This window comes from Myxine glutinosa, chromosome 6, assembly GCF_964187855.1.
Source record: "Myxine glutinosa chromosome 6, kmMyxGlut1.1, whole genome shotgun sequence".
In the NCBI taxonomy this organism is placed as follows: Eukaryota; Metazoa; Chordata; class Myxini; order Myxiniformes; family Myxinidae; genus Myxine; species Myxine glutinosa.
Window position 1 is genome coordinate 52,375,326 of NC_136266.1, and position 72,089 is coordinate 52,447,414.

The window sequence follows — 72,089 nt, forward strand, 5'->3', positions numbered from 1 at the left end:
GGCAAACCACCCAATATAACCCTTGTGTAGAGAATGGTACATCAGAAAAAGAGAGAGTATACACGTTAAATATCTATATTTGTTGGAGGGATTGTAAATTGAGAAAATAAAGAAAAGAAAAAGGGAGGAATTGGGTTGGGAGTTTGTCAGGGAATGAAAAGAGAAGATGAGAGCCAATGGTTCCTCCATTTCCTTAATGGAATGTTTCAAGCATGTCTCAATCCATGTTCACCATGACCATGTCCTTTTTGAACAATTCTCGACACCAGGAATGCTTATACTCACTCACTTGTATTTATGCCGTGAATATTGTAATGTAGACATCACAAGAAATACCACACACATTACCTTATTTTATGTTAACGGTAGTTATTAAAACAGAAATAAAATTTGTATAATTTTGTTTCGGACAATAATGAACAAGAGCTCCTTTACCATTTCGTCTCCTTTGTATATGAGATCTAGGCTCATGGAAAGTGAAAGACGACAGAGGATACGCAGGTGTGATATCAACAACGGTGTGAAGACAACAAGTAGTGATTGAACAAACAAGTGCATGAAATTATGGGCAACGATACAAAGGTAAGCCTGCAGGTAGATACAAGGGTTGTTAAGAAGAGTGCTTACTACCTGTGGGTACAAGCGTTGATGACTACCTGCAGGTACAAGGGCTTGTTAAGAAGAGTGCTTACTACCTGCGGGTACAAGGGTTGATTACTACCTGCAGGTACAAGGGTTTGTTAAGAAGAGTGATTACTACCTGCAGGTAAAAGGGTTTGTTAAGAAGAGTGATTCCTACCTGCAGGTACAAGGGTTTGTTAAGAAGAGTGCTTACTACCTGCAGGTAAAAGGGTTTGTTAAGAAGAGTGCTTACTACCAGCAGGTACAAGGGTTTGTTAAGAAGAGTGATTACTACCTGCAGGTAAAAGGGTTTGTTAAGAAGAGTGCTTACTACCAGCAGGTACAAGGGTTTGTTTCAGAAGAGTGATTACTACCTGCAGGTACAAGGGTTTGTTAAAAAAAAAAGTGCTTACTACCTTCAGGTACAAGGGTTTGTTAAGAAGAGTGCTTACTACCAGCAGGTACAAGGGTTTGTTAAGAAGAGTGATTACTACCTGCAGGTAAAAGGGTTTGTTAAGAAGAGTGCTCACTACCTGCAGGTACAAGGGTTTGTTAAGAAGAGTGATTACTACCTGCAGGTACAAGGGTTTGTTTTAGAAGAGTGATTACTACCTGCAGGTAAAAGGGTTTGTTAAGAAGAGTGCTTACTACCAGCAGGTAAAAGGGTTTGTTTTAGAAGAGTGATTACTACCTGCAGGTAAAAGGTTTGTTAAGAAGAGATATTACTACCTGCAGGTAAAAGGGTTTGTTAAGAAGAGTGATTACTACCTGCAGGTAAAAGGGTTTGTTAAGAAGAGTGATTACTACCTGCAGGTACAAGGGTTTGTTAAGAAGAGTGATTACTACCTGCAGGTAAAAGGGTTTGTTAAGAAGAGTGCTTACTACCTGCAGGTAAAAGGGTTTGTCATGAAGAGTGCTTACTACCTGCAGGTACAAGCATTGTTAAGAAGAGTGCTTACTACCTGCAGGTAAAAGGGTTTGTTATGAAGAGTGCTTACTACCTGCAGGTACAAGCATTGTTAAGAAGAGTGCTTACTACCTGCGGGTACAAGGGTTGATTACTACCTGCAGGTACAAGGGTTTGTTAAGAAGAGTGCTTACTACCTGCAGGTAAAAGGGTTTGTTGAGAATAGTGCTTACTACCTGCGGGTACAAGGGTTGTTAAGAAGTGTGCTTATTACCTGCAGGTACAAGGGCTGTTAAGAAGAGTGATTACTACCTGCAGGTAAAAGGGTTTGTTAAGAAGAGTGCTTACTACCTGCAGGTACAAGGGTTTGTTAAGAAGAGTGATTACTACCTGCGGGTACAAGGGTTTGTTAAGAAGTGATTACTACCTGCAGGTACAAGGGTTTGTTAAGAAGAGTGCTTACTACCTGCAGGTACAAGGGTTCGTTAAGAAGAGTGCTTACTACCTGCAGGTACAAGGGTTTGTTAAGAGTGATTACTACCTGCAGGTACAAGGGTTTGTTAAGAAGAGTGCTTACTACCTGCAGGTACAAGCATTGTTAAGAAGAGTGCTTACTACCTGCAGGTACAAGTGTTTGTTAAGAAGAGTGCTTACTACCTGCAGGTACAAGCATTGCTAAGAAGAGTGCTTACTACCTGCAGGTACAAGGGTTTGTTAAGAAGAGTGCTTACTTCCTGCAGGTACAAGAGTTTGTTAAGAAGAGTGCTTACTACCAGCAGGTACAAGAGTTGTTAAGAAGAGTGATTACTACCTGCAGGTACAAGGGTTTGTTAAGAAGAGTGCTTACTACCAGCAGGTACAAGGGTTTGTTAAGAAGAGTGCTTACTACCAGCAGGTACAAGGGTTTGTTAAGAAGAGTGCTTACTACCAGCAGGTACAAGGGTTTGTTAAGAAGAGTGATTACTACCTGCAGGTACAAGGGTTTGTTAAGAAGAGTGCTTACTACCTGCAAGTACAAGGGTTTGTTAAGAAGAGTGATTACTACCTGCAAGTACAAGGGTTTGCTAAGAAGAGTGATTACTACCTGCAGGTACAAGGGTTTGCTAAGAAGAGTGATTACTACCTGCAGGTACAAGGGCTTGTTAAGAAGAGTGCTTACTACCTGCAAGTACAAGGGTTTGCTAAGAAGAGTGCTTACTACCTGCAAGTACAAGGGTTTGTTAAGAAGAGTGCTTACTACCTGCAAGTATAAGGGTTTGCTAAGAAGAGTGATTACTACCTGCAGGTAAAAGGGTTTGTGAAGAAGAGTGCTTACTACCTGCAGGTACAAGGGTTTGCTAAGAAGAGTGATTACTACCTGCAGGTAAAAGGGTTTGTGAAGAAGAGTGCTTACTACCTGCAGGTACAAGGGTTTGTGAAGAAGAGTGCTTACTACCTGCAGGTACAAGGGTTTGCTAATAAGAGTGCTTACTACTTGCAAGTACAAGGGTTTGCTAAGAAGAGTGATTACTACCTGCAGGTAAAAGGGTTTGTTAAGGAGAGTGCTTACTACCAGCAGGTACAAGGGTTTGTTAAGGAGAGTGCTTACTACCAGCAGGTACAAGGGTTTGTTTTAGAAGAGTGATTACTACCTGCAGGTACAAGGGTTTGTTTTAGAAGAGTGATTACTACCTGCAGGTAAAAGGGTTTGTTAAGAAGAGTGCTTACTACCTGCAGGTACAAGGGTTTGTTAAGAAGAGTGCTTACTACCAGCAGGTACAAGGGCTTGTTTTAGAAGAGTGATTACTACCTGCAGGTAAAAGGGTTTGTTAAGAAGAGTGCTTACTACCTGCAGGTACAAGGGCTTGTTTTAGAAGAGTGATTACTACCAGCAGGTACAAGGGCTTGTTTTAGAAGAGTGATTACTACCTGCAGGTACAAGGGTTTGTTAAGAAGAGTGCTTACTACCTGCAGGTACAAGGGCTTGTTTTAGAAGAGTGATTACTACCAGCAGGTACAAGGGCTTGTTTTAGAAGAGTGATTACTACCTGCAGGTACAAGGGTTTGTTAAGAAGAGTGCTTACTACCTGCAGGTACAAGGGTTTGTTAAGAAGAGTGCTTACTACCAGCAGGTACAAGGGTTTGCTAAGAAGAGTGATTATTACCTGCAGGTAAAAGGGTTTGTGAAGAAGAGTGCTTACTACCTGCAGGTACAAGGGTTTGCTAAGAAGAGTGATTACTACCTGCAGGTAAAAGGGTTTGTTAAGAAGAGTGCTTACTACCTGCAGGTACAAGGGTTTGTTAAGAAGAGTGTTTCCTACCAGCAGGTACAAGGGTTTGTTTTAGAAGAGTGATTACTACCTGCAAGTACAAGGGTTTGCTAAGAAGAGTGATTACTACCTGCAGGTAAAAGGGTTTGTTAAGGAGAGTGCTTGCTACCAGCAGGTACAAGGGTTTGTTTTAGAAGAGTGATTACTACCTGCAGGTACAAGGGTTTGTTTTAGAAGAGTGATTACTACCTGCAGGTAAAAGGGTTTGTTAAGAAGAGTGCTTACTCCCTGCAGGTACAAGGGTTTGTTAAGAAGAGTGCTTACTACCAGCAGGTACAAGGGTTTGTTTTAGAAGAGTGATTACTACCTGCAGGTACAAGGGTTTGTTAAGAAGAGTGCTTACTACCAGCAGGTACAAGGGTTTGTTTTAGAAGAGTGATTACTACCTGCAGGTAAAAGGGTTTGTTAAGAAGAGTGCTTACTACCTGCAGGTACAAGGGTTTGTTAAGAAGAGTGCTTACTACCAGCAGGTAAAAGGGTTTGTTTTAGAAGAGTGATTACTACCTGCAGGTACAAGGGTTGTTAACTACAGTGCTTGTACTACCTGCCGAGTCTTGACGGAGGTAGGAAATATGACCCTTAAGGATAGAATATGACCTTCGTTTAAGATGGCAATGTTTGTTCACAACGTACCAACTACGTCATGCTTATTGTGACTTTTGTGATGAAAAGGAAAATAATTTCCAGCATGAACAAATATTCAGAGGTGATGCTTGCACGTTGAATTGTCTCGAGAAGTACACGAGACATTCCCAGCACGGTTTGTGTACACAAAATGTCTATAAACCCCAAAGACATTCATGCTCCAGCACTTTGATGCCCTTTAAGAGGGTGAGAAAAGCAGAATCTTCATCCTCAATAAGGCTTTAGGCAAAACGTTTGACGTGGCTTGTTGGAGGCTGTTTGTGTATAGACGGAATCAGCCATACCTTGTTTGTACTACAAAGGGTTTTAATGAAGGCCCAGGAGTAATTATTATTAATTGATTTCCTCCATAATGGCACAGCCACAGCCGGATGCAATATGACCAAATACCGATGGCATTTCATTGGAAAGGTTCCCCTGTATCTGCACATCAGACAGACATTGGAATCAATGAAAGGTACACCTTTATGTAACTAAGATGTAACTAATGTAACTACTATGTAACTAAGACCGATTGAAGGTACACCTTTAAGTAACTAGGATTGTCATGAGAGAGATGGCGACTCTGACATTGATAGGAGTGCCGGAAGCACAAGATATAGGTTGTTGGAAGGGATGTACAAGGGAACGAAGGGAAGAGTTTTGGTTGGTCCTGGGATGCTGGAGAAGTTCAATGTGAACATCAGTTTGAGGTAGGGAAGCACTCTCAGCCTACTCCTGTTTATCATGGTGATGGAGTTGGTAAGCAGGAAGGTAAACATGAAAGGCATTCTGGGAGGATATTGTATATGGACTGTTATGGTGGATGTTGTGGTGGGGAGTGGGTGGGAGACGCAGGAAGTACTGGGGGAGTGGAAGGAAGCATTTGAGAAACATGGGCTGAAAATGAGCATGGAGAAGACGGAGGTGATGTGGGTTTGGCAGCAGAGAAAATAAATGAATATCAGGTTACAGAAGAAGGAGATCAGACAATGAAATAGGTTTGAGTATCTGGGGGCCGGGATTGGTAAGTCGGAGGCAGCGGTGGGGAGGAGGATTCAGGTGGGTGAGAATGCGTGGAAGAGGATGGAGGTAGTAATGGCAGAAAGAAAGATTGCAAGGAGATTGAAAGGGAAGGTTCCAATATCGTGTGTAACACCGGCCTATCTTTACGGTCTGGAGATGGTGGCACTGACAGAGAGACACCAACAGAGGCTGCAGGTTTGCGAGAACAACTGTGTCAGGAGGATTGCGGGAGCAAAGATGGTGGATAGGAGGAGGATGGATGCACTGAAGGAGGGAATTGGTGTGCAGATGAGCTTGATGGGGAGATTGGTGAAATTTCGGCTGAGATGGGTTGGACACTTGGTGCGGATGGGGGAAGAGAGAACAGCAAAGAGATCGGATAGATTGAGGGGACAAGGTACGAGGAAAAGATGTAGACCATGGTTGAGATGGGAGGATTGTGGGAAGAGGGTTATCAGTAAGGTGGAGGTGGATGGAGAGTGGAGAGACTTGGTGAGGACAGAGGGAAGTGCAGGAGTATCATGATCAAGGCAGGGCAGGAGTTTGGTACCATTGGACATTATCCCTCATTAAGGGAAGAAGAGTGAAGATTGAGACCAATGAAAGGTCCACCTCTAAGTAGATAACTATGGACCAATATAAAATGCCTTTAATCCTCTTTATTATAGAATGGAAATAGCTTTTGTTATCTCATTCCTTTACTCAATTATATTTTCTGTAACAATCAGAAATGACTTGTTAAACGTTCCATTAAGGAAATGTAACCTTGAAATACGTAATTGTTTAAGGACAAAATTTTTAAAGAAATACGAAGCATTTCATGACTAGACCTACAAGTTTGCAATGGAGATTTTAAATATATAATTGAGCATTTAGTTACATTGCAATTGAACTAAAAAGAAAAGAAAAAACAATTTTTATCTTCACTTTGTCTCAACCTGAGATGGATCATTTCCTCTGCAATGCACTTTTACCTTAAGATCGTTGTGTAAAAGTCTGCTAACGAACATACCTGTACAATTATACGACTTTAAGCTTCACCCATAAATATAAACTCAAAATTGGGTCAAACAGTTAAGCATATATAAGGACTTGCAAAATTTCGAAATGACTGCACATGATGTGTGCACATTTAACTGATTCATTGTTGTGTCAAACAGCAGAAAAGGACAATGTTGAGGTCAGTGGGGTAACTTAGTCTTCTTCTTCTTCAAGAATGGGAAGATCCCACCGAAGAAGGTGGGTAATCCTTCTTCTTCTTCATAAGAATTTTTACGGCGTAGCTCATAGGGAAAAGCCGTCTAGAATAGTGTTTGTCCGTCTGTTGTATGTATGTATGTATGTATGTATGTATGTCCCCTCAAACATATTATACTAATCCGAGCTGAGAATCTGGTCAGGGTGATGTGATTACGTCTGATGTCATTACGGTGGTGCAGTGGCTGACTTTCCACACACCGCCATTTTGATTCCAATTTCGTTCATGCCGAACGTATCGTCGAACCTGTCATATATCACAATCACCATGCTCTACCGTAATGTTTTTCATTCAGTGTGAAACACAAACAAATCGATTGTTAAAATGACCATCAAATATCGAAAGCATCGGCGTTACGGCTCTTACAACACAATGGTGTGTATAGGCCTTCGGCGTTATGATTTATCTTTGGACAAATTAAGCCCAGGTTTCTTAATACAGTAGTGTATCATTTGAGTAGTATCGTTTTCGTAATCATAATATAATGATATAGAAAATATAACCATAACACTTTTAGCCCAATGTCGTGAATGGAAGGTTAATGGATTGAAGCGGTGTATGGTTCATGATCAATGATGAGCGGTGTTCGGCACTAATATTAATAACCGAGGAAGTAAGGAATTCACCTCGGTTTTTTGATACAACACAACAACAACATGCATTTTAAAGGCCATTTTCCCTACTAGAGCGGGGGTTAGCAGGGTTTTTTTGATAGTTATATCATTTTTGAAATAATGATAACGTAACATTAATATTATAGTAAATCAAATTGTAACACTAATCCCTTCGTAGTGACTGCAAACGTAGTGGAAGTTAAAATTTATCAAGTCCTACATATTAAAGTAGCAGCAGTTTTGTGTCCGTTACATCATTACGTCTATGATGTCAACATTTTAATTTACAAGTACACCCGCTCACTACGGGAGTGGCAGAAAGGGTCATTTGTGGCGGACACAAAAGCTCACTGGCGTGATGGCATCATTCCGCGCACCAAGTGGGCGTCGGCCACGCCCGAGGGGTAGGCGTGGCCTCGGGATATATACGGGGCGCGCAGCCCCGAGCACTCCAGTGCTACAGTAGGGCTCTTTCAATAAAGACTCTTTTGATTTACCGCGTTGTCCGCTTCCTCCTTGGTAAGCAAGTAGCGCGTGTAGCACCGCTCTTCATTTGGTGACCTCGACGTTGGCTCAGCCATCGCTGACCATCCGAACACGCCATAGCAATGGCAATCAACGCGGTCAAGCTCCCTGAGTTCTGGGAGGCCCAAGCCGAGCTCTGGTTCGTGCAGGCCGAAGCCCAGTTTCAGCTTCGGCGCATCACGGGTGACGCGACGCGATACTACCACGTCGTCGCCGCCCTCGGGCCCGGCACAGCCGCCCGGGTCGTGTCTGTCCTGAGGAACCCGCCGGACAACCACAGGTACGAGGCGATCAAGCGTCTCCTCCTCGCCACGTTCGGCCTCACGGTGGACGCACGGGCCGACCACCTCCTGGACCTCCACAAGCTCGGCGACACGCAACCATCGGGCCGAATGGACCATATGCTGTCGCTGCTGGGCGACGAAACCCGGGATTTTCTATTCCGAGCGCTATTTCGACGCCAGCTGCCAGCACGAGTACGCCTCGCATTGGCCGGTTCCATGATAACGGAACCCCGAGCTGTCGCTGCCGAGGCCGACAAGTTCTTCGTGGCTTTAGACACGCGGGTGAGTTTCGGTGCGGCCGTCATGGCTGCCGGGGCTGCGGCGGCTGCGGCTGCATGCCCCTACTCCGAGCCCGAAACTGCTGCGGGTGACCACCCCCACTACGCGACGCACCGCGTGGCCACTGAACCTCCTGCGGGTGACCACCACTACTACGCAACGCACCGTGTGGCTGCTGAACCTCCTGCGGATGACCACCCCTACTCCGAGGGGCGCCTCGTGGCGGCCGCCACGCCACGCCCACCTCCGCCGCCGCGGAAAAAACCGCAAGCCTGGTGCCGGTTTCACACCAAGTTCGGCCACGAGGCTCGGCAGTGTCGCCCGCCGTGCTCATTCGGCAGGTTGGGAAACGCCCGGGCCGGCCCTCGGTAGTGGCACCGGCCGTTCAAACAGCCTACTGTTCATAACGGACACCTTATCCGGGCGCCGTTACCTGTGCGATACGGGAGCGCAGGTGAGTGTCGTTCCCGCCGGTACGTCCGACAAGCAAACCGCGGGCCGGGGGCCCCGCGCTGCTTGCTGCCAACGGTACGTCCATACGCACATACGGAAAACGCTGCCTCTCTCTGCGGTTCGGAGGGCAGGTTTTCCGGTGGTCGTTCGTCACTGCCGACGTGCCCATGGCATTGCTTGGCGCGGACTTCCTGTGTGCAAATGGGCTGTTGGTGGACGTAGAGCACAGAAGGCTCGTCCAGGCCTAGACATTCAGCTCGCTTGCTTGCGTGCTGCCCGGCTCGTTGAGCAGCTCCCGGAGCAGCTCATCGAGTGGCTCGCCGAGCGGCTTGCTGAACGGTTCGGTTCCGGCCAGGTTGATCTGTATGCTTCCGGCAGCGGATGAATTCACCCGCCTCCTCGCCGGCTTCCCGGCCCTCACGCGGCCCACCTTCTCGGCAGGGGCCATCAAGCACGGGGTGGAACACCACATCCCCACCGCCGGGCCACCGGTCTACGCCTGGGCACGCCGCCTCGAGCCGACGAAGCTCGCGGTAGCTAAAGCGGAGTTCGCTACGCTGGAGCGGCTCGGCATTGTGCGGCGCTCCGAGAGTGCTTGGGCGTCGCCGCTCCACATCGTGCCAAAGCCCGGCGGGGGATGGCGACCGTGCGGGGACTACCGGCGCCTCAACGACGCCACCACCCCCGACCGCTACCCCGTCCCCCACATTCAGGACTTCTCCGCCCGGTTGGCGGGCATGTCCTTCTTTTCAAAGGTGGACCTAATACGTGGCTACCATCAGGTCCCCGTCAGGCCGGAGGGCACCCCGAAGACGGCCGTCATCACGCTATTCGGACTTTTCGAATTTCTTCGGATGCCCTTCGGGTTGAAAAATGCGGCTCAGGCGTTCCAGCGACTAATGGACAGCATCTTGCGCAACTTGGATTTCATGTACGTCTACCTGGACGACATCCTCGTCGCCAGCGTGTCCCGCGAAGAGCACCTCCACCATCTCCGCACGCTCTTCGAACGCCTAGGCCAGCATGGCCTCATCATGAACTCCGCCAAGTGCCGGTTCGGCGTCGCCGACATCGACTTTTTGGGGCACCGCGTCAACAGGCATGGGGCCGTCCCCCTACCGGCCAAGGTGGAGGCGGTGAAGGGGTTTCCACGCCCCCGCACTATCAAGGGGCTCCAGGAGTTCCTGGGCATGGTAAACTTTTACCATCGGTTCCTGCCGCGCATCGCCCAGCTCCTGCGCCCCCTGCACGAGGCCCTCCGAGGGAAGCCGGGCAAAGGTGACATTACCTGGATCGAGCAGATGGACACGGCGTTCGCGGGCGCGAAGCTCGCCTTGGCTAACGCCACCATGCTCGCGCACCCGGCGCCCGAAGCACCGATCGCCCTCACCACCAACGCCTCGGACTACGCAGTGGGCGCGGTGCATGAGCAATGGGTGCGTGGTGCCTGGCAACCGCTGGCGTTCTTCAGCCGGCAGCTTCGCCCGCCCGAACGCCGTTATAGTACCTTCGACCGCGAGTTGCTCGGGCTTCACCTGGCGGTCAGGCACTTCCACCATCTGCTCGAGGGACGTGCGTTCACAGCCTTCGTTGACCAGAAGCCACTGGTCTTCGCGATGGGCAAGGTCACCGAGCCGTGGTCGGCCCGGCAGCAGCGTCACCTCTCGGACGTGTCCGAATATACGACGGACATCCGGCACGTCGTGGGGAAGGACAACCCGGTGGCGGATTGCCTTTCCCAGTCCGTCGCTCATGCAGTCCACCTCGGCATCAACTATGCCCGGATGGCGGCGGACCAGGCCGCCGACCCCGGCGCCCAGGCCTTGCGGACCGCCGTCACGGGCCTCCGCGTCACCGAGGTGCCGTTCGACGGCGCGGGCACGGCCCTCTTGTGCGACTTCTCCCTCGGGCGTCCTCGCCCCATCGTGCCCGCGGGTTGGCAGCGCCAGGTTTTTGACGCCATCCACGGCCTGTCCCACCCGGGCACGAAGGCCTCCCAGAGGTTGGTCGGTGACAAGTTTGTCTGGCATGGCCTCCGGAAGGCCGTCCGCGGCTGGACCAGGACGTGCCTCGCGTGCCAGCGCGCGAAGGTGCACCGACACCCCCAGGCCCCATTGGCCCCGTTTACGGTGCCGGAACGTAGGTTCGACCATGTTCACATGGACCTGGTGGGACCTCTGCCCCCCTTGCGGGGTTTCACCCATGTCCTCACAATGGTGGACCGCACCACTCGGTGGCCGGAGGCCATGCCTTTGGCTGCGACGACTGCGGCGGACATCACGCAGGCGTTCATCGCCACCTGGGTCGCCCGGTTCGGCGCCCCCTCGGACATCTCGTCCGACCGCGGCCCCCAGTTCACCTCGGAGCTCTGGGGGGCGGTCGCGCGGGGGCTCGGGTTCCAGCTGCACCGAACCACGGCCTACCACCCCCAGGCCAACTGTCTGTGCGAGCGGTTCCACCGCTCGTTGAAGGCCGCGCTCCGGGCCACCCTCCGCGGCGGCGGCTGGGTCGACAGGCTCCCCTGGGTCCTGCTGGGCCTCCGGACGGCACCCAAGGACGACCTGCGCGCATCCACGGCGGAGTTGGTCTTCAGACAACCGCTGCGGGTGCCGGGCGAGTTCCTCCCCGACCCCACGGCACCATGGTCCGCGGCGCAGGAGCGCTCCGCGCTACAGGAGACCGCCCGGAGGTTCGCCCCGGTGCCGACAGCGCACCACGGCCACCCACCTATGCACGTCGCCCCGGCGCTTCGCACCGCGGAGTACGTCTTCGTCCGGCATGACGCCCACCGGACACCACTGCGGCCCCCGTACGACGGGCCTTTCCGCGTGCTGGAGACCGGGGTGAAACATTTCACCTTGGACATCGGCGGTACTCCCGACCGCCTCTCCGTGGTCGGTATCGGCGGTACTCTCCTCAAGCCTATCCGGTACTCTCCTATCCTCTCCATCGGCGGTACTCCCGACCTCTCTTCAAGCCGGCCCACCTCGACGTGAACCACCCACCGCCGGTGGCTCGGCCCCTGCGTCGGGGCCGCCCCCCTGCGGGCGGACCCCCGGCACCGCCCAGCCCTGCCGGCACGCCGCCCCCCGGTCCTGCACCCATCCCGGGTGCAGCCGGAGGCATTCCAGCGGGCATCCCTGCACCCCGGACGCCGCCAGTTGCCAGAGGGCGCTTCGGCCGGGTCATCCGTTTGCCCCGCAAACTGACCCTCCAGGTGCACGGGAATTCTGGGGGGGCACGTGTGGCGGACACGAAAGCTCACTGGCGTGATGGCATAATTCCGCGCACCAAGTGGGCGTCGGCCACGCCCGAGGGGTAGGCGTGGCCTCGGGATATATACGGGGCGCGCAGCCCCGAGCACTCCAGTGCTACAGTAGGGCTCTTTCAATAAAGACTCTTTTGATTTACCGCGTTGGCCGCTTCCTCCTTGGTAAGCAAGTAGCGCGCGTAGCACCGCGCTTCACATTCCTCTTTGTAGTGTATAGATTACAGTCGATCTATGGTCGGGTCTCAAGAACGTTGGGTGTGTGTTCATTTACCAAGTTTCTTGTGGAGAGATCGCCAAGTGGTTTAAGCATTCGAGCAAGCACTTGAGCAAGCACTTCATTCCAATCCGTTAAGGAACGGCTGGCTTGGCAAGCGCTAGCTAGCTACTTGGTAAATGAGCACACCTCCAACCCATGTGGGGTATATAGATTACAGTAGATCTTCGCTCATTTCTGTAAGTAAATCTTACCTCACGGATGTCGGGATTCTTCCAAATTTCTTTGTTTAATGTTACAAACAGCATTAACGACTTTTTAAAAAGCTAATCATATGTGTTTGTGGTTTATAATATTTTACAAGCACAGGTACGCCGCTGTTAGACTTTTGGTCTTGTTTAAATAAGTATAGTCTGTGTCTTAAGTATTCGAGGATCTCTAAATCATACACAACATCCTGAATATGAAAAGGTACCAAGTGGCAGTATAAGTTAAGAGAAAATGGGTGTGATAATTAAGTATACATAATGTAATTGTACATAAACAATTTTTTAAAACAAAATCTAAGGATTGTTGTGGAGCACACACACACACACACACACACACACACACACACACACACACACACACACACACACACACACACACACACACACACACACACACACACACACACACTGTTAGACAAGTCAAACAGCCACTGAGCTTAGGGAAAGTGTTGTAACTTCCGCTAGGGAACTCTGGGCACCAGCAACGCCACAACAATGGCCCCGCCTTTTTCACCGCACTCAGTAGAGATAGTACACGTCAAACAAGAACACATACTTTTTTATTTTGTATGAACATCAAAAAATAATTAGCCTTAGTACATCTAACACGTTTTTTCTACACGTATATAAGTTGATCATAATATACATAAATATATTTCATGTCAAACAACGACCAGTGCTGGGAGATGACTCCGGATTAATGTCTGACGTACGGCACACACATTGATACATCGCCATGGATGCGAAACATCAGGGTGACAGTTTATAGCTGGGTTGGAATTCGAACCCAGACTGGACAGCTGAGAAGTGAGTAGCACTATGACTATCCTATCCTATCAGATCCAGCATTAAGTTCCAAATTCCTGTCCTAACTGATGCTGGGAAGCCATTGTAAAACCCACAAACATAACCCTTCAAGAAGAGACTTCATCGGCAGCAACGACACTGTCAACAGCAAGGTATGATGATGATACATAAATATAGTTGCACATATGACAATTTTATGTGACTCAAGGTGTACATAATCTTACTATAATTCACCAAATGTCCGTCCGTCTGTTCGTTCGAAGGTATCGCAAAAACGGCTGAACCGATCGCAACGATATTTTGGGTGGGTAATCCTAGGACCCCCTGGAGTAAAATAGGCTATATTGTTTTTCCAATTTTTTCAATTTTTCCAATTTTCCAGTTTTTCCAAACACGATGGAATAATATTTACCGATATTAACAGTGAAGTTGTAGCGACCCATGGGTCCCCCAAAGCTCGAGACCAGCAACATAATCTCCTTGCCCCAGCCGGTGACGTAACCGGCGGACAAACCGCGGCGCCGAGGTTGTAATTGCTTGCACCTGTCGGTCACATGACCACCAAAGCGTGCCTCGCCTGAGAGGTGTGGCTTTGGTGCTGACGTATGCTTTTTGGCTTGGGTTATATGTATGCGAACCCGATAAACGGGCTTTCAGAGTTCCCGAGTTGATTATACATTAAACATCTTCTCGGACGAGTTTGTGTCTTGTCCGTCACTTCGTCCGTCTCAAGCAGGAGCACTGCACCTTCACTGGTGACCCCGAGTTTACGACACGCGATGGACACGGCAGTGTCCCTCAAATTGCCCACTTTCTGGGAAGCACATGCCGCCGTCTGGTTCGCTCAGGCGGACTCCCAGTTCGCCCTGCGTGGCATTACGGAGGACACCACTAAATACCATTACGTGGTCGCCGCGCTCGGCTCCGTGACCGCCGCCCACTGCCTGAGCCTCCTCCAGAGCACGCCCACTGACGGCAAGTACGACGCCATCAAGGCACTTCTTCTGGGCGCTTTCGCCCTCTCCCCGGCTGAACGCGCACGACGCCTGCTCGACCTTCCTGAGCTCGGCGATACGCGCCCGTCCGAACGTATGGACTACATGCTCGCGTTGCTCGGCGAGCAACCCTCGGATTTCCTTTTCCGAAAGCTTTTTCTCCGCCAGCTCCCGGCCCAGGTACGGGTCGCCCTGGCAAGCACGACAATCGCGAACCCCCGCGACCTCGCCAGGGAGGCCGACAAGATCTATTCGGCAAGCCAGCTCGTCGGAGCGGCGAGCCAGCTCGTCGGGGTGGCTGCCGGGAGCCCGCCCGCCGCCAAGTCAGCGCCCGCGGCGCAGTTTCCCGCCCACCCACCAGCGACGCAGCTTCCTTCCCGGAGGCCGCCGGGCCGGCGCGACTGGCAGCGGCGACGCCGCGTCGCCCGGTCCCGACGCGTCGACCGTAGCTTCCGCCAGACCCGGCCCGGTGTTATTTCCATGCCAGGTTCGGGCGGCAGGCCCGATCATGTCGACCCCCGTGCATGTTCGACAAGTCGGGAAACGGTCAGGCCAGCGCTCACTACCAGCCATGAGCGCCGGCCATTCCGGAAGCCTGCTATTCATCGCGGACCAAGCGTCGGGGCGGCGTTTTCTCTGCGACACCGGCGCTCAGCTGAGCGTCATTCCCGTTTCGGCGGAGGACAGGCGGGCCGCCATTTGCGGCCCCTCCTTAATCACGGCCAACGGCTCCGCCATCCGCACCTTCGGCCCACGCACCGTCGCCCTCCGCTTCGGCAGCCAGCTCTTTCGCTGGGAGTTCGTGACGGCGGACGTCCCCATGGCTTTGCTCGGTGCCGATTTCCTTTGCGCCCATGGGCTGCTGGTCGACGTTAAATGCCGGCGTCTCATCAACGCCCAAACTTTCAGCTCGCTGGCGTGCGCCTTGAGCCGTTCCACGCCCACCGAGCTTTCCTGCGTCCTCCCGTTGGCAGACGACTTCGCGCGTCTCCTCACGGAGTTCCCGGCCCTCACGCGACCGACGTTTTCGGCCGTCGCGGTGCATCACGGCATCGAGCATCATATTCCCACTACGGGCCCGCCGGTGTATGCCCGAGCTCGCCGTCTCGACCCAGCCAAACTCGCCGTTGCCAAGGCCGAGTTCGCCGCGCTGGAGCGCCTCGGCATCGTGCGGCGCTCCGAAAGTGCCTGGGCCTCGCCGCTGCACATCGTCCCGAAGCCGGTGGGCGGATGGCGGCCATGCGGCGACTACCGCGGCCTCAACGATGCCACTACCCCCGACAGGAACCCTGTCCCGCACATCCAGGATTTTTCCGCCCGGTTGGCGGGGCGGACCATTTTTTCAAAAGTGGACCTCATTCGGGGGTACCACCAGGTGCCCGTCCGCCCGGCCGACATCCTGAAGACGGCCGTTATTACACCCTTCGGCCTCTTCGAATTCCTCCGGATGCCCTTCGGCCTCAAAAACGCGGCACAGGCATTCCAGCGCCTGATGGATGGCGTGCTGCGCCACTTGCCGTTCCTCTTTATCTACCTGTACGACATCCTCGTTGCCAACATGTCCAGAGCCGAGCACCTCCTCCACCTCCGGACGCTGTTCGGCCACCTCAGCGAGCACGGCTTGATCGTCAACCCGGCCAAATGTCACTTTGGTGCGGCGACGATCGACATTTTGGGCCACCGCATCACCCGGAACGGCGCCGTGCCGCTACCGGCCAAAGTCGAGGCCATCGCTGCTTTCCCGCGCCCCCGCTCCATCAAGGCGCTGCAGGAGTTCCTCGGGATGGTGAACTTTTATCACCGCTTCGTGCCCTGAGCTGCGCAACTCATGCGGCCCTTGTACACCGCCCTTCGCGGCCAGCCGGCGAAGCGCGACGTCGTCTGGTCCACGGACATGGACGCTGCTTTCACCGGCATGAAACGGGCCCTCGCCAACGCCACGCTGCTGGCCCACCCGGTACCCCATGCTCCCATCGCCCTCACCACGGACGCCTCCGACTACGCCGTGGGCGCGATTCATGAACAATGGGTAAACCGGGCTTGGCAGCCGCTCGTGGTCTTCAGCCGGCAACTCCTGCCCAACGAGTTGAAGTACAGCACTTTCGACCGCGAGCTCCTCGGGCTGTACCTGGCCATGCGCCATTTTCGCCACCTCCTGGAGGGCCGCCCGTTCACGGCCTTTGTCGACCACAAGCCATTGATTTTCGCCATGGCCAAGGTCACGGAGCCGTGGTCGGCCCGCCAGCAGCGCCACCTCTCCGCCGTGTCGGAATACACCACGGACATCCGGCACGTCGCCGGAAAGGACAACGCCGTGGCCGACTGCCTTTCTCGAGCCGGCGCCAACGCCGTCCACCTCGGCGTCGATTTCGCCCTGATGGCGACGGACCAGGCCACCGACGGAACGGTGCAGGTGCTCCGGGTGGCGGACACGGGCCTCCGCTTGGCTGACGTCCCCTTTGCGGACACGGTCCTGCTTTGTGACGTCTCCCAAGGCCGACCTCGCCCCGTTGTGCCGGTCACCTGGCGGTGGTGCATTTTTGCTTCGCTCCACGGCCTCTCTCACCCGGGCTGGAAGGCGTCCCAGAGGCTGGTGTCGGCATGTTTCGTCTGGCACGGGTAGCGACGGGACGTCCGTGACTGGGCCAACGCCTGCACACCCTGCCAGCGGGCCAAGGTCCACCGTCACACCCAGGCTCCGCTGGCTCCTTTCACCGTGCCCGAGCGACGTTTCGACCACGTCCACGTGGACCTGGTGGGTCCCCTTCCCCCATCGCAGGGGTTCACCCACCTGCTTACCATGGTGGACAGGACCACCAGGTGGCCGGAGGCCGTGGCCCAGGCATTCATCACCACCTGGGTCGCGCGTTTCGGCGCACCGGTGGACATCTCGTCGGACCGTGGCCCACAGTTCACGTCCGAACTGTGGGGCGTGGTCGCCCGCACGTTGGGCGTTACCCTGCACCGCACCACGGCCTACCACCCCCAGGCCAATGGGTTCTGCGAGCGGTTCCACCGCTCCATGAAGGCCGCACTCATGGCCGGCCTCCAGGACGACGGCTGGGCCGACCGGCTCCCGTGGTTCCTTTTGGGCCTCCGCACGGCTCCAAAGGAGGACCTCCAGGCGTCCACCGCCGAGCTGGTGTACGGCCAGGCCCTCCGCGTCCCGGGCGAGTTCGTGCCCGACACCACCAACCCCTGGTCCGCCGCGCGCCAGCGCACGGACTTCCAGGAGGCCGCCCAACGTTTCGCCCCGGTGCCCACGTCCCACCATGACGACCCCCAATCCTACGGCCCCCCAGCACTCCGCACGGCGGAGTACGTCTTTGTGCGCCACGACGCGCACCGGGGGCCGCTCCGGCCACCATACGACGGACCCTTCCGGGTCCTATGACAGGCCAACAAGTCCTTCGTCATCAGCATCGGCGGCCGGGTGGACCGGATTCCGGTGGACCGCCTCAAGCCGGCCCACATGGACATCGGCCAGCCGCCACGGCTGGCTCTCCCACCGCGGCGCGGCCGCCCCCCGTCCACTGCACCCCCCGCCCCGCCTGGCCACCCGCCACCACACCGGACCTCCCCCCCCCCCCCCGCCACCAGCCAGGGGTCGTTTTGGTCGGGTCATCCGGACCCCTCTCAGGTTGACCTTCCTGGACCAAGTCGATTCTGGGGGGGCGTGTGTAGCGACCCATGGACCCCAAAGCTCGAGACCAGCAACATAATCTCCTTGCCCCAGCCGGTGACGTAACCGGCGGACAAACCGCGGTGCCGAGGTTATAATTGCTTGCACCTGTCGGTCACATGACCACCAAAGCGTGCCTCGCCTGAGAGGCGTGGCTTTGGTGCTGACGTATGCTTTTTGGCTTGGATTATATGTATGCGAACCCGATAAACGGGCTTTCAGAGTTCCCGAGTTGATTATACATTAAACATCTTCTCGGACGAGTTTGTGTCTTGTCCGTCACTTCGTCCGTCTCAAGCAGGAGCACTGCTCCTTCAATGTGGCTTTTGTTGAAATTCTACGTACCAGGAGAGAGTAGATCAACTCCTGACGAACTCGTCCTATATAAGCGTGCGGCTCCGAAGTAACATGGCAGCGTGTGCAAAGTGACTGAGAAACAGGTGTAGCGGCCGCTTCCGTGTTACAGATTTGGCGCGCACTCTTCACACATAAACGTGCGACTGAGAAAGACGTGCAGCGGCCGCTTCCGTGTTACAGATTCGGCGCGCACTCTTCACACATAAACGTGTGACTGAGAAAGACGTGCAGCGGCCGCTTCCGTGTTACAGATTCGGCGCGCACTCTTCACCCATAAACGTGCGACTGAGAAAGATGTGTAGCGGCCGCTTCCGTTTTGCAGAATTCAATCTTTTTTCAAAATTAGCACCAGGTACTGTTTAGATTTTGATGATTTGCGTGTGATATGATTCAACGGATGTTTATATGAATCGTTTAAAATAAAAAAAGCCTTCAATTTCTGATATTTTGCCTTTTCATTTTGCTACCCAATTGAAGCCCCGCCCATAGGGCGGGTACCGTTGCTGGTTGATTAAATGGAGGAGGGCCTCGAAAGGTTAACGTACAGTTTTTGTTTAAACAATCACAAAACAAAGACAGATTGCTGAAAGTCTGTGAAATGGTAGTGGTCGCAGGGTACTACTCCTACTACTGTGTGAAGTGACGTCACAGCTCTACAAAGATTTCTGGGTACTTTATTATTATTATTATTTTGCATACAAGATCGAGGCTCGTGTAAGAGCTAAAATTGCAGCGATATTATTCTATAAAATATTATTCTTCTACAAAAATGCATACTTGCACAATTACAGCGAATCTTACACCTCTCATACCTACAGGCTTCCCTCTCTCATGTTGCCCAAATACCTACAAGATGGTGTCATATGCAGGTTGACAGCATCGGGCGATGACGTTTCTGGTGAATGAATATCAAGCCAGCTGAAATCTTTTGGAAGTCACCTGTGCAGCTTAGTAGCACTTGTCGTCCATCCTGAAGAATGCTTGGGTCATGAAAAAAGTTTTAAATCAGACCACTCAGAGTACGCGAGAGCTAATTGGAATGATGAACATGCTCGTGTGAAATCGTGTGTGGTGACTCAAGTAACACGACCCATGTAAATTAAAGTGGACTTCACACAATCACCGCATAATCTGTGTGAGATATTGCAGAAGCTTCACTCCTGAAAGTGTAGACATCCATCCTCCATTTGGATCTTAAATTCATTGATGTAAGGGGTCATGTGAACTCTTGTTTGATCAGAAGGAAATTTGGGCAGCCATTGTGATGGAACACTTGTAGCATTGCCAGAAGGAGGAAAATAACTTGTTGAAGGAGATCATAACATGTGACGACACTAACATCCATCACATTACTCCCAAATCTGAGTGCTCAAGTGTGCAAAATTGGCTTAATATTAATTAATTAACAGTGGCTTCAGATTTCTGGCGTGTAGTTTGGCCGGATGTTCTTGGCCAAAGTGAAACCACCGATGCAAGTTATACTGTGATTTTTTTGCACCCTGACATTTGACACAAGTTTGGATTGCATAAGATTATTCTACTTCTACAAAAAGGGGACATCATGGGAAAAGTTGTCTTCTAAATGATGTCATGTATTTGCACCATCACACTTTGCCCTCATATGGTCAATGGAAGAAGATGGGATGCGAAGTTCTTAAGCAATTCCTCTCCAATTCATATTCGTCACCTTTCAATTTCCATCTTTTTAAACAACTCAAGGAGCATCTTGGTGGCATCTGGTTTCAAAGCAATGTGGATGTGAAAGCAGATATCTTAAAATGGCTGCAGTGTACCTGACTTAAAGGAATATACTTCTCACATTAAGGCATCACCACACAACGATGGATCAAAAGCATACATGTAGTCAGGGGATACCGTAAAGTAGCTCGTTTTATTTACATTAATTTACTTAAAATTTTCTAAAACAAGAAATGTTGCTTATGGCCTTAAGTGTGACCCTAATGCATAATACGGGTTAATCCTAAATAAGTGGGTTTATTGATAAACTTAATTTTTTATATACGAGATACTGTATGTCGAGAACTTTTTACCACACCCGTATGTACAGGTCCAAAAAATGAGCTCACCATTGAGCAGCTACACAAGAACACCTGAACGGTTTCGCTTTCTTGTGAATTTAATCCCAGGTGCTTCAAGAACAGCAAGCTGTGGGTTCCTCCATGGGCATGGCTCAAGGAAACCATAGACATGCCAGATGTAGAAAAATACGAGTAAATTGTTATTATTTTTTATCTTACATGTTTTACAAACTCAACAATGCCTGCACAGACGTGCACAAGATGTACCTGATGTCCAGGTGAGGAACCAGAATCCAATGTACGGTATTTCAGAGCAACCAGACTTGGTGGTGACTTAATGGTTATGGACAGTTGGCCTGAGTCTAGGAGACTGGCTGTTCAAATCCTCGGCTGAGTCAAACCAAGGATTTTAAAAAGGTATGTGCTGCTTCCTTGCTTGAACACTAAAGCATTTCAAGAGGATAGAGCATGTACGAGCAACCATATGTTGGCAATCATAGCACAGGCTTTGATGTGCTCAATGGCCTCCTCTTGCATACTTTTATATATTCTATTATTGCATACTAGCAGAAAAACCCGTCACAATGACACGCGACTCCTGTATTTCCAAACTATTCAGCCTTGAAAACTCGGGCTAAAACCAAAAACGTGCACAAAAACCTTCAGTTATGACACAACTTGCTCAACTCTCTATTTGGGCGGTGTATAGGCAATAGAACACTGCAACCCGGATTGCATATATGAAGCAAAAACATGCCTAATGCTTATGATGGGAGACCCTTCTGCATTTTTACATTAATCAGCCATGAAAACTCGGGATAAAACCGGAATTTGCATACAAAACCTCAATTTATTATTTAAACAATTACTCATTCCTTTATTTGGGCAGTGTATAGACAACAGACCACTGCCACGAACGCTCCGGAAAAAAATAAAAACTAGAACAGCACTCGGTAGAGCGCATACCTCCACCAGGCTGAACAGTTTATGTCATGTATCCCACTGATAATCCAAATCTGGATCCGGACCTGATCCGAATTCTAATCGCTTATTCTTGTCAAATACACAACAAATCCACAAGGTTTTGTCATATTCTGTCCACAACTTTTTGAGATATCATGCTTCATGTCAATTGGATGAAAATTGAGGATTTTAGAAATTTGAAGAAAGTGGTTGACCTTTGGCCTATGTTGACCTTTTGGCTTCTGCTGATCTCAAAAATAGTTGGTGGTTGAATTGAGTTAGCCGATATAAAAATCCTTTTCAAATTTCAAGTCAATCGGATGAAAATTGAGGATTTTAGAAATTCCAAAAAAAGTGGTTGACCTTTGGTCTATGTTGACCTTTTGGCCTACGCTGATCTCAAAAATAGTTGGTGGTGGAATTGAGTTAGCCGATATGTAAATCCTTTTCAAATTTCAAGTCAATCGGATGAAAATTGAGGATTTTAGAAATTCAAAAAAAAGTGGTTGACCTTTGGTCTATGTCGACCTTTTGGCCTACGCTGATCTCAAAAATAGTTGGTGGTTGAATTCAGTTCGCCGATATGTAAATCCTATTCAAAGTTCAAGTCAATCGGATGAAAATTGAGGATTTCAGAAATTTGAAAAAAGGTGGTTGATCTCTGGCCTATGTTGACCTTTTGACCTAAAAAATACATAGGATTTTGTCGGACCACGAACTCTACCGTTTGGTGAAGTTTCGTCAAGATCGGTTTAAAATTGTGACCTGTAGGCAAGTATTAGTGAGCGGACAAACAAACACACACACACACACACACACACAAACACACACACACACAAACGCACAAACCGGAGTGATCAACATAGTTGCAAAAAAAATAAAAAATTGCCAGGTAACAAACACACACACACACACACACACAAACACACAAACACACAAACCGGAATGATCAATATACATACTTGCAAAATAAAATATAAAAAATTGCCAAGTAACACACACACACACACACACACACACACACACACACACACACACACACACACACACACACACACACACACACACACACACACACACACACAAACCGGAATGATCAACATACATACTTGCAAAATAAAATAAAAAAAACTGCCAAGTAACAAACAAACAGACAGACAGACTGGAGTGAAAACACAAATTGTAGCAAATTGAAGAAACATTTCAATGAGATTAGAAATTCTCCAACTCGAGCAAGTAACACACAACAGTTTAATAACTTGTTATCATTAAACAACCGTTGGTAGCAACCGACATGTTATGATTCAAATGATTTTCACATCAGTGGGTGAGAAATTATCTCCTCTGTTATAAGTGAGACATAGATTGGCACAGACAGTGAAGGTACAAACATGGGAGACAACCAAGAATCATCGGGAGTGCACTTGGTTCATATGTGTGAGTAGTGTAATAATGTTGCTTCTGGGACACCTCCGTTTAACATGGGAAATCCCTATCTAATGTCATTTACCCCCTTGTCTTTTTCAAAAATCATAAACACCTCTATTTCTCCCACCCTCATCTTTATGAACCTTTTGTCTGTAGTACCTATCCTTAATGTTGTTCATTAGACCACTCAAACACTACAAATATTTGTTTTCTCTTATAGACCTATCATCCTTCTTCTACATATCATCTGGCAGATTAATCTTTGACCCACTCAAACATTGATCCATTCACTTCCATATTAATTCTTTCCCTCCCTCATTGCCCCTAAACACCTATATTTCTCTCACCCTGTTCTTTACGAACCTTCTAACCTTTTGACATGTTATCCTTATTCATTAGACCACTTAAACACCTGTGATCCTTCTGACCTCATGGACCTTTTAACCTTTTACTCTTAATATCATCTGGTGAATATAACCCACTCAAACAACGACCCTACAAATATTTGTTTATGCGTGGGAAATAATTTAATTCTCCTACAACTCTCTTCACCATCTAATATATTAACAAAAAATATGTTTGAGTTTGGTTCTTTATTAAGATATTTTAACTGAGCTAAGATAAAATGGTAAACCTCCCTCAATGTTCTTGTTTGAGCGCCTCCAGTGCCACATACCATTTTTTGGTAAGCTCCGCCCACTTTTTGGTAAACCACGACCATTTTTTACTAAGCCCCGCCCACTTTTTGTTAAGCCACGCCCACTTTTTACTAAGCCCGCCCACTTTTGCTAAGCTCCTCCCACTTTTGCTAAGTCCCACCCACTTTATAAACTCTTCAGCATTGTATCATTTCCAGGTAATACATTACATCATTTTCAGGGAATTTCCATCACATCATTTCCAGTTAAGACACGCCCAGGGAATTTCCACAGGAAGACACACCCAGTCCTTATAAAAGGCACCGACCACACAGGCTTTTTCAAACACGCTTTCTGCTTCACTTGAGAATGGACTACTATGCCGAAATGGAATGGGATAACTTTGCTATTCCATGGAGTCCTACTACCTGTGTAGAACTCAACCTTCAGATTGATGAACTGGACTCGAACCTCTTATCAATGGAGGTAAGTTTGTTTATTTATTTATTTATTTATTTAATTTTTTTTTTTTTTTTTTTTTTTTTTTTTTTAAGATGAGACTCGTGTAAGAGTTAACAAAGTTTATTTTAATATTCATAGAGCTTGATTTATACAAATAAAAATATTGTATTAAATTAATACATTGTTATTTTCTTTCACAGGAAATTGTATCTGAGATACGAAATGAAAATTCTGCTTTTAACACAACTTGGGATGAAGTTATTTTTTTGTTTGAAGACATTTTGAACAACCAAGACCCCCAGAACGAGTTCTACCTTGATGACCCAGCCAAAGAGTTATACCTTGGAGATCCACAAAATCCTGAAAAAGAGTTTTACCATGATGATACTTGTTGTGAGTTATCAAAACAAAACCCACTGAACAAGTTCTACCTTGATGAGCCAGAATACAAGTCATACATTGGAGACCCACAAATTTCTGAAAATTGGGAAAGGAGAGTTCTCCCTGATGGTCCGCAGTTATACTATGTGAGACACATCATAGAAACCCTAAAAAATTGGGCAAGGAGAGTTCTCCCTGATGGTCCGCAGTTATACTATGTGAGACACATCATAGAAACCCTAAAAAATTGGGCAAGGAGAGTTCTCCCTGATGGTCCGCAGTTATACTATGTGAGACACATCATAGAAACCCTAAAAAATTGGGCAAGGAGAGTTCTCCCTGATGGTCCGCAGTTATACTATGTGAGACACATCATAGAAACCCTAAAAAATTGTGAAATGGGAATTCTCCCTGATGGTCCGCAGTTATACTATGTGAGACACATCATAGAAACCCTAAAAAATTGGGAAAGGGAAGTTTTCCCTGATGGTCCGCAGTTATACTATGTGAGACTTATCACGGAAACCCCCAATATTTCTGAAAATTGTGGTTTTACCTTGGGGACTTGGAAAGATGGTTATATTTTTGGAGACTCGGAATGGGGGTTTTGTTTTGATGACTCGGAATGTGATACCTATCTTGGAGGCTCAACAGGAATGTGGTTATACCTTGGGAACTTGGAAAGTTGGTTTTATTTTGGAGACTCTACCTGTGGGGTTCCTCTTGGAGACTCTTTGGATTCTAAAGCAATGAACAATGTTCTTTATTTAATGACGCTTGATTTAAGCAATATCAAGAAAGTTCGAGGAAGAAAATGCTGGAAAATTCTTTCTTCCCATTTCTACTTCTTCAAACTTAAAAGCCTTGAAAGACAGAATTGGAGGAAGAGGAAAAAAAAAAAAGAAATACGTATTTAAAAAAGAAGAAAAGAAAGATTATGTTAGGGTTTGGGTGGGATTTTGAATGTGAGGGTTAGGGATGGGGTTGGGTTAGGGTTGGGATTTTGAATGTGAGGGTTAGGGTTGGGGTTGGGTTAGGGATGGGGTTGGGTTAGGGATGGGGTTGGGTTAGGGATGGGTTGGGTTAGGGTTGGGATTTTGAATGTGAGGGTTAGGGTTGGGGTTGGGTTAGGGATGGGATTGGGTTAGGGTTGGGATTTTGAATGTGAGGGTTAGGGATGGGTTGGGTTAGGGATGGGGTTGGGTTAGGGATGGGGTTGGGTTAGGGTTGGGGTTGGGTTAGGGATGGGGTTGGGTTAGGGATGGGGTTGGGTTAGGGATGGGGTTGGGTTAGGGATGGGGTTGGGTTAGGGATGGGGTTGGGTTAGGGATGGGTTGGGTTAGGGATGGGTTTGGGTTAGGGATGGGGTTGGGTTAGGGCTTGGGTTGGGTTAGGGTTTGTATATTATTATGACTCACTCGCACATACACACACACACAAAAGTTAAGCCCCAACTAAAAAGTTGTGGGATTCTGTGTTTGGGGTTCACAGATTTAAAAACGTATCCCCATTATACACACACAAAAGTTAAGCCCCAACTAAAAAGTTGTGGGATTCTGTGTTTGGGGTTCACAGATTTAAAAACGTATCCCCATTATACACACACAAAAGTTAAGCCCCAACTAAAAAGTTGTGGGATTCTGTGTTTGGGGTTCACAGATTTAAAAACGTATCCCCATTATACACACACAAAAGTTAAGCCCCAACTAAAAAGTTGTGGGATTCTGTGTTTGGGGTTCACAGATTTAAAAACGTATCCCCATTATACACACACAAAAGTTAAGCCCCAACTAAAAAGTTGTGGGATTCTGTGTTTGGGGTTCACAGATTTAAAAACGTATCCCCATTATACACACACAAAAGTTAAGCCCCAACTAAAAAGTTGTGGGATTCTGTGTTTGGGGTTCACAGATTTAAAAACGTATCCCCATTACATTTTATTTATTTATTTATTATTTTCAAGGGTATTATCTGCTTACTTGTGTTTTTTGTAATTCTTGTGAGTAAAATGAACCCAAGATTTCTTCTCCATTTAAATCATATAATTTGTAGGTCCAAGGGACTGTATCCATTACATCAATGATTTTAAATAATTCACGAGTCCATTTTTGTGTATAACCTTTCTCAAAATGACTTTTCCATTTGTATATTCTTACAATATCACCAACTTTAAACTTGGGCTTTCTCAAATTAATCTCCTTTTCATATTCTAATTTTGTAAATGTTTCTGATGGTTTTGATTGTGTTGATGAATGAACTGTATTATTGTAATTATCTACAATATCCTGAATTAAATACACCCATTTTTGAGAACCGAGTTGTGTGAATTTTTTATATAATTTCTCTTTTAAAGTACGATTAAAACGCTCAATAACAACTGCCTTTCCTTCATTAAAGGTGCTGTATAATTTAATACCCTTCCCCTTAAGAAATTTCATGAATATTTTGTTATAGAACTCTGTTCCCTCATCAGTCCATAACTTCTTTGGTTTCCTTTTATCCCGATCAAATATTAGCTTAAAGGCTAACATTAAAGTATCACCCCTTTTATTTTTTAAAGGGACAACCCAGGCAAATCTACTCCTCAAATCAATAACGGTTAAAGCATACCTGTATCCCCTGTCATTATTCAATTCAATTAAATCAGCGGACCATATGTGGTCAGTGTATTTAGAATAAACCTTCCTTCTTTTAAACTTTGTGATTATAGGTTTGTGAAATTCTTCAGCCAAAAGCTCCTCAGTCTTGATGGCATCATTAGAGCCTAATAGTTTTTTGAGGAATAACCAAGACCAAGTTTCAATTTAGCATTTATCAAATTTCTCACAATAAACCTATCAACTTTCTCTCTCAACGTTGGATTTTGTATCAAAGACAAATTATACAACATTTCGCTGTCGGCTTTATGTTTTTCAGTCAACGTAGTGGTTTTCCCATAAGCAATATCATGCTTCATACACACTTCGTCAACCCTATTTGTAGGTTTAGACCAAGGTTTAGGATTGTCAGCCTCATCTAATCTTTTATCCAAGTTTGTTCCTGGACCACAGAAAGAATACCCTGGAAGGTGTAATTCCCCTGGAATTCCAGTTGTTGTAAATTTACTTCCTGACAGAAACTTTTGTATGTCTCCTCCTCTTTTAGGAGAGATGAATTGGCACTTTTTAGAGCCACACACTTGACATATTCCTTTTTGACAAACTCTATTATTTTTAGCTTTAACATAAGAGATATTTTTAGATTTAGTTTTCTTTTTACATTTGAGACAATAACTCATATTTATTTATCAGAAAAATTCCGACAGAGTATCAAAACCTTTTTGGTTTTCAACATATACATTTCAATCTTGATTTTTAAAACATAAAGAATCCTAAGGAATGCCTTCACTCTCTCCTCCATTTATTTACAAATAAAACTAACTAAAGTCAATTACACCGACATCATCAACCACATAATCTTTTCCTTCTTCTTCTTCTTTATCCCCACTTTCTCATTTAAATCTCCTCCCTGAAACTGAAGACATTGACGTCGTTATTCTTGAAAATAATATTTTCATTAGACTTCTCATTTCTTTATTTTCCTCCTCAGTGCGTTGAGTTTGATTTATTTGCTGTAATACCTTCAATCTTTTATTAATCTCACTGATTTCCATCTTTTTATATTTTTCCTCCCTCTCTCTTTGCTCCCTCTCCTCCTTCTCTCTTTTCTCCCTTTCCTCCTTCTCTCTTTTCTCCCTTTCCTCCCTCTCCTCCTCCTTTTTCTCCCTTTCCTCCTTCTCCTTTTTCTCTCTTTTCTCCCTTTCCTCCCTCTCCTCCTCCTTTTTCTCCCTTTCCTCCTTCTCCTTTTTCTCTCTTTCCTCCTTCTCTTCTTTAACTCCTTCCTCATTTATCTTAGCAATTTTTGATATCAATATTTTCACAGCATTCATTCTTTCTTTATTTTCCTCTTCGGTGAGTTGAGATTTATCTTCTTGCTGTAATACATCCACTCTTTTTTGAATCGCTCTGATTTCCATCTCCCTCTCCCCCCTCTCTCTTTGTTCCCTCTCCTCCTTCTCTCTTTTCTCTCTTTTCTCCTTCTCTTCTTCAACTCCTTCCTCATCCCTTGCTACCCTTGAGTTTAAACCCCAAATAATATTATACATATACTCATCTGGATTTTGAGATATTCTTGTATCTATAATTATTTTTCTCATAATAGGATACCAATAAGATTTGTTGACGATTTCTAAAAGAGTTTTATATTTCATAACTTTGAGAAGTTCATTTTTATTTAATACTTTAAACAAGTCTCTATTTGTGGGTTTAACAATATCAGTATAAGGCCAGTTTTTAATGACAAAATTTCCATGTGTATGTTCCAATTCGTACGGTATGTAAAACCGAGCACCCTTTTCTTGTAGGTATCCTTGAATACAAAAATTATAATTCTCTTGTAGTCTTCTTCCTGCCATTTATGTATCAGAAATATATGTGAGATTAATATTATGACAGGTAATACCACCCCATCTTCCCACTACCAAATCGGTTTGTATTCCTCGGCTTTCTATCCTTATCTCATTACCTTCCTTCTTTGTCATGCGAACCATCGCTATACTATCATATATTTTTATTTTCTTAAAATCACGTATTTGTTGTTTACTAATTGTACTTCCACATAAATCCTTATCTTCACCAAGTGGATAATATTCTTCTTTACGAGACTGATTTAAATCATGTAGGTCTTCTAAGTTTATTGAAAAAGACCAATTATACCCTAAATCAGGCATATCATACCCCCATTTATTAATTCGCATATTAACTAAATGTCCTTCTTTATAAAATTCAATTGTAAGCAGGTAGTTAAATTCAATGAGGAAAGGTGTATGGTCAGTATAACCAGGTGTTGTGGTTGTAAATTTTACTTGTTTCACAAAACGTGCTGTTTTATTTAACAAGTGTGATAAATCACTGAATCTAATTAAGTCATTCGCATCTGTAGGGTTTGGATAATTGATTAATTTATAAGTATTCTTCATATTAATATTTTTACTTATACTATATTTTTGTCGTTCAGCCTGTGCCTTTGTATAATAATTTGATAAATCAATATCCTGGGAGAATTTTCCAAAGATAGAACCATCTTTTCCAACATAAGTCATTTATATTAGATTAAAAATGATATTATAAAAATTTTCATTATTGTTGAGTTGAAATAATACATATAAACATAATTGACCACAACATTTAGAATTAATTTCTTGAACTTGAAATGTTTGATAAACACCATTCTGTAAGAATTGTATTACTTCAACAGGTGGTGGCATACCATAACTATCAAAATAATATTTATCCTGACTATTATGAATACAAACCCAATGAGAACCATTCTGTGTGTCTAAATTCATAATAATATTCTTTGTATTCTTATTTATATGTATTAATTCATCTCTCATACAGATTACCACATTATCAATTTTTAGTGTTTTACAATACTTGGCTAGTTCTATATTTGACGTTGTATTCTTTCCAAATTGTTTAAACCATTTATCCATTTATTTATGAGAAAGATACAATCCATTACCCCGTTTAGTTAGTTTAACACCCGCTTGAGCGATAGAGGAAAGCATATCTCCAACCAACAATCTAGCTTTATCAGGTAGACTTTCAAGTTTTTGAGCAAAATCTACAATTACACCACTTCCACTAATTTGTTTCTCCAACTCCTTGTTATGTCTTTCCAATTCTTTTTGAGCTTTTAGTTGTGCCTTCCTTTCGTTAGCAGTTTTTACCGCTGCTGAAATACCACCAGTCAATGCTCCCGCCGCACTTAAACCAGCAAATAAAGGAATTAGAAACGGGAGAAATCCTCCTCTTGACTCGTCTATTGAATATTTCTTTAACATAGGTTTCGTCATTTTAATTTTAAGTGATCCAACATCATTTAGTGTTTTTACTTGTGTGTGTGTGAGTAAAACATCAATTCTTACAGCTCCTTTTCTTTGAATTGTATTAACATTAATAATACAAGGCTTTTGATTTTGAATACAAGATGTTAATTTATTAAGATTGATTTGATTAACATATACCCCTACCATTTATTTATGAGAAAAAACCTATGTGATATTAATCATAACACCATTATCTGTATTAATCTGTAATTCTGTTTCCTCCAAAAGCAAACAATAAGCATCAACTTCTTCATTCTCCCCTCTTTCAATGTATAGAGAAGTATCCACTCGATTAGACTTTATAGTTTCCTTTTGAGAACTCAGGTCAATTGCGTAGATTGTATATAAACCTTTAAATGCAACCATATCCAAAATAGGATCATTATTACCATTACTTTCACACACTTTTTGGTAGGACTTGTAGGCTTCCGCATAATCATTTTTTTCCCAATCAATTTCCAATCTATCTCGCGGATAAAATGTGCCATCAAGAGAAACCCGAAGTTGTTTCACCTTAGCATTATCACTCAGCGCATTATTCTTATTAGTACCCTCCTCTCCATCTGGTTTTTTTAAAATGAGCCATAGGTATCGTGGCTTTCCTTCAAGAACACCCAAATTCCAAGTGTAGGTAGTGTGTTCCAGTTTAACGTGTTGACATCTTCTTTTAAGGTATGATACATTTAGCGGTTTCTTTGAGTTAAGTCTTCTATTTAACATCTCCTCCGTTTTAAGATTAGGAGTATATTCATTGATATACCAACACAAATCATTAATAACAAATTTATTATTGTCGCCAAAAGCATTTTCAGCCCCAAAAAGCAATCTATTTACATTATCATTCCTTTGTAGTTGAAATCTAATTTTAAGACCATACAAAACTTTATCATAATCACAAAATCCAAATATACCTTTAAGAGGTACTGCTACGGTAAAACTATTCTCAGCTTTTGCGTCATCATTATACATTGACTTCCTTTGACTATAACCAGGGTCTGTGTTTGTTCCCGTTGACATATCAGGAATAAAGCCTTCAACAGCTCCCTTACCCATTCTATCACCAAACGAATATAGTGTAAATTTCATCATTTCAGATGTAGCAGAGACATAATCAACCGCTTCAACCTCTTGTGTTCCAATATACAGGCGAACACTGTCAAACATTTTCCAGAAGAAATCATTTACGAGTGTAGCATTAGTATTATTCGCAGCCTTAGTGAATTTAAATTTACACAGCAAGAAACTATCAGCTATATTCAAGTAAGTTTGTTGATTATTTATTTCAAAACTTTTTGTTCCGTTTGAATTCCAGTCGGTTCCTGTAATAGCATTTACCTTAAAATAGTCTTCCTTTTTAGTAGAGTTTGAAATGATAATCGTATCATCCAAATCATAGATACTATCAATCGCTTCCATACTTGTATTTATATAGTATTAAAATTGTTGAAACCCTGACCCAAGTATTTTAATGATTTTTTGTCGTTCTTGTGAAGATAGTTGAGTTTTACCTTTTTTAATTTCTTTGATTGCTTGTAATTTATGGGACTCCTTTTGAGCATCTTTTATACTCTTTACAACACCTGCTACATTTCCCATGAGAGAAGCAGTTGAACCAATTAGGTCTTTATGTTTAAGAATGGTTGAACCAATACCCATTAGAGTATCAATTATCCCATCTCCTTTATTTCGAAATTGATGACCCACACCCCGTTGTCTCTTAGGTTTATAGTATCCTTTACCCACATACCTTGTATAGTCTGGTGAAAGGAACATGCCCTCCCCTGTAATTATTTTATATTTTCCCAACTCGTGTTTTCTTACAATAACCATTATTTATTTATTGAAAAACTTCACGTAGGTGAATTCTGATGGATATAATTTCATCATTAAAGGATATCATACGATTATCTTGGTCGGTTATCCTAAAATTTACTCTGTATATGGTTTTTCCTGACACAGGTAAATAGACAAGATTTTTTGGTTCCATATTAAATTTATAACCAATCGGGGTTGAGTATGCACTGAATGAAAATATTGTATTTGTTCTTATTCCATCGTTATAAGCACCATCAATCAAATCACAATGAATTAATACTGAATTTATACCGGAGGATATTTGGATAACATTATCACTGTAAAACGTCCCGTTATTTTCAATCTTTTTTGAAGAGAAACCCAATAGCTCTCTGAACGAATTTTCAATCGTGAAATCAACTTTATAATTATTTTTCAGTTTAATAGTTGATTTTGAAGTGTGTGTTTGAATATCTATTACAATATTTTTTGGTTCATCACCTTTTTCTTTCATAAGGCGAGAGACTTCTGAAGATATTTGAGAAATCTCGTAAGCTCCAGGTGAAACAGTTATAGTTTTGTAGGCAGTGCCTGGATTATAACTAAACTTGTTGTTTTTCTCTGTGATATTAAAAAGGGTATTGTAAGTTTCCATTGACAACAAAGATGCCTCATATGAGGTAAGGGGGTCAAGTTGTAGTGGGTAAGGGAATGAAGCTGTGTAATCGCTCGTTGTGAAATTAAAACTAAGAATTGTGCTTCTCATCTTATTTAATATCTAATAAAATATCTTTGTATTGACATTTATTAATTATTTTCATGTTCATCAACGGATCTAAAATGGCTGAGGATTCATTAAAACAATTGTTGTTTCCAGCCTTCTTACTACCTAATAACAATAATAGCCTATTAACTAATTGTGATGGGTCATTTGGAAGAAAACTAACACCCGAACCAAGCTTACTTAAAGCATCAATAATATGTTTCTCCTTCTCATTCTTCTTACTTTTACCAGCAACAGAAACTCCATAATCAAGTGTATTTAACAACTCAATATATACCCTATCTTCCTCTCTTTCCATATCAAGTGGTTCCTCAAAATATTTTGAACCGCTGAATCCGGGGTTTGTTAGAAGAAACATTAATCTTGGAGTTAATTTAACATTTGGTTGAGTAGAACTCAAGAACATCAATTCATCATTAAATATCAATACCTTTTCTTCCACAAGATGAAACACTGCTGGTTCTTCTGTTGGAATGAGACCTGCTCTGGTTTTTGAACCCGCAGAATATTCATTGTTTTGAAGAGCTTCCACAACATAATTAGGGGGTTGATTTACCTGCTCAAGTTTCCGAAATAATCCCTCGTCATCATATTCTAATTCACCAAGTTCTTGTTTTGTTATCTGACTAAAATCTTTGAGCATTTGAAGTTTTTTCGGAGTAAATTCTACCGTGGGAACTGTAGGGTGTTGAGTTTTCAAAAGTGGTTTAAAGAATTTCTCTTGTTTTCTTTCAAAGGCTTCTTCACCAGTTAGTTTCTGTTTCCGTTTCTTCTTTATCTCTTCCTGTTGTTTAACAACTTTTGAAACTAATTGTTGATGTTCCTTAAACTTTCTTTCTCTTTCTTCGGTATTCATTTAGTATTGAAAAATATCATTTAGTATCTCATCTTGTTTCACAACAATATATTTATATTTTCCAATCGTGTGTTTCATATAATTTTCAAATTCTTTTTTACTACATAACGTAGAGCAATTATCTCTCCAAAAATTATTTACATCTATTGAATTTAACTTAAATAAAATAAAAGTATTGGCATTGTTTCTTATTGAGCGTCGAGGGAGTTGAAAATATGATTGACTAAGATATATACAATTACAAGAAGAATGTCTCCCTCTTGTATAGTAGCTATCCATTACTGTTTGGTTTCTCTCATTAACACAATCATCAAAGATGACAAGGTTCTTTTTTGATTTATCTAAATCTTGAGGTGAAGGTATATCATCCGTATTATCACTGAGAATACAAGTTATGGGTTTCGATTTTGATTTCTGTGTATCACAAAATAATTGTATTATATCATCAATATTATAATCATTTAGTTTGTTTTGAAGTTTAAATAAACCGATAATGTCTTCCTTTTTAAGACCCGCATTAAAACCCTGTGAGAGTAGTTGATACTCGGGTTGAAAACTTGACTTTGTAAAAATTATTAAATTATCATAATCTAAAAAATTAGAACCAAGGAGCATCTTTAAAAGTAAACAGGTTTTTCCACATCCGCTTGAACCAACTATTAGACATCTCAATGAATTTGGAATGTTTTTATGGTTATTAAATTTTATCTTATTTTCCCAAACGGGTAAAAAATCATTCATTTATATATTTGGAAAACAAGTTATCCAACTTTTTTTGAGCTATTTGAGAAACTCTATATTTTATCCTGAGTTCGGGTTTAATTTCAAAATAATCCATTATTTTATTTATATAGTATCTTGTATTAACATTTCCATTAAAATTATTTTGAATAATAAATATCATTAAACCCTTATACATTTCCTCAATACAATTAGTCTCTTCCCTTGAAAGAAATGGTGTATTATCATCACAATACTTAACATTCATCTCTCTTATTAATCTTGTAAAGTAATTCATTTTTGGTTCTAATTTAAAAGAGTTATATATTTTTTTATATTTCTTATTATCATTAATTAAAATTAAATCACAGAAAATACATTGTTTATATGAATCCTCATCATTAAGCCCCACTCTATCACAAGCCGGACAATTCTCTAATTTATCATATGGAGAGTCTGGAAATTCTAAATATCCTTCAGAACTTATCATATTTATGTGGTAAATTTTTACTTAAACTAAACGCAAGTTTATTCATTAATAAATACAATGTTTCAAAGCACAAAAGACAAATTTCAATCAATCTCTACTTCGGTGGAAGATATAGAAAAATATGTCAAAGATGTTAAATTGAACAAAGATAAATATGGAAATTTTTGGGTAAAACCAGTTATGGAAAATAACATGAGCCCCTCTATTTCATTTAAAGGAAGAGCTCTAACTATACCTGGAAAGACATCCATTAAAGTAAATCTAACAAAAGTTTCTCCTCTACTCCTGGCAATTTATTCAAAGCTTGAAAAAGTGATTGACCACGATACTTTGAAAAAGAATGATAAGACCATTAATAATTCTAGAGGAGACATTTGTATTTTCTTTAATAATCCAAAGGGTGTAGATCTAAGTAAAATGAATGATGTTAATATTTCTGGTGAAATGTCATTTCGTTCTATGATAGTTAGAGATTATTTAAAGATAACTTTTGATATAAAAATTGTAGAGATTGAATCTGTTAATGAAAGAAAGTATATAGATATTGATGGGAATATTTTTCTTGCTAATTAAATATGAGTCAATACAGCAGTGAAGATTTTACTATTTCATTGAACTCAGACGATAGTGATGATAGTATTTCATTGAACACAGATGATAGTTATGATACTAATAGTTTGTGCTCAAATGATAGTTATGAGAGTAGCTTTATTGATGACTCTGAGTATGATTCTGAGTATTCATGTGATAGTTATGACTTAGATGATTCTGAGTGAAAAAGTGTTTTAGTTTAAGCACAGCGATATATATAAAACGGAGCTGTAAAGCTCAAAAGTGTTTTATTTTAAGCACAGTGATATATATAAAACACCACGTTTTCTCACGCTATAAATATGGTTTATTGTGATACTTGCGAGAAGGAAGTAAAATATTATAAACAACATATTCTCACCGCAAAACATACATACAACATTTTAAACAAACTTTCCCCTCTTCCACCTGAAACAAAACACTGTTCTACATGTAATAAAAATATCCTCAAGAAAGGCTTCAAAATACATCTTAAAACAAATCTACATTTATCAAATTTTATCACAACTAAAAACTCTGATGGAGCATTCAAAGGACATATTAAAATAAGAGTCTTTAACTTCAAACCTCCTGAACCAGAGTCTATAGTTGATGCTGTAGAAATAGTTAAACCTGCTGTTCAAACGTTGATTGAAAAAACACTAAAGGAAATGAAACCACTTAAATTTTATATGGGAGTAAAATTAGAAATGACAAAGGATGAAGGAGTTATAGATGCACCATACATGAGAACTGAGCCACACTTTATATCTTCATATCAAGATTTTAAAACATCAGGAGTCTATGATGAACTTATTAAACAAGAGCAAGATGTGGATAATTCAATCGTAGGAAGTGGATTCAATATAGGAAAAATTATTTACATAGACATTCATATTCTTAAATCAGATCCTCTAAAAGCTTCTTCTTACATTGATTTACCCAGTGTTATCAAAAATAGAAAAGCAGTTATCAATATCAAAAATAAAGACAATAAATGTTTTCTCTGGTCTATTTTAGCACACTTACATCCTCCACATTTTCATGATGAAAGAGTATCTCATTATAAAAAATATGAGAATACATTAAATACGAAAGATCTAAAGTTTCCGATGACTTTAAATGATATTCCTAAATTTGAAAAGATGAATAATTTATCAGTTAATGTTTATGGTCTAACAGAAACAAACAACATTCAGGTTTTAAAGCTTTCTGACAATTGTAAACAAACTCATATTAATCTTCTATATTTTAATTCAGACGAAAATTCACATTATACATACATCAAAGATATTGCTAAATTAATAAAACCACAAGTCTGTAAGAGAACAAATAAAATATATATTTGTTTGCGTTGTCTTAACTTCTTCAATTCACAAGAAAGATTAGATAAACATTCAAATTATTGTGGCGAACATAAATCAACGGTAATCAATATGCCTAAAGAAGGCTCAAAGATCACATTCAAAGATGAAAATAAAAAGATCAAACATCCATTTGTTATATATGCTGATTTTGAAAGTATTTTAGAAAAAATTGATACTGCTTCTCAAGATCCAAAAGAATCATACACAAATAAATATCAAAAACATACTCCTTGTGGTTTTTGTTATTATATCAAATCATCCGTTGGTGATAAATATAACAAGTTAGAGATGTATAGAGGCTCAAATACCCCAGAGGAGTTTGTGAAACGACTAGAAAAAGACTGTGTTCGATTAACCAAGATAATGAGAGAAACCAATAAACCAATGTCCTTAACAAGTAAAGAAAAAAGGGAATTTATAAAAAACAATGTCTGTCATATTTGTGAGGAGAAAATTGGTAAAGGTCTAAAGGTTAGAGACCATTGTCATCTCACTGGTAAATATAGAGGTCCGGCTCATCAAAGTTGTAATATTAATTATCAACTCCCCTCTTTCATTCCTGTCTTTCTTCATAACAACGCTCATTATGATACACATCTATTTATCAAGGAACTCTCAAAGACTTCTGGAAGTATCTCAGCAATTCCAAACACGGATCAGAAATACATTTCATTCACAAAAACAATTCACACATCTCCTATTACTCATATCAGATTTCTTGATACATTTAAATTCATGGCAAGTCCATTGGTTAACTTGGTTCAAAATCTAAAAGAGTTTCCATGTCTTTCAGAGTATTTTTTAGATAAAGATTTTCTAACACAAAAGGGAATTTACCCCTATGACTATATGGACTCATTTGAGAGATTCAATGAAACACAACTTCCTTCAAAAGAAAATTTCTATAACAAATTAAATAATAGTCATATATCTGATAAAGATTATGTACACGCACAAAATGTTTGGGAAAAATATAACATCAAGAATCTTGGCGAGTATCACGATTTGTATCTCAAAACTGATGTGCTTTTATTGGCCGATGTATTTGAAGCCTTTAGATCTGTTTGTCGCACTGGATATGGATTGGATCCTGCTCACTACTACACAGCACCTGGATTGGCCTGGAGTGCGATGTTGAAAATGACAAAACAAGATTTGGATTTGATAACCGATGTTGATATGCTTTTGATGATTGAAAAGGCAAAAAGAGGTGGAATTTCACAAGTCTGCTCGAGTAGATACGCAAAAGCAAATAACAAATATCTTCCAAATTATGATCCAACGAAAGAGAGTTCTTACTTGATGTACTATGACGCGAACAACCTGTATGGCTGGGCAATGTCTCAGGCTCTTCCTTATGGAAAACTTAGATGGGTAAAGGAAAAAGACTACAAAAACGTTTTACAAGATGTATGTATCTCTACACAAAAAGAATTGGATGAAGAAAAAGTTGGTTATTATTTTGAAATTGATTTAAAATATCCAGAGGAACTCCATAACCTACACAAAGATCTCCCATTTGCTTGTGAGAAAGCAAGTCCAAAGAAAGAATGGTTGAGTGATTATCAACGATCGTTTGATATAGGTGAATCAACAGAAAAATTACTTACTACATTATATAACAAGAAAAATTATGTTCTACACCAAAGAAATTTGCGACAATATTTATCAAAAGGTCTAAGAGTAGAGAAGATCCATAGGGTTCTAAAGTTCAATCAAAGTCATTGGTTAAAGGGGTACATTGATTTTAATACACAAAGAAGAACAGAGTCAAAAACAGATTTTGAGAAAGACTTTTATAAATTGATGAATAATGCGGTCTTTGGTAAGACTATGGAGAATGTGAGGAAAAGACAAAATATCAGACTATCAACATCTTGGGAACAAGCATCAAAATTAATTAATAGACCGAGTTTTACTCGAGCTGAGGTCTTTACTGAGAACTTTTGTGCGATCCATTTGATTAAAGAGAGTATTGAAATGAACAAACCTATTTATATTGGAACAACAATTCTTGATTTATCAAAGTCATTAATGTATGATTACTTTTATAATAACTTGAGGAAGAAATATCAAAATGATGTTAATCTACTTTATATGGATACAGATAGTTTTATTTTGAAAATTAATACCAACGATGTTTATTCAGACATGAAAAGAGACATTAATATCTATGACACGAGTAATTACAGTCCAGAGAGTGAGTTGTTCTCTTCTAAAAATAAAAAGGTGATTGGAAAGTTCAAGGATGAATTAGGAGGAAATGTTATGAGTGAATTTGTGGGATTGAGGTCAAAGGCTTATGCTTATAAATACATTGTGAATAACGTTGAAAAGACTGATAAGAAGTTAAAAGGTGTAAAGAAAAATGTTATTAAAGAAACAATAAACTTTAAGGATTATTATAACTGTTTAACAACAAAGAAAGAAGAGTTTAGAAAGATTAATGGAATAAGAAGTTATAAACATCAATTATATTCAGAAGAGATAAATAAGAAAGCATTGGGGGCTTTTGATGATAAGAGGTTTATTTTAGAAAATGGAATTGATAGTCTCCCTTATGGTTATATAAGTATATAAGTGATAAGATATATATATAAGTGATAAGATATATATAAGTGATAAGCTATACATAAGTGATAAGATATATATAAGTGATAAGATATATATAAGTGATAAGTTAAAAAGGGGGGGGGTTGGGGATTTTAACGGGCTACCGCCGCCTTTTTTACTATTATATAAATGATAGAACCAAGTATCAACCAGACTAAAGAGTGGAGGTGTAATCAACCTTGGTATATAAATGGAAAACATAATGAATGTGAAAAATATCAAATAGGTATAATTGAAAAGGCAACTGGTAAAAAAGTTCACAAAACAAATAAGAGAATTAATTTAAATACCGGTGAATTGGGTAAAAAAGATGGAAATATTTTTGAGTGGACGGAAAACTTTGATGGTTGTCAGGAAAATATATACTTTAATTTAAAAATGGTATGTGGCACTGGAGGCGCTCAAGCAAGAACATTGAGGGAGGTTTACCATTTTATCTTAGCTCAGTTAAAATATCTTAATAAAGAACCAAACTCAAACATATTTTTTGTTAATATATTAGATGGTGAAGAGAGTTGTAGGAGAATTAAATTATTTCCCACGCATAAACAAATATTTGTAGGGTCGTTGTTTGAGTGGGTTATATTCACCAGATGATATTAAGAGTAAAAGGTTAAAAGGTCCATGAGGTCAGAAGGATCACAGGTGTTTAAGTGGTCTAATGAATAAGGATAACATGTCAAAAGGTTAGAAGGTTCGTAAAGAACAGGGTGAGAGAAATATAGGTGTTTAGGGGCAATGAGGGAGGGAAAGAATTAATATGGAAGTGAATGGGTCAATGTTTGAGTGGGTCAAAGATTAATCTGCCAGATGATATGTAGAAGAAGGATGATAGGTCTATAAGAGAAAACAAATATTTGTAGTGTTTGAGTGGTCTAATGAACAACATTAAGGATAGGTACTACAGACAAAAGGTTCATAAAGATGAGGGTGGGAGAAATAGAGGTGTTTATGATTTTTGAAAAAGACAAGGGGGTAAATGACATTAGATAGGGATTTCCCATGTTAAACGGAGGTGTCCCAGAAGCAACATTATTACACTACTTGTGTGTTTGGAGAGCATGGGTGTTGTGTCTAGGTTTATGAGATCTGGTAGATATAGTATCGTGTCATATCTGTATGTGACATCCCATGCATGACACCTCAATGAAGTGGATGAATCCAGGTCTCTTCAATGTAACAGGAAAGTGAACAAATTTGCAACCTCATGGTTTGTCGTAGTAGACTGAAGCAAGAAGCAAGACTTTGTTTCTCACTTCTAAGAAGCGGCCGGTTTTTGGGACATGCCACAGTGACTCGGCTGCATTGGTGTTGCGACAGGAGCAGGAAAAATGTAGAGCCCATTCACAGAAGGCAACGAGCGTGCATCAACCTCCAAAACACTCTCCATGCCTGGTTGCTCGTCTCCAGCACCAAAGCGCAGCACCAACTCCAACTTCGACAACTACATCACAACCCCGAGGAGGCTAGGTAGAAGGCGGAAGGAGAATGGATAAAATCAACAGGATGTTGATCAAAGTATGCTAACCACCACCACAGGTAGCAGAGAGAAGCTGACATTTCGGGTGTTAACTCTTCATCGGAGCAACAGAGGATTAACGGTGTGTCTTTCGTTCAGTTCTTCTGTTTGCTCCAATGAAGGGTTAACACCCAAAGCGTCAGCTTCGCTCTGCTTCCCACGATGGTTAGCATACCTCAATAAACATCCTGTTGATTTTCATCCCTTGTTCTACCTGTCTGCTGAAGCACCTTACCCGTCTGCCGAAGCAGATCTATACTAGCGTTCACCAGCAGGACTAGTTCTTCATTTTAAGGATAACAACTCTTTACTCACGCGGGAGGAAGTGGATTTTAAGTGGAATTGTCTTCTATCGACTCCTCTCCGGCCTTGCTCCCCCAGCTCTCTCTGTGCTCTGTCCCCCAAATATTCCTACAGGTCGCACAAGATCTGCCAGCAACCCTCTGATGGTGAAATTGCCAAAATCAAGACTCTCTGCTCACCTTCACTCCTTCATTCCTCTTTTCTCCCGCCTCTGCAACAAACTCCCTCACTCTCTTCAATCCCACTCCTCCCTCCAGGTCTTTAAAACAGCTGTTCACCACCACGTCTTATCCTCCCCCATCCAAAACCTCGATCTTTTCTACCCCTGTTAATTCACGCCAGACCCACTTTTCTGAAATACCAACTTCTTTCCTGGAAGTCCTAGCTGTTTCCATGTGTTTTATATCTCTCCAGCCCCCCTCCCCCTTCCTGTGCCTCCTTCCCCCAATCCCTCTCCCTCCCACAGATCTCCCGATGGCCCTGCTCTCAAATGTTGTACTTGTATGCTTCCCCCTCTCTCCCCATCTTGTCTCCCGCTCCCTTTATTTTGTCTTATGTGTCCGTTTGTTTTTTTTGTCATTAATGTTAGCTCTTACATGAGCCTCGATCTTGTATTTTAAAAAAAAGAAGAAAAAAAACAAGAGCATGAACCAAAACCACAACAACCACTGCTCCACTAACTCCGTTATACCGAGTCGCACCACCTCCTGATCCTCTCCAAGCCAATCGTGCTTTACTTCGAGATGAGGCCAGAACTTTTTAGCATCTTCCAGAATCCTCCTCGCCTCCTATGCTCATGAGTGGCCATGACACATCTGCCCTAATACATGTCTTACACTTCACCTCTATGTGGGGTCAAAGCCTTAAGGGGGCTTCCAAATGATCTCACTCCAGCAAGTCTGGAATGAAAATAATTATTTCAGCCCACGGGCCAGGTCATTCACAATGCCCTTTTACCTCTGAGCCAGGGTCAGGACATTGCCTGGTTTAAGTGGATTTCTAACTGATCCATTCACGAAGGGTTGGACAAGCAAAAGATAAATACAATGAGACATGAATTAGAAAGACAAGAACGCATGGACAGAGCGACCATATTCCAGCACTGACGCCGCATCCCAAATCTGCAGTCATGTAAATGAACAAACAACCCAATTGTAAACTTAAACAAAATATAAGATGTCTAATCAGCATTGTCGATTCCAATCAATGGAAATGTAAAAACAATATATTAAACATGTCGAGCATGCTTCAATGACGAGGTTGGTATTTCCCTGGAACATTGCGACAGTTGCATATTTTTTTGACTATTTTGTTTTTCCAAAACTTACTCTCTTTTGCAGGAAAAGTTATTATGACCTCCTATCCCTCGATTCCTCAGGAAGATGCTGATCTTAGGTGAGTCACTTATTCTAAAAACAAGTGGGAGGAGAAAAAAAAAACAACTTCCAGAGGTCAAAACCTCCCCAGGGGTAAAGCGTTCCCAAGTTGGGAAACCTCCCTGAAATTGATCTGATGGTTTCCATTAAACATGAGGGCCATGGTGATGTTCATTCCTTTACAACACCCCCTAAAAGATCATCCAAATATATAATCTTCCTTATCTTGACAACAGCAGCACCAAAAATCTCCAGCAAAATGAAATACCGAGCCATAACAATAATGATACGAAAGCATTCAATTCCCTTGCGTTTGTGGTGGTATTCCCATTTTATAAACCCTTATTTACAATGACAGGTGTAGCACGTACGTGAAGGCTTTTGCTACTGTCATTATCTTAGAATGTTTAGCCTCTGTTGAAGTCTCTTTTTCACATCGGATTTAAACTCGCAGTGCGTTCTCAAGATGCCTTTATTACAGGTACTGGGTAGGCCTTTCTTGCCTAGTTCGGGCTTGCCTTAAAAGCAGCAATTTAAGCAGCAAGGAACTCCTTCAAACCAGCAAACGGCTTCACTTTGGCTGGAGGCCAATGAAATTTGCCAAGAATTTAACTAGGTGGGGGAAAATTGGGTCACTCTGTGCAATAGGCCATATATAGGTACTGCATGGTATATCTCGATGGAATCTTAATTGCTCATTTGATACGTCTTTTGCAATGCCCGAAAAAGTTAGTAATAGTAAAAGTTAGTAACATATATATAGTTAGTAATATATATAACCATATAATTAGTAATATATATGAAATATATCGTTAGTAATATATAGTTAGTAATATATACTTAACTATATAGTTAGTAATATATCTGAAAAAGTTAGTAAAAGTTAGTAATATATATATATATATATATATGTTTTTGAAATTAAGCAATTTTTTTTGTACCATATAGTAGTAATATACTAGTAACTATATAGTATAGTATACTCGTAACTATACATATAATATACTAATAACTATATAGTAGTAATATATATACACAAAGAATTAAGTTAAGCACCCCTACACAACGAATTAAGGTAAGCACCCCCTAATATATATTCTTTGTGTATATTGTTACAGACACGACTTTGATGTTAAAGTGGGCCGAGCGGAATGGCCGTCGTGTCCGCACAAATTACCCGACTATACTCGACGTTGACGAAGTCGCGCGATGCTGGCTCAATAAGAAAAAGAAGACACCCGGCTGGATTACAATAACACAATACGACACCAGGGGTTCAGTTCTCAAGACCTCCGGAGGAGGTTATATTAAGGCGGAAGGTTAGATTACAACTACAAGAGGGACAGCATAGAAAGACAAGCACTTAGACACAATCTTATATTATTCCCAACAGACGACAGATAAACGGGACAAAGCTGACTCACACGGGGATTGATGGAAAGGACAGGCGGGTAGCGATGGCTCCAGGTGCACCTGGGCTCAAAGGTCAGAATCGACTCGGTCCGGTCCAGAGATGCGGGGAGGTCGCAGCGCTCGGATGGCGTCTTGTCTGCTCAAGCTGGGGGCGCATCTGACTCAGCGCTCGCAGGTGGCTTTCCTTCTCCAAGCTGGGTGCGCATCTCACGTCACATCCGGCGCGGGGCCGCGTATATCCGGCGGGGAGTGACACGCCCTCGGCTCGTTAGCTCCGCCTCGTGGAATCGGCACGTTGCTTCTCATTGGGTGCGTGCGGGGGGTTTACCAGGCTCCGCCCTTGACGAGGAGCTGACAAGGAGCCCCTTCGTGGTAACCCCGTGGAGCGCATGGTCTGGAGCTAATCGAGCCGGTGTGAGGACGCATCCTCCCCCGCTCCGCCGCCATCTCCTCTGTTGTTGTTGTAATTGTTGGGGAAGAAGATGGAAGGAGGTATGGGAAAGGTCCTAAACTCACTACTGATGCCATATAATCACATTCTGGTGCAACGAAGAGTCATAATTAATGGAGACGAGGCCTTAACTGACATAGAATAAGAATAACTAGGAAGATGTCCGAAAGTTGTCTACGTGTGGTGCGGTGGACCTGGGCACGACATTTAATGGGGGAATAAGGGGAAGGTCGGCTCTACTGATTGTTATTTACATGCAATGGGACTAGGGAATGGGGGATTGGGGAAAGTTGGGGAGTATTGGAGAAAATAGGGGAATATTTACAAGCGGATATGGAGGCCAAATTCCATATTCGCAACATTGCACCCTTCTCTACCCTCGGGGCGTCCCGACCCGATAAATTTTTACCTACTTTAGTGTGGCACGCAATGTAGTTCCCTCTACTATTAACTCTACCCTGAGTGCGACAGTTTTACAGATATTCACAAATGAGTAAATATGTCCCCCTGCGACGTTGCACCCTTCTCCTCACAGAAACACACCCACAGGATAACCGAATCCGGAAAGAATTCGCAAACTAAACATACAGCCGGTAGGGAGCATTATTTACAAGATTACGCTGATATCTACACTACGATCCAGGACCTGTCTTTGGAGGAACACATGCAGATGTTATGCATAGAGAGAGCGCGCTTGCCAACATCGATACACCAACCCACGAGTGCTCTGTGGCCGACGGCCTTTAATAACGTGCAGAGCACCCTTCCCGAGCATCAACAGCACCACCCCACCACCAATCGGTGCAGTCACCATTGTTCATTGGAATAAAAATAAATTCGACAACCCCTAACCCTGCAGGTGTCTCTTGCTCTTCTTGTGGTGCACTTGGTGGTGTTAACTATTAGTGGTTCACCTGTATGGCATAGGTGCCACGTTGATCCATAGGTCCATCCCCGGGTGGTGCTTGGCCGCAAACGAACTGCGGTCCATTGTGGGTGGCCACAAACATTGCGGTCCATATGGTGTATCGATCCCGGCAGCAAACAGCGAAAGTGCAGGCCCACAACTGCGCAGCCAGCACCTCTCTCTCCTCTCTCTCTACCCCAAAGCCAGATCCTCGGAGGTGGGAGACAAAAGAAGAAACAAGTGAGTAAGGTGGTAAGGGCGCAAAAGTGCACGCAATGTAAGGTGATGCACACTGGGGGCACATGGGAACCAGGTGAGACAGGTACGTTCCTATCGTACGCCCCCCCCCCCCCACCAGGTAACCTACATGGCCCCTCCCTTACCCCTTACTGCATCCACAAAACACAACACTACCCATAAACATCTACTTTACAAATCAACAAACATCCCTACTGTCTTCCCCGTTCCTCCCATATACCAAATTCGTCTTCTCTCCCTCCTAACCAATCAAATTTGCCATTTTCAACTCTCATCAAAATTTGCCATTTTCAACTCAACATCAAAATTTGCCATTACCAATTCAACATCAGTCCCTCCTAGGGAGGGAGAGATGGAATCACCCCAATGTCTCATCCACGTCGTGATGCGTCTCACAAATCCTCACAGCAATTCTCATTTTCTGCAACAAAACAAAGAAAACACAGGTGTGGAGTCATCATCATCACCACAGGTAAGTGGCTGCGTATGGTGCGACAGGTTCATCAATCCTAACTATTTCCTAAGTGACTTTAACAACTTTACACTACCCGGGGTCTTTCTCCGGCCAAACCATTGGCCCTCTTACACTATGGGTTCTAAAAACCAATTCCCATTGGCCAAACTGTGGTGCTCTTCAATTTGGGGTCTCACTCCCCCGATTCATCTCCCGGTGCCCTCGCACAATTTCTGGGCTGTGGCGTGTACCTCTCCCAGTGGGTCCACCCACCTGCACACCTCCACCACTGCAGTTGCCTCCGAGCTTACCTGCTCCTTACCCTAACCTAACTACCTGGGGAAGGCCCTCTGGCACTCTCCCCACTCGGTGCCCTCTCTGGCACTGGGCTACCCGGGTCCATCCTCCGGATCCTCGGGCCCCATCCACAACTCTACCGGCTCCCAGAGCCCACCTGCGGCCTCACCTGGCCGACATCCTCACAGTGGTGGAGTGCCCAACCAACTACACACACTAACAGGCTACACGCCCCGCCATTTCCACAACACTAATGCACCCATTCACAACACCATTCTGCAACCGCACCACAAATGCCAATATCCAACCACAATTTACCTGTACCCTCTACCTAACACTTACACTACCCGCCCCGGGTACTCGTGAAAGGGGTCCACTCTTCCCCCATCCACACCTTCGCACCATGCACACCACTCCGTACCACTTACTCCAACTCTCTCCACACACCTGTACTTGCACACCTGTGCTCTCACACTTGGTGCCACCTGCACCCTTCTCTCCCCAAGCGCATTCGCGCTGATCCACACACTCACTACTCATACACTGCTCCACACACCTGTCCAATTGCACACCTGTGCAATCACACCTGTTCCATCCTCACACACACGGCATCATCTCAGCTAACTACTCCCTTCTGAAACTTGCGCTTCCCAGTCGTCCCTTTAAACTATTGCGCTCCCACGTCATTATCAACCACACTAATCTACCTGCGTCCCTACTACAGGTATCAGTCACTAACTAAACTTAACGTCACCTAATGTCAATCCTCGCTAGATCCCTACACACCATATCCTAACCCACCCGGGCTAGTTTTCACTGCCATACACCCCATAATCTAGTGCTCCTTTGCCCCCACTTTCTGTGAGGGATGGTGGATTTGCCATCCCACCACATCGGGGGTCTCTCACTACCAATTTTGCACATCAAATTTCAACAAATTAAAAATTTGCCAATCACTGCACATCATCTGCCAATCACTACTGCCAATCCCTTGCCAACCATCAAATTTTGTTTTTCTCCAATTTTGGGTCCAAAACACTAACCTCATCACCCAGTCGACTCACTAATACCTCTCGGTGCGCCAATCCCTGTCCAAAGCCCGGCTTCGTAAAGCCAAGCAATGGATGCTGGTTGTTTTGTGCCAGCGGCTGGATGCGTCCGGCACTCGGTGCAGGGACGGGGGTTTACCCGTGCCGAGATCCCACACATCACCTCGGCGTGGAGCCATCCAATGTCCCGATCTCGACCTGCCGGCACGTCTCAACAAAACGTGGTCGCCATAACGACCCTTCCTATCGGGCTGCCCGCTCCGCCTAGTGGAGCACGGACGCGGCCGTTCAAAGCGAGGCCCAGCACGCACCGAGGGCCCGATTCGGCTATAAGTCGTTCTAAACTCTACCCCGTCTAACGTCGATGCTTCACCTGGACGCTTACACCCCGCAGCCCGTTCCTTGCTCACACATCCAGCCGTGCCCATGCTCCTCGTACCTTTCCTTACACACCCAGGTACACCCATTCCACTCACAGCCTTGGTCACACACCTGACCACCGAACACTTTGGCACACATTCGTTGCTCGCACACCTCACCAATACACCGCTTCGCACCCCCTCCTCGGTCACCTCCTCTGTGACAATCACAGGTGTGCTCTCATTCGCACACCCAACCACGTGCCTCACCACCAACTCCAGCGTGCATTCCCACTCACGCTCTACCATTCCAGGTGTGCATCCTTCCATCCCAGGTGTACATCCTCGCTCACCTGTCACAACTAACTCACGCTCCTTGTCACTCTCACTACTCTCACCTCCATTCTTGACAGCGCACTCACCCTTACTCTTGACAGCACACTCTTTCCTCGTGCACCTGTCCGTCACACACCTTTCTCGCGCACACTCTCCCGTTACACCCTCTGTAACACTCACCACACCGCGCTTCCATGTGCCCCCTCGCACACGCGCTACGACCGACTCACTCTCGCCAGCACCCTCACTCCTTGGCACGCACTTTTTCCTCACACACCCCAGAGTCGGACTTTCTCGCACACCTCCTTTTTCGCACACCAGACCTGTCGCACACTTCACCAACGGCCTCTCACGAACACCCGGGTCCATCTCGACCCCCAAGCTTCTTAAATCACCTGGCGCATCATACGCACGACCATATTGGTCACCACTTACACCGGGTCCTCTTCCTCTTCGCTTCTCCTCCATCACCTGCGAATCCCTCATCCGGTTAATGAGCACATCATCACGATCCAAACACAGACTTTGGACCAATTCTTTTATCTCCTCTTTTATCTCTTTCTTATCCCCTCTCCGTCGCTTCTTAATTTCGCTCATCCCTTCTTCCACTTCTTCTAATTTGTGCTTCACCTCTTTTATTCCCCGGTACGTCTCCTCAAGCTCATCCTCTAAGGCTACCTTGACCGTTTCCAGGTGCGTCCTCACCTGCCGGTCCTTCGTCTCCATTACCTCTATCACCTCGTCCAACCTCGTTGTCAGTCCCTCACGTACCATCTGACATTCCCTCTTTGTCGCTATTAAGTCGTTTTTTATGTCGTTTTGTGTCGCTTTTAAACCTCCTAATACCGCAGTGTTCCTTTGAACCTGCTCCACTAACTCCGTTTGTCCCACCGTCAGCTGCTCCACCTCCTGCGTCAGGACCTCTATGCCCCCTTGTAACTTTACAGTCCCCTTTCTCACCTCCTTCTCCATGTGCTCCTTACAGTGCCTCACCTCCTCGCGCACTCCTCCGACCTCCTCACTCACGCCTCTTCTGATCTGCTCTCCCATCACTTGCATCTCCTGCCCAGATGCCACCCTCATCTGCTCCATTTCCTCCCTGTGAGCATCCAGTTTGGTTTCTACCCCCATTCTGACCCCCTCTATCTGCTGCTCCATTTGTTTAACTTCCCTTTCCGCTTGGTCCCTCATGTCCCTCAATTTGCCTTCCATACTGTTTTCTAACCCCTCTAACCCATTTTTCACTCCCTCTATCTGATTCTCCTGGGCAGCCATTCTATTTTCTACCCCCATTAACCCATTTTTCACTTCTTTTATCCCGTTGTCTAACCCCTCAAAATTATTGTCTATCTTCCCAAATTTCTTGTCTAACTCCTCAAAATTATTGTCTAACCCCTCACTGGTACCCCTCGCTTCGTCCCTCATTACCCCCATTTGCTCACTCTGAGCCCTCGCTTCGTCCCTCATTACCCCCATTTGGCCCTCCAATCGCTCACCCAATCGCTCAATTTGGCTCCCCATACTCATCTGTACAGCTGCCTGTAGCTGCGCAATGAGGGCCTGTATGTCAATCGGCTGCATGTTAAAGCCCGTTGATACAGCGGGCTCGGCTACCGCGCGCTCTTGCGAGGCGCCATTTTGCGTGCCTGCTACCCTCGCTGTTTCGCTCTCCTCATGTCCCTCATTTTGGTCCTGGACCGACCCTGCTTCACTCTCCGCTACCGGACCCCAGCCGTCTTGATCCACCATAGCGCGACTTGCAAAATTCGAGTTTCGTAAAACAAATCCAAATTTTTTTTTTTTTTTCGTTATAATTTCGGCGAGCGCAGTAACCACGGGACCGCGCTCCGGCTCGATTTTGTCGAGCGCAGTACGCGCTCCGAACCGATTTTCCCTCCCAAAATTTGGGCCTAACTAATTTAGTCCCGGGTCCGAATCTCACTCCTCGACACCAATTGTTACAGACACGACTTTGATGTTAAAGTGGGCCGAGCGGAATGGCCGTCGTGTCCGCACAAATTACCCGACTATACTCGACGTTGACGAAGTCGCGCGATGCTGGCTCAATAAGAAAAAGAAGACACCCGGCTGGATTACAATAACACAATACGACACCAGGGGTTCAGTTCTCAAGACCTCCGGAGGAGGTTATATTAAGGCGGAAGGTTAGATTACAACTACAAGAGGGACAGCATAGAAAGACAAGCACTTAGACACAATCTTATATTATTCCCAACAGACGACAGATAAACGGGACAAAGCTGACTCACACGGGGATTGATGGAAAGGACAGGCGGGTAGCGATGGCTCCAGGTGCACCTGGGCTCAAAGGTCAGAATCGACTCGGTCCGGTCCAGAGATGCGGGGAGGTCGCAGCGCTCGGATGGCGTCTTGTCTGCTCAAGCTGGGGGCGCATCTGACTCAGCGCTCGCAGGTGGCTTTCCTTCTCCAAGCTGGGTGCGCATCTCACGTCACATCCGGCGCGGGGCCGCGTATATCCGGCGGGGAGTGACACGCCCTCGGCTCGTTAGCTCCGCCTCGTGGAATCGGCACGTTGCTTCTCATTGGGTGCGTGCGGGGGGTTTACCAGGCTCCGCCCTTGACGAGGAGCTGACAAGGAGCCCCTTCGTGGTAACCCCGTGGAGCGCATGGTCTGGAGCTAATCGAGCCGGTGTGAGGACGCATCCTCCCCCGCTCCGCCGCCATCTCCTCTGTTGTTGTTGTAATTGTTGGGGAAGAAGATGGAAGGAGGTATGGGAAAGGTCCTAAACTCACTACTGATGCCATATAATCACATTCTGGTGCAACGAAGAGTCATAATTAATGGAGACGAGGCCTTAACTGACATAGAATAAGAATAACTAGGAAGATGTCCGAAAGTTGTCTACGTGTGGTGCGGTGGACCTGGGCACGACATTTAATGGGGGAATAAGGGGAAGGTCGGCTCTACTGATTGTTATTTACATGCAATGGGACTAGGGAATGGGGGATTGGGGAAAGTTGGGGAGTATTGGAGAAAATAGGGGAATATTTACAAGCGGATATGGAGTTGGACTGGACACGAGGCGGAACGGACGCCATTTGGAAGAGCTGAGAGGACTCAGTCGCGATAGAGTGAGCCTGAGTGAGTATATCAAGACAAGATCAAGATCTAGAAGGAGGTATGTACGGTGCGATTCATATAATATATTGTTTGGTTGTCGTCGATGGGGAATTTGGGGTCGGAGTGGGTGGTAGGCCGGGATGACTTGGTCTCGGCTGGATGCTAGGCCGCGCCTCATTTTGTTGAATAAAGTGGTCACAGAATATTTTTTGATGGTTCTTATGCTCACCGTTAGATGCATGGCATAGATAGCTATGGGGAACATGATGGATTGTCAATGGATGTTAAGGGATGGAGATTTAAGAGCTCCGTACATTCTTGCAGAAGAAAAATAATCCTAGTTCTTTTTGAATCCTCCCAGGGCCAACGATAGGTCGGATTTTAATTCTGTTTCCAGATTTCGCAGTCGCTAGATTAGCTTAACACTCGATAGAACTGGCCCCGCGAAATGTCGATGATCTTTGGTAAAATTACTTCAGGGTAAATTTACATAGGAAAACCCCATGCTAAATTTTCGTTGCCGAAGGACTTTATTTTTTGCGAAATTCATCCTGACTTCGCCTCTAGGAGGATACAGGGGTATCTGTGGATAACGGGAACCTTTATTTGGCGAAATTCGGACTGATATTGACCGAGTTATTCAAAATATTAACTTATATCAAATAAATCTTTTGTGATTTTGTATTTTGCGCACCTGTATCGTTGGAGGTATTGACTTATATAGGGTTGGTTTTCTAAAGCTAATATCAGAATATTAACTTATATCAAATGGGTCTTTTGAGGGGAAAGTGTGATCACGTCACGCGGCACGAATGCGCGCCTGTGTCGTGGGAGATACTGACTTCTATAGGGAGGCCCCATCACCCTCCCCCATCACCCTCCCCCATCACCCTCCCCCATCACCCTGCCATCACCCTCCCATCACCCTCCCCCATCACCCTGCCATCACCCTCCCATCACCCTCCCCCGTCACCCTCCCCCGTCACCCTCTGCCATCACCCTCTGCCATCACCCTCTGCCATCACCCTGCCATCACCCTCCCATCACCCTGCCCCATCACCCTCCCCATCACCCTCCCCCATCACCCTGCCATCACCCTGCCATCACCCTCCCCCGTCACCCTCCCCCGTCACCCTCCCCCGTCACCCTCCCCCGTCACTCTCCCCCGTCACCCTCCCCCGTCACCCTCCCCCGTCACCCTCTGCCATCACCCTGCCATCACCCTCCCATCACCCTGCCCCATCACCCTGCCCCATCACCCTCCCCCATCACCCTCCCCCATCTCCCTCCCATCACCCTGCCATCACCCTCCCATCACCCTCCCACCACCCTCTCGTTGGAGGTATTGACTTATTTAGGGTTGGTTTTCTAAGGCTGTGGGCCGCACCTCATTTTGTCAAATAAAGTGGTATTCGGGTGGTTCCGGTATTTGGGTGGTATCACCCTCCCCCATCACCCTGCCATCACCCTCCCATCACCCTGCCATCACCCTGCCATCACCCTCCCCCATCACCCTCTGCCATCACCCACTCCCACCACCCTCTCGTTGGAGGTATTGACTTATATAGGGTTGGTTCTCTAAGGCTGTAGGCCGCACCTCATTTTGTTGAATAAAGTGGTATGCGGGTGGTTCCGGTATTTGGGACCGCAGGGACGGAAAGTGCAGCCGGCCCGCTCTGAAGGTTCGGATCGGGACACCGGGATTCATGCCGGTCGCCCGGTCGGCCCTGAGGTGGGGGTGCGGGGCCTGTCACGGAATGTCAAAACAAACGGCCTGCCGGGGCCGCCCAAAAGTCGGGCGTGAGGGGCGCGTCCACTAATGGAACGCCTCTCGCTTCCCAGATCGAGGGCCACGTGGTCAGGAGAACCTCGTCCCTTCTGGTTGCCCTGCCGTCCCACCGGGAGCGCTGGCAGGGTGTACTTCAAACTAAGCTTAAGTGTCAAGTGTTAAGTTCCTCCTTGCCCTCGCAAGGGAAAGGCTAGGGTCAAGCTCTTCCAAATTTCCAAACACTAGAAATCGGACGTCTCAAATTAATTAATTATTTGTTAAAACATCTCAGTCGCCCGCGACCTCTCTAGCGCGGGCGTCAAACCAGTTCATTTCCGGTGCGACCGGGCCGAGTATCGGCCCGGCCGTGGCCGAAGCCGTTGATTCCGCCGTAGCACGCTAACGCGTAGGCTCGCGCGCCCCTGGTCCGCCGGGGCTCCGCGGGTGTCCTACCGTGCCTGGCTTGCCGGTGCCCGGGGACGGATCTCGCTGTCTAAACATGGTAGCGCTAGGCCAGTGGGACCGCCGGGACCCACGTGCACTCACATGGTGTTCTGCGCGTGGGCGGCAGTATCAGACCGGGGCGCCCAAAGGCGCCACGCACCCAAACGCTCCCCGGCTAAAGTTCATCCTGAAAGCGCCCACATTGTGTGGACAAACCAAGTCAAGGGCCACGTGGTCAGGAGAACCTCGTGCCTATCGGCCGGCCTCAAAGACCGAAATTGTGACGGTACCCATTTGTACCATATAGTAGTAATATACTAGTAACTATATAGTATAGTATACTCGTAACTATACATATAATATACTAATAACTATATAGTAGTAATATATATACACAAAGAATTAAGTTAAGCACCCCTACACAACGAATTAAGGTAAGCACCCCCTAATATATATTCTTTGTGTATATGTATACATTGGCATATATTCTAAGGTATGTGAGATCAAATAATGATTGGTATGACATTAGCAATTATCCATTGATGAAATGCAGATGAGTGCACTCGTAGGGTTGAGTTGGGTTGAGTAGTGATCCGATCACGTGGGTCCTACACACGTTATTGACGCAAAGATCGCTAGAGGTCTTCTCAGAACAATGACTGTACGTTAGAAAACATAAACGTCATCCACACTGTCCGTGATGGACCTATAGCTCCATACTTAAATTGAGGTGAAAATATGCCTAAAATTCCCAAAAAATTAAATAATTATTCAGAATAAAATATTGAAAACGGCATGATTGTTATGTTTTTATGTGACCATAATATCACTTCTCCAGAAAATATAGCAATATCATGGGTATATTACACTGTTTTGACGACAACAAACTTGTAATGTGCGAGGTTGTAAAAAAACGGGGGGGGGGGGTGCTTAACTTAATTCTTTGTGTATAGTTCACTATATAGTTGGTAATATATATGAAAAAGTTAGTAAAAGTTAGTAATATATATATATATATGTTTTTGGAATTAAGCAAAAAAAATTTGTACCATATAGTAGTAATATATAGTAGTAATATACTAGTAACTATATAGTATAGTATACTAGTATATTGTAATATACTAGTAACCATATATATAATATACTAGTAACTCTATAGTATAGTATACTAGTATATAGTAATATACTAGTAACTACATATTATAATATACTAGTAACTATATAGTAGTAATATATAGTTAACTATATAGTTAGTAATATATATGATAAAGTTAGTAAAAGTTAGTAATATATATATATATGTTTTTTGAATTAAGCAAAAAAATTTGTTCCATATGATAATCATCATAATCATCCATTATCATGATCACCTCGTATCATAATCTTTACAGAGCATCGGTGCAGCCTGAGCAGTCTCCAGACAAGGGTCATGCTGGATGGTTTGCGTTTATTCATTCCTAGTGGTCAATGCAATGTTGTATGCACACAGATAATCGCCCGTCTAAATAGCAATTTACGAAGGAAGATAGACAGCCGTTTAGTTGTACATGCCTAACCAGTCGATTAGCCTATGAAACTCCGCCCATATCTCCAACATCCAATTGAAATGATGCACTCAAATAGAATCACATAGCCATGGATAATTGTTGGAGGGGATGCAGTGCATTACTCCTCATCATAGGTTGATCCAGGTCATCTTACACGATGTAAAATTATTGAAACGCTTGTGATTAGATTTTGGTCCGCATGAGATAATCACTCTTTGGCGATTGGCGACTAACTTTGAACAGGTGATCATCACATGATTAGCAATTCTACAAGAGACTAACTCTTAAACTTTCGTAAATTTGGCCGTCAGTGTTTACTAGTTCTGTTCTTGGTAATGTTAGTTCTACAGTCACTAATCGGCCAACAAGTGGCCAATAGTGCATCTCATGTTCCACAGGTGTGGATTTGAAGGAGTGTCCCGGGCCACGCCTCTAATGAACAGGTCTTTTCGTAATTGCTCCTTGCTGGCTACCATAACTTTGGTGGTTTACTTGAAATGCGAAAAGCATCGCTATTCGTTGTTTGTACCATCGTGGAACATAATCTCATCAGAACACTTGTTAGAAGCAGACATAAATGGGAGACGTGTGAAACCTGTTGAAGTTTAAAGATCATGATGTACACCAGGACCTTTTTTCCTCTCCGAAACCTGCTGTAATTGTACGTTATTGTGCAAATGAGTTGTCATTTTATAGCCTTGCCTACCACCCTTCTTTAGCTACTTAAAATGAGCCCTGAGAAAGTGAAATTTCAAAAATATATTTCAAAAAGTTATTTGAACTTTCCAGATACAGGCAAAAAAACCTAAAACAATGATGCCCATCGCCCACTAATTTCCATCCAATTAACCACCCAACGTTTGGTTCATAGAAAAGAAACTTGAGGTCAAACTTTAAAGAGTTTTAATTTCTCCGCCCCTCCCCCACTCCCTCCTTGTCTTTTTTATGTTTTTCAAAAAAACCCTGAGATTCGAAGGATTTAGATTATCTCGAGCAGCCATTACAAGGGTTTCTGTCATACTCCGCTCACCTGCTCATACGTGGAGCTCAAGGTTTTGATCATTGGATGTGAAAACCTTAAAATCGGTTTCTCTTTTTCTAGGTTGAAAAAAACCCATCTAAAAACACCGGAAATCGAGAGATCTCGCAGAGCTGCTCTTTTTAACCTATACATGTATATACCCTACTCAACGCAAATCGAGTCAATGAGAGGGTGCCCCAGGGGGCCTTGATTCACTTTAAGTAGTTAATCATAGTTAATATACAGATAGATGAACTACAAATAAGCTTGATAGGAGATTAAAAAATTGTATAAAAAAGGAAAAAAGACCCATTTGATCTTCAGGATTTCAGATTGTAATTATACCTGTAGCTGTGTTCGGTGTTTGGTATCCTGTAAGTCTTGCTCAGACTGAATATAAAAATGGAGGTGAATATCAGGAAATGCGCATTTTCACATTTGGAGATTATGTAAATTCTGACTGTGGCTAATCCAGTCTTATATACATCATTCTGCACACTGCTGGTGATTATGGCATGTTTACAAACATCTAATACACCACCTCACAACATTGAACAAAGGTAAAGTGAAAATAAGTGTGAAATCATGATATTTTCACTTTGGTTAAATGTTCATGTCATTAAGTCCATTGTTTCAGGAGCATATTGCTATAGGACATGCTTCTCTGGCCTTATATAAATGAAGATTTTCCCGAGGGAGAAAGTTTCCCCCTCACTCCTCTCCCTAGAGGTGCACATAGGCCTAAGCTCCAGCAATATGACCATTCTTAAGTTCAAACTTCTGAGTCAGCCAACTAACCCCTCAATGTTTTCTCTGGATACACTCGGCTATCAATCACAATACATGCATCAAATGTAAATCAAACATTAGCTATTGGTGATCTTTCAGGGACGGGGGATCGAGAGCCGACAGGTAAATAGGATGCCTAGACCTCTGGCCTGTAGGCCTGGGCTGCAAGAGATTACAGGGTTTTCCCTCTTTCCTGGCCACAGATGCAGGATTGACATGAAAACAGAGGCCCTCTGTCACGATTCGTTTCCGATAAGATCCAGCACGTGGGATGTGTCAAGGTAAACTTTATCAACCCTTGGCCTGGCCCTGCCCTCAGGCCTTGTTCATAGAGAGTCTGCACTGGCAGGTCATTCATGTTGTTTAAATGAAATGGACAGTTCTAATTATGCAGGATTAATCATAGATTTTGTCATATTTATTAGCATTCAATCTGCTGTGACAATTGTCTTTGTTTCTCTCTATCCATGTGGGTTTTGACTAATTGAAGATGAATTCATAACTATAAAGGAAAAAGAAAGATGTGTAATTTAATAGTATTCAATTAGTGAGCATCATTTCAGGCATAGATATTCATTCATTCCTTGAATGTTGAAAGGATATAATGCCTAGAGGGAACAGTGATATTGGATGTGGATAGGTAAATAACTCCCATAAGTGGGAGAAAAGGGTGACAAAGGAATCTTTGGTGACCAAATCTTTAATCAAGCAGGAATTCTGAAAAACAACACACATGCACATTTGTCGTACTCGTATCACATTCACACATGAAAATTCCATCAGAAATTCAAACTCAAAGTGAACACTGCACGGTTGATGAGTACAAAGATGAAGGTTGGTTTGTCCTCTGACCCAGCTCAATCATCACCCGTGTCTGCTGGCACCTGACCTCCAGGCAACCTGCTGATGGACAGCCGCCCAGACAGACCTTTAGATCAATAAAAGTATTCTTGCACAATATACCAAGGAGTCAAGAAAAAATCTGACACTAAATCCTCAAGCTGTGTTTACGCCAAGCTTCGTTTTTCAAATGGGCAAAGTTGTTCTGTGTCGGCCATGGGTTTAAATCGGTGGATTGACCATCTACTGCTGATCCGGGCCTACACAGATGCTTCGGTGAAAGCAAAGAAACACTGAAGTTTTGCAACTGAGGAGTAGAGTCGATATTTGGCTGCTCACTTTTAACTGGCTGTTTCATCTTCATTCCAATATTGGAAATATTCTTATTCTTCTTCAATGGCTAAACGTTCTTGAGGGGTTGGCTGGCAAAAGCTTGGCTCAAACCTTTCACGAACCGGCTGGCAAGGCTTCGCATTCGACCAAGGATCGGGCAGGAATTTGTAAATGGTGCCTGCGATAGATCACCAGCTCTTCACAAAGGAAATAAAATATATTGCAAGCATCAAAAGAGGAGTGGAGCACAGTCAGGAACTACAACAACACTTTGAAGAGTGCATACCTCCACCAGGCTAAAGAGTTTACGTTTTGTATCCCACCAATTGGCCAGATCTGGATTCGGACCTGAAACCAAAATCTAATCAGCTTATTTTTGTCACCTAACCAACTCAAACACCGAGGTTTGTCACAATCCGTCCAAAACTTTTTGAGAGGCACTACATGACCAAAAGTATGCGGACACCCCTTATAATTAGTGGATTCTGCTGTATCAGTCACACCCATTGCTAAAAGGTATATATAATAATCAAGCACACAGCCATGCAATCTCGATAGACAAACATTGGCAGTAGAATGGGCCATACTGAAGAGCTCAGTGACTTTCAACGTGGCACCGTCATAGGATGCCACCTTTCCAACAAGTCAGTTCGTCAAATATCTGCCCTGATCGAGCTGCCCCAGTCAACTGTAAGTGCTGTTATTTTGAAGTGGAAACGTCTAGGAGCAACAACAGTTCAGCCGCAAAGTGGTAGGCCATACAAGCTCTCAGAACGGGACCGCCAAGTGCTGAAGCGCGTAGCACATTAAAAATCGTCTCTCCTCGGTTGCAACACTCACTACCGAGTTCCAAACTGCCTCTGGAAGTAACCTCAGCACAACAACAGTTTGTCGGGAGCTTCATAAAATGGGTTTCCAGGTCTGAGCAGCCGCATACAAGCCTAAGATCACCATGTGAAATGCCAAGCTTTGGCTGGAGTGGTGTAAAGCTCGCCGCCATTGGACTCTGGAACAGTGGAAACGCGCTCTCTGGAGTGATGAATCACGCTTCACCATCTGGCAGTCCGACGGACGAATCTGGGTTTGGTGGATTCCAGGAGAATGCTACCTGCCCAAATACATAGTGCCAACTGTAAAATTTGGTTGAGGATTAATAATGGTTGGGGGCTGTTTTTCATGGTTCAGGCTCGGCCCCTCAGTTCCAGTGAAGGGAAATCTTAATGACAATTGTGTGATTCCAACTTTGTGGCAACAGTTTGGGGAAGGCCTTTTCCCTTTTCAGCATGCCACACAAAGCGAGGTCCATACAGAAATGGTTTGTCGAGATCGGTGTGGAAGAACTTGACTGGCCTGCACAGAACCCTGACCTTAACCCCATCGAACACCTTTGGGATGAATTGAAACGCCGACTTCGAGCCAGGCCTAATCACCCAACATCAGTGCCAGACCTCACTAATGCTCTTGTGGCTGAATAGAAGCAAATCTCCGCAGCAATGTTCCAATATATAGTGGAAAGCCTTCCCATTAGAGTGGAGCCTGTATAGCAGCAAAGGGGAGAACAACTCCATATTAATGCCCATGATTTTGGAATGATATTTTGGGTGTCCGCATACTTTTGGTCATGTAGTGTATCATGCCATATATCGTTTTTGACCCTATCTTTCAATGGTGAAGAATCACTAAAAATTATAGTATCCTGATCCGAATCCGGATCTTCACCAAAATCGAATCAATTAATCCTTGTCACACACCCAACCTGTCCACCAAGTTTTGTCCAAATCCGTCAATAAAGTGGACATCTCTCTGACCATTCTCAGTGAGCCCCCTCACCACGGACAAGTCTGGAATTTCATTCAGGCCAACTGGCAGGGACTTCATGCAGCCATCAATCATCTGGACTGGTCTCCATCTCTATTGCCTCTGACATCAACTCTTCCTGGGAATTCTTCCAAAGAAATGTCCTCTCTCGCGCGCACAGATTTATCCCATCTCGTCTTCAGTTGTCATACCCTTCCTCCTGTTCCTGGTACACTGAATCTTGTATTGAGGCAGTTGCCATGAAACAACTTGCCTTCACCTCATGGAAGGCAAATCCAACTGAAGGTAATCTCAGTTCCTTTCACAAAGCTCAGAACAAGTGTGTGTCGACACTCAGGTGAGCCAGGAAACAATATCTCCCTACTCTCAAGATTGAACTCTCAAACCTGTCTCCCTCATCCAAATCCTGGTGGCATGTGGACAAATCTGTTTCTGGTGTTTGTTCCCTCTCTATCCCTTCCCTTACCTCAAATGGCTCCATAGCTGACACTTCCCGTGAAAAAGCTGAACGCCCCAACTCTGTGTTTGCCTCCAAATCTTGTGTCCCAAACCTATCCCTCTCTGTACCCACCTTACCCAGTCGTACCCAGCTGCTCCTGGACTCTGTGTCCTTCTCTCCCACCAAGGTGGAGAAATTGTTGTCAAACCTCGACTCTGATTCTGCAACTGGATCAGGCGGCATCAGCGCACGGGTCCTAAAATCCTGCTCTGCCACTCTTTCACCCCCCCCTCTCTGTTCTCTTCACCCTCTCTTTTGCTCAAGGTCATCTGCCATCAGCTTGGAAATCAGCCAACATCACCGCTTTACACAAAAAAGGTGCAAAAACAGATCCTTGCAACTACAGACCAATCAACCTTCTCCCAATTATCAGCAAAGTCATGGAATCCATCATTGCTTCGGATATCAAATCCTTCCTCTTCTCCAATGGCTTGATCTCTGATCATCAATTTGGATTCAGACCAGGCCACTCTACTCTGGACATGCTGCTTCTGCTGTCTCAACAAAAGATTGAGGTCCTCAACACCAGGCAGGAAATCAGAGCTGTCTCCCTTGACATATCTCGTGCTTTCAATACGGTCTGGCACCCCGCCGTGCTCACCAAACTCTCCTCTTATGATAAATCTCCATACATGGTTCACGGTTTTCCTCTCCTGTCATAGTCAACCTGTGCCTCTAAATGGAATTCTCTCATCTCCTCTACCTGTCCAGGCTGGAGTTCCTCAAGGCAGTGTTCTGGATCCTGTCTTTTTTCTGGTCTTCATTAAATGAGGTTCCAATGAAGCAGGTGGGCATTCACGTGGGCAATGAACACACACACTGCATGACCTTCTGCTCGCCCTGCCCTGAAACAACAGCCCTGCCCATCACGCTTCAAGAACGAATTTAGATAGCTGGATCACAGTGCGCCAACCAATCAGGGCGGCCAGGTGTGACTGGCCAGACCAACCAACCAATCAGGGTGGTTAGGTGTGAACACTGCCAGGTGTGAATGGGTCAAATCTGTCCCCTCTTATGCTCTTAATCTGCACACGTACAGAGCTAGTCGCATAGCTGGGCAGAAACTGCCATTCCAAAGTGATTCCAAAGGGCAGTCCAGTTTTAAATAATGGCACCTTGATTGCTCTCAGTCCCAATTTACCCCCATGCGAGTTTATAATTACAAACAATTATGCTCGAGGAGCTCAGCATTCCCCAATGGTAACGACACAGGTTTCTCATGAATAAAAGGTTTTGTTTAACAATAAAATGGGGCAGGAAGAGAGGAAGAGAAATGTCTGCACGTGTTCAGAGGCTGAAACCAAGGAAATACAAATAACCCCGCGCCCACAATATCTCATCAGCTTTTACCATGTCTCCCGTGGGGCATAGCGGATCAACAGTGGCATGCTCCCATTGGGTGGCACAGCCTGGCAGGCAATTATTGATGTGCTGTGCTGATTGGCTGGCAGCACTGTGCCCCCATAACATCCTGCAAGGACTGGCAGGTCATAGAAACTTACACACAGACCAATGTACAATGGGGAAAAACCACATAAAACGCAAAGGTGGGGAAAATGGGAGCTTAGCCACAAACATTTTGGGAGAGGAGATGAGGGGGCTTCAGAAAACAAACTCAACATTCCTTGGCATACACCTATTATGTACCCTTATCCTGAATATGTACTAATTGTACTATTGAAATAACGAGTACAATCTATTCCCAATTAACTGGATATGCCTGAGGAGTTAATTGGGAATAGATTGTACTCGTTATTTCAATAGTATAATTAGTACATATTCAGGATAAGGGTACATAATTCCTCCAACAGTGGTATATATATATATATATATATATATATATATATATATATATATATATATATATATATATATATATATATGTATATATATATATATATATATATAATTATATATATATTTGGTATTTCTCAGATTTTGGCAATTTTCCCATTCCTATAACATTTTATGCCCCACCTGCATTGCATACCAAATGGGAACACGTGACTACCATTTTGAATGGTTCTCACGTGAAAAAGGCTTATGTGCACCACACAGTCTAATGTCTTTAGTTTAATCCCATGGGCCTGTCTGGAAGTCTGAAGGTGTCTCATTCTTGGTGTGGAACATGTGCATTGGAAATCTGCAATAAAATGCAATCACCAATCACTTTAAACATAATTTTATATGGATCGGATATGATACAGGAAATGGCGAGCTCATCCCTTTGAGCTCTTTGAATTGGTATTTAAACAGCATTCGTCCAGCCATGGTGCAAAACCAAAGTCATATCCTTGCAGATATAGATCACGTGATCCTTTTGGTCATTTTATGGCTACAAGAAGAACAGCCGGGTAAACATTCCCTCTGGATGATTGTGTACTCTTTGACACAAAGCCCTCACTGCGTTTTACTAATAATGACCAATATGTGGGGTATATTAAGTTACAGCCATGAAGCCATCAATCATTATTATTAAAAATGTCATTGCATGCCAACCCCAACCCTTCCTCACCAAACCACCACTTCCCGCAACTTATTAAAACAACCCCTTATCCCTAACCCCACCCACCACACCCACCAAGCTCCCCGCCGGAGCTCAATTTCAGACAAGACTTTGGAAGAGCCCCATTATGTGAAACGTCATAGATCGTCAAGAATGCTCTCACAGACAAGTTTGAGCTCATGCCATTAACAGGATGTCACACATGTGAGTCACGTGACCGTGCAGCAAGATTCAGGATTCAACTTTTAATCTTGAAACTATCCTGTAAGAATGACTCGGACACCCACCAAGATGCACTAGATGTGACACATTTTATTCAATAAGTAATAGTGAGTGACCTGAGCCCCAGGCAATATTGAATGGGCTGGTGAGTTTGGAAAAAAAGGAAATTTAATGGAAGATTGGAAACTGCTTGATAAAAATGAATTTAAAAAGTTATGGTTAGAGTATGGTAAACAACGTTTACCACAGGGGAAATGTTTTGTAGGAAACAATATAATTTGATAGTATGAACCATCTAATGTATTAAGTATGAAAACTCCTGCAAGTCTCCCTCTCCTCCAGATTTATATAAAACTAGCCGAAAGCACCCGGCGTTGCCCGGGTTCTTTTTGAATGAATTTACTACTATAATTCAGGTTTTACTCGCGGCCGTAGAAGATTGACGACTATAATTCAGCTCAGCTTTTAATTGCGAAATGGGCCCAGCCCGGCCGATGCGGCCTCAACACCTAGCCTATAACCTTCCCGGGGCCCGTCCCGACATTTTTGGTTCTTTTTGAATGAACTTACTACTATAATTCAGCTTTTACTCGTGGCCGTAGAAGATTGACTACTATAATTCAGCTCAGCTTTTAATTGTGAAATGGGCCCAGCTCAGCCGAAGCGGCCTCGACCGGCCTCGCCACCTAGCCTATAACCTTCCCGGGGCCCGTCCCAACATTTTTAGTTCTTTTTGAATGAATTTACTACTATAATTCAGCTTTTACTCGCGGCCGTAGACGATTCACTCTTATAATTCAGCTCAGCTTTTAATTGCGAAATGGGCCCGGCCCGGCCGAGGTGGGCCTCGACTGGCCTCACCACTTAGCCTATAACCTTCCCGGGGCCTGTCCCCACATTTTTTGTATTCGAGGCTTCCTCCTATCTTTCACCGTTCAGGAGATTAGCTTGCGCAGACAAACAAACAAACAAACAAACAAAAACTTTCTTATATATATATACAGTCACGTGAAAAGGTAAGTACACCCCATGTAAAGTTTTGACATTTTCAACATATTTCAACATACAGCTATTTGATCTTAATTTCAACAATATTGATAGATAAAGGTGATATAATATAACAAATATCATGAAACATTTACATTTTGTAGTCCATTGTATAATTTAAATAAACATGAATGCAAATTTCGCATGTGGAAAAAGTAAGTACACCCCAACATTTATCACTATTTCAAATACCTAAAATTAGAATCAGGTGCACCAGCTCAGGTGCAAATAATTAGAACATCGTTAGAGAGGATCTTGGGGGAAACTGTCTTATTTAAACCTCAGACATTTAGTTTGGTTTGCTCGTTGTTGTTGAAGTGTGCGGCGTCACCATGCCGAGATCAAAATGGCTCTTTGAGGCCTTCAGAAAGAAGGTTATAGATGCCTACGAGTCTGGGAAGGGATTTAAAAAGATCTTCAAACAATTTGAAATCAATCATTTTACTGTCCGGAAGATCATCTACAAGTGGAGAAGATTCCAAACAACTGCCAACTTGTTCAGGCCAGGCTGCCCCAGCAAGTTCAGCCCGAGAGCAGACCGCAAGATGTTGAAAGAAGTCTCTAAGAACCCCAGAATGTCATCACGGGACCTACAGGTAGCTCTTGCCACTGTTGATGTCAAAGTGCACGAGTCTACCATTAGAAAGAGGCTGCACAAATTTGATCTACATGGGAGGTGTGCCAGGAGGAAACCTTTGCTGTCCAGAAAGAACATCAGGGCAAGACTAAAGTTTGCCAATGAACACCTAGGCAAAGACCAGCTCTTCTGGAACAATGTGCTCTGGACAGATGAGTCAAAGTTAGAGCTATTTGGCCACAGTAACCGAAGACATGTTTGGCGAAAACCAAAGACAGCATTTGACCACAATAACCTGATACCAACTGTAAAGCATGGTGGTGGAAATATTATGGTTTGGGGCAGCTTTGCTGCATCAGGGCCTGGGCAGCTCACCATCATAGAATCCACTATGAATTCTTCATTGTACCAGAGTGTGCTTGAGGATAATGTGAGGCCATTGGTTGGAAAGTTGAAGCTCAACCGAAGGTGAACCTTGCAACATGACAATGACCCTAAACATACCAGTAAATCCACCAAGGAATGGCTGAAAAGAAATAAATGGAGGGTTACGGAATGGCCAAGTCAAAGCCCGGATCTAAATTCCATCGAGATGTTGTGGGGGGATTTGAAACGAGCGGTGCATGCAAGAAACCCCTCAAACATCGCACAGCTGAAAGAATTCTGCATGGAGGAGTGGGCAAAAATTTCTCCCAGTCGATGTCAGAGACTGGTAGACAGTTATAAGAAAGCGACTTGAGGTTGTTTCTGCCAAAGGGGGCAAGACCACCTATTAGAGCCAAGGGTGTATTTACTTTTTCCACACGTGAAATTTGCATTTATGTTTATTTAAATTATACAATGGACTACAAAATGTAAATGTTTCATGATATTTGTTATATTATATCACCTTTATCTGTCAATATTGTTGAAATGAAGATCAAATAGCTCTATGTTGAAATATGTTGAAAAAGTCAAAACTTTACATGGGGTGCACTTACTTTTTCATGTGACTGTAGATAGAAGAAAAACATTCCCCTTTTCTTTATCTACTCCTATCTCCTCCCAACCAGCCAACCTCCTTTCTTTAGGAAAACCCCTCTTCCTCCCCAACTGGTTCTATGTCACTGCTTGGAAAATCAGAACTGTTCACATCCTACAAGACCTTTGTCCATTGAAAAATTCAGTACTCATGCTCTCCCTTATGGGCTGGCACTCAAGCTTTACATATGCTTTCAAGGATTCTGTGGAATATAAACCTCTCAACATTATTGGGATCTTCCATGATGAGGGAGAAGCATGAGATCTATTGCTCTCACATCGCAAACGAGTCAGTGGGCTCTGGTTTTTAACCTCCTCTCCTCCAGTATAACTCCTTCAGCTATCTCTCTCAACCCCATGACCCACCACAGAGACTGTGATTGCATAATTTCCAACAGGGCTTCAAGCAAGCAATTGACAACTGTCTCATTTTATCCCTAATCTTTAATTGCAATCTTTTCTACCATAGTTTACCTTACCAACCCAACCCTCTTATGTATTTGACTGTGTTTCCTGCCCTTCTCTTTAATTCCTGTTTGTTGTTGTTGTTGTATAGCCCCAGACAGTTTTCTCGAACAAGCACGGAGACCGCCGAACGATCTCGCAGGAGCGACTCATAGATCCCCCTCATCCAGGATGGTGATGGTGTACCTCGCCTCCATGAAGTCAGAGCACGACAGAGTCAGAGGGAGAGAGAGGGGGAGAGAGGGGGAGAGAGGGAGAGAGAGGGAGAGAGACTTGACTTTTGTGTGCTTTTATTATAAAAGTATCAAAACACACACGGAAAACACTACAAATTTTTACAAGAGAAGAAAGTTGTACAAGCAAAAAAGATGTACGTATATACATATATATGTGGACATTGAGCATAAGTAAAATTTACATAAACAAACTCAATACCTCATCTGTAAAAAAAATCGTTGTTCACACTGCCGAAACTTATCCGGACCGACACTATTCCTTTAAAGTAAAAGAGCACATTTTCATCTCTGCCACTCAATTTGATCTTCCTAGTTTTATAAATTGCAAGTTTAACAATCCCGCACAGAAAATTCAAGAAAGGGACCGGTGTCTTGCTCTTGGTGCTCCTTTCAATGACATACACAAAAATTGGAACAGAAAAAACAAACTTAAATTTATAAAATAACTGTTGGAGGAAACAAAAAAGGGGTACCAATCTCCTACATTCCACGAAAACATGGGTCACATTTTCAGCCTCTTCACAAAAAGGACAAACATTCTGTACAGAGGGATCAAACTTATTAAGTAAGTATTTGGTGACCAGGGCCTGATGAACTAATCTCCAATTTAAGTCTCCGGTTCGACCTAAAGTTGGAGACCTATACATCTCTTTCCACATTGGAGATAGGAACGAACTAGCTGGAAAGATCTCCTCCCACCGATTTTTAAAAGGTTTTGTGAAACCCGGTATAATCACCTCTTGGAATATCCCATAAATAACTTTTTTTCCCCATCACATGAAACACACCACAACCATCTCAATTTGAGAAGACACACTGTTGTTTTTTTGAGGTGATTTGGAGCTCGGGGACATAGAGGCGAGAGTCCACCACTTCATCTGCCCCAGTCCACCCGAAATTTAATCACAACTCTCAAAACTTTGTCCACCATTCTAGATGACCGAACCCCCACTTTTGATGTGAGAGAGCCGGTGGATAACCATCCATTTAGGGAAGGCTTAATCAGGTCTCGCACTCTGTTTATTCCATTACTGGTGAAGCAATGCATAAATGACCTGGAGGTTGAAATTTCAGGCAATAAAGGATTCAGAACCAATGGCTCATGCATATATTTTTTGGCATCGTAGGACACCTCTAATCGTTGTATTCCAAGGACTTGCCAGGCATTCAAAAGGCTCTGATGAAACTCGGGGAGCAGAGTCGTGTTGACATGCCGCAGGTCCACGAGGAAGAGCTCTCGGTCATACTTCAACCCATCTGCTTCCTGCAGCCAAGCATTTGTGAGAGGCCGCCATGGGACACACTCACCATACAATAAACGCTTTATCGTCAACATGCGGAAAGGCATTATCCGACTCGGAACATGTATCAAGCTTTGGCCACCTGCATTTCGGGGTCTGCACACCACGTCTGGTCCAAGCCAATGGTGGCCTCCCCAGAAAAACTGAGTTAGAACCCTTTGAATGCCTGTGACCAAGTATCTAGGAGGTTGGAGGGGGATAACTTTATGCCAAATAAATGGAACCACCAGGTTATTTATTATTGTCACCCTTGCCTTGAGCGATAGAAGGTGGTGCAACCGTTTCTATCTAGCCAGTTTCTGCTTAATTCTTTCCAAGAAATCCTCCCAATTTTTTTGTTCATGTGCTTGGACTCCTAGAAATAACCCTAAATATTTAAACCCCTCTTTATTCCACTGCATTCCTCCTGGTAACACAGTCAGAGCTGAGGAAGGCGGACTGGGGCCCACCCATAAGGCAACACTTTTGTTCCAATTTACTTTTGCCGTGGAAGTGAGCTCAAACTGGGACAGACATCGAGAGACCTCACCCACATCATTTTGGCTAGAAACAGCAACAAAATGTCATCCGCATAAGCTGAAGTGACCATTTTGTAGTTTTTTTGTTAAGGAGACTCCTTCCACTGAGTTGCGGAGCAAAGCTAGTAAAGGTTCGACAGAGAGACTGTAGAGCATACCTGAAAGCGGGCAGCCTGACGGATGCCTCGCTGAAAGGGAAAAGGGCGACATAAGCTGTTGTTTACCTTCAACAGACAGGATGCATTTTCATACAACAACTTAACATAGGAAACAAAATTTTGTCCGAAACCAGCTCTCCTTAGTACAGCAAACAAAAAAGAATGGTCAACACTGTCAAAAGCTTTTTCTTGATCTAAAAGAACCAAACCACAACCATGAGACGTAGTACGACCGAGACTGATCAAGTCTCTCACCAAAAATATGTTATCGTAAATATAACGTTCGGGAACACAATAAGACTGATCAATATCAATCAAAAGGGGGATGACTTCCTTTAGACGTATCACGAGTGCCTTCAACAATATTTTATAGTCCGTATTTAGGATTGACACAGGCCGCCAATTTGTGACATCTTGCAAGTTCCCTTTTTTAGGAAGGAGACACAAAACTGACCTCCAGCAACTTAATGGCAATTCACATTGTTCAAGGCTATCATGAAAGATGCCAAGTAGAGTAGGGCCTAGAATGTCCCAAAAGGCCTTGTAAAATTCATCTGGGAGGCCGTCAAGTCCAGGGGCTTTCTCATCTTGGATTCCTTTAAAAGCAGCAGTAAGTTCTCCGAGAGAGATGCCAGGCTCCAGTTGTTGTTGCTGCTCTTCAGACAGAGATGGGAGCAGTTCAAACATCTCGTTTCTGTTTTCCTGGTTCACCGTTCTCAAGGCAAACAGCTTTGAATAAAAGTTTCGTAATTCATTCTTGATGTCACTTTGAAAAGACAGAAGCGCACCGGCAGAAGAGCGCAAAGCATGAATTTGTTGAGGGATCTTGGCTGTCTTTTCCAAATTGAAAAAGTCTTTGTTTGGTTTGTCAAGTTGGATATTGTCCCATTCGCAGTCGGATGAAAGCTCCAGATGCACGCTCTTTCACCATTTCAGCCAGTAGTGTTCTTTTCTCTGACAACTGCTGGACATTTTCGTTGGACATTCCAGATTTCTGCTCACAATAAAGTATATCGTTTTTTAAGGCAGATATCACCAGGTGCGACAGGAGGCTACACCTGCTGTGGCAGAATTCTCTGAGCTTTCACAGCAATTGGAGCTTGCAGATGCCACCCTTATCACGCTGCAGCAGCTTCACCAGGTTGATCACGCATTGGAAAGCAGTCAAGACGCTCTGGAAGCTGCTCATTATGTAGAAGCAGTTAATCACTTGTTGACGAGTGACTTGTACAAGGCAGTCGATATGAAGTATGTGTTACATGAGAATTTCATAAGTGTGTTACATGTATTATAACGGCAGTATTTCTGGCAAAAACAATCTATTTGGGATTTTGTGCAATCGCACCATTGCCTTAAATTTAGGTAGGAAAACTTTTGCATTTCACATTCTTTCCATACCATTCTGAATGATTCTTTGAAATGCTCACTTTGTAAAAGTTTGACATTGAAAGTCCAATATGCACTTCTACAAACGTGATGAGGTAGGCCACATACAACAACGACCATGTGATGATCAGAGAAACCAGATGGCCTTATATAAGAATTCTTGACAAGATTTACCTTATCACAGTTGACAAAAATTCTATCCAAACAAGCCATTGTCCAAAGATTTCTTGCGGCACAAACCCACGTGTACTGCCGGATGTTAGGGTTCTGTACCCGCCACACATCCACAAGTTGAAATTTTTTAACGAGCTGTGCCAAAGGCCTTGCACTCGGTGGATGAGGCTCAGGAGTTTTTCTATCAAGTTGTGGGTTGAGGGTACAGTTGTAGTCTCCCCCCAGACCAACCAACATGGACAGGTCAATAGTGCTTTAAAAAAAACCTGCTAACTTGTGAAGAAAAACACTTCTTGCAGAGTTAGCACTAGGGCAATATACATTAGTCATGCAAATCTTTTGATTACCACTGACAAACCCCACAGATAGTAAATGGCCCTTGCAAATTTCCCCACATCTGATCTCCAACGGCTGGAGTCTAGGATGTAAGACTACTGCCACACCAGCCTTGGCATCAACGAAAGCACTGGAGAAAAAGTGACAACCTTTAAAGATTTTATGCCACTCAACCTCAGAAGACTGATTTGGATGCTTCTCTTGTAACATCAGCACATCAATTTTTTCATTCTGAAAAATTTGAAACACCTGGAGGCGATGCACACAACTGCGACCACCGTTGATGTTTAAGGATGCTACTTTTATCTCCACTCTGTTAACTATTCATGAAGTTCCTTACCCGCTCGAGGTACACATTTTCTTAGCCTCTGGAATTGAGGTTCTGACATGTTAACCTGATAAGGTTCACGAATCATGTTGTTTGCAGTCAAAATAAAATCATCCAGATTTGGAAAGTAGTCTTTGATTTTTACATGTCTTTTCCTGAACGTTTCATCAAGGAACTTACTAACACTTTCTTGAGAAACCATGGTGATGGTGTTGTCATCACCTGCCTCACTCTCTTGAGCACCTGAAGCACTAAAGAGTGGAGTAGAAGAGGTTTCATCAGAATCAAGTGCTTCGTCTTGATCTGGTCCTTTTCCTACTATTTGTTGAGCACTTAGTTTTGGAAACAGCAATTCTACAGGATCAAGGACATCCGCGCTCTTTGCAGAACCTTCCAAATTTACCATATCCTCTGTGGCTATAAGTATGTCCCCCACCTCATCATCCCTTTCATTTTTATCTGTCAGGGAAGGGTTAACGTTATCCTCACAGTCGTAAGGACTTTCCCCTTTATCTATTTTTTCCTCACTAGCAGATCCAGCTGCTAACTCGTCTGAGCGAGTTTGGTTATCAGGACAAGGACTTACCACATCCTGAGAGGATGGACTATTTTCCAGGTCATGCTCAATCTCGGCAAGTGGTGCAAGTGAATCTTCCTCACGTACACACACTTCCGTTACCATTTCTGTTACCGCCAAGGAGTTTCCGGTGTAGGCCGGGTGGGTTACACAATCAATCCACCTCCTCCCCGTCGGTGTGCAGTGAAGAGAAGTCGCTCCTCACCAATCCTCCGCTTTCCTGCAGTGTAACCGCATTTGGGCAGGCACTCCTCACATGCCCGTAAGCCCCACACTCGAAACACGTCATAGCCTCCGAGGAGGCATACATTTTGTATTCAAAGCCGTTTATTTTCACACTCAACACGACATTGAGCGTGTTTACATTTGCAGGCAGTAGGCTATCATGTACACCACTCTCTTAAAGGACATGACCTGTTTGAATCGATCGCAAACATTTTGCATCGGCACCATCGAAATCCTCGATACGACCTTACCGAACTTGATTAATTGTTCACGTAAATCCTCATTTCTAATAAATGGCGGGATATTACTGATGTTAATCTTTACCGTCGGGGCTTGTAAAGCGAACACAGAGAGGAACGTGTTCGGTTCAATGAACAAGCCTTGTTTAACTACACTCGCTACCATGTGCTCCTCGGACAAAAATACGACGAATTTCTTATTCATACGAGAGGCAGCGCAAATACTGTGTGCACCAACGATGTTTCCAATGGCGGAAAGCACATCGTTAATTTCCACCTCGTTGGGAGGAACACAAACTAGCCCGTGTTTACGGGTTAGCAATTCGTATGTAGGCCTATCAATGCGGAAACGTTCGCCCGC